At 35.5% G+C, this 72,089-nt stretch overlaps 1 protein-coding gene across 1 annotated transcript; it reads left to right on the top strand.

Annotated features, from left to right (window-relative positions):
- Window positions 1-19,990: 19,990 nt before the first annotated feature.
- On the top strand, window positions 19,991-58,948 carry LOC149530625 (GRF1-interacting factor 2-like). The gene is made up of 4 exons (XM_089811395.1): window positions 19,991-20,195; window positions 23,751-23,827; window positions 57,852-57,936; window positions 58,042-58,948. Exons 1-4 carry the CDS (start codon window positions 20,106-20,108, stop codon window positions 58,573-58,575), a joined length of 786 nt encoding a protein of 261 aa, XP_089667521.1. The 5' UTR covers window positions 19,991-20,105; the 3' UTR covers window positions 58,576-58,948.
- The last annotated feature ends 13,141 nt before the right edge of the window (window positions 58,949-72,089 follow it).

The raw sequence follows: 72,089 nt of genomic DNA, 5'->3' as shown, positions 1-72,089 counted from the left end.
TAGCAAAAAAAGAGAGTTTATAGTAGATTTGAAGGTGGTAAAAAGAACTTCATTATAGAAAGATAGTTAAGAAAAATTATGGTAGAGTTAAGAGTCATTTCATAGAAGATTTAAAGATCAATTTGAGAGGAAGAATTATAGCATAGGTTGTGAAGAATAAGTTCACCCTTCATCATTCTAGGGGTGGAGATATTGATGAGGGGTCGGTGCCTCTAGTGGAAAAGTCCTTACAAATTGATTGAGGGATTTTATACAGGGAAACTAATTTGTTTAGGTTTTCTACTATGGACAGTTTCTATGTAAATAATTTTTTTTGCTTGATAAACTACTAAAGTGGGAATTAATATTGATAAGAAGCATAAATATAGTGTTTTCTACATCATCAATTGTCATAAATCTTGAGGAAAACAACCTCTAACAAACCCTAACACCTAAATGCTAGATTTAAGGATAAATTGCTAACATAAATAGAGCTCAACCATGTCACCATCTAAGGGTGAAGTACAACACATATATCATCCAAATTGATATTAACAATAGTGATTAGATGAAAAATTATTTTACCTTGTCAAAAGGGAGAAATAAAACCCAGAGAGAAGTAATCAATGAGTGTATGCATTCCATTCATTGGACTACATTTAACTTTTCAGTCAAATGATCACACCATGAGTTCAAGAATTGGAGGTCCACAAAAAAACCAAAGTCTTCATAGATTAGGTATCCCCTATTAGAGTAATTAGATATTTCCTAATTAACTCTAGTTTAGCTTAAGAAACTAGATTTAATTAGGAAATATCTAATTACTCTAACACCCCCCTTAAGATAAACTTAGGGAGTAGCTAAAAACCTAGAAACTACTATTGAAAGTAAATTTGATTCTCAGAAACAAAGCTTGAGGAGATACCCAAGCACAACCAAATCTCTGAAAATAGGATAAATAGAGAAAACAACATGGGAAAAACCCTACTCCAAAAAGAGATGGAAATAATGTTGAAAGAACTAGTGAAATATTGGAGAAGCCTCCAAACTAGGGAATGTCCCAGAAGATAGGAACAAAAGAAGATCATGAAGAACACCACGGAAGCATGTAGAAGTTGCAAAGCTCTATCAAAAGTAACTATTGATCTAAAGAACCTCCACTAAAATAGAACCTAACCAGGTAGAGAAGGTTGTAATCTACATTTAATTAGGAGGCACACAAATAAAAACAACTAAACTTGAAGACACAGATGGCATGAAACACCAAAGCTTGGAGAGATGATCAATCAAACATGGAAGGCTACAACCAAAGTAGGAACGAAAAGAAGAGTATATATATGGTAAATGATCCATCTCACCAAAATGGATAGGTATCCATCTAATGCATCCACCTAGTACATAGGAACAAATACCAAATACATAGCTCACTCCATCGAACTAAGGAAGCATGAGAAACAACAAAAGAACCCCCTAATGAAGAAAAAGGTCAGGTGACTCTTGGGAGCTATGGGGTTGATCTTTCATCAACTTCAACATCCTTCACAACATATGCACAAAAATATTCCAAAAGGGAGCCAACACTCCAATAAGAAAATATTCCTCAGGACATATTTGGGTTTCCATGTAAATACAATGTTTCTTTCTTTTCGATTGGTAAATTTATATTTTATTTTATTAACAATGTAGATATGAAATCATAATAGTTTGACATGTCAAAAAATGATAGATTGTTCCCCAAAAATTTATGTAGAATGACCATCATAGAATTTTCTTCACAAAACCTCATCTATTTACTACTCGGGTCTATGCATATTTTGAAAAAAAGCCTCATAAACCAAAATTTTATATCCCTATATTCAGATCATTAACAAACAAAATGAGCATTTTCAAATCATCATTTTCTCTTTGGTCCCATCAAGTTGATGCAAACTAAAGATTTAATACTAATAGAAGTTAAATGTTATCATTCATTGGCTAACCACACAAGGTAATATTACAATCTACAAGAAGCTAGAGGCACAAATTTTTTTGAGTCATGTAAGTGATTATGCATAACTATTTTCATTCAACTAAACCACTTGAAGATAAATTTATTCTATTTTATCTCAACAACTTCAAATGAAAAGAAACTTTAAATAAAATCTATTCTAAATGTGGATAAAGGTAACCATACAATAACATGAACTTGGTCACAACTATCACCATATGAAATACAATGATAAATAGAGAAAATTTGACATTATTCTTCCAATAATTCTCCATCATAAACTTTATAAATGAAAGGAGTATTCCTTACATAGGCAGCTCAAAAGTACAATGGACAACCAAGATAAAACCTATCAATGGCCTAGATTGAATCCTACAAAACCTAATTAGGGTATATGTTGGAATTCTTTAGAATAACTGAGAGGGTGGGGGGTGAATCAATTAGTCAAGGTCCAAATGTATAAATAAAACTCTTCACAGCTTAGTGAACCCATAAAATATTTATCATCATGCATGCATCCATAAGATTATGAAATCACTTAAAACTTGTAGGTTACTGTCAAATTAATTTGAAGAAATATAAATATGAAATACAACAGATTCAATAAAACTACCAATAACATGCTACTCTTTTTCACTCTTCTGAAGTGATTCCCTATGAAAGGCCAACCTTGTTAAAGGTTACAATACACACTGTTAAATGTGACCCTATTAAAGGATTTCAATCACCTTGTTAGGAGTGAGCCTTGTTAGATGACTTTAAACCATTCACTTGGACTATCACCCGGTCAAAGGATTTACCCTAGACTAATACAATTGTTAGAGAGTAACAATAAGGCTTGATCTGATAAAAACTTACAACTCCATTTGCAGATTACAAATCTCTATTTTAGTCCTCCATTTTGCTTGACTTTCATGCATTTTAGCTCTGATAGCTTGTTCACCCTTCAAGTATCCATACCCTTAAGCCTTCTTGCTCATCATGCCAATGCAAACTCTCAATTAGATCATTGAATGAAGCAATACCCTTGACTCCTCACCTTTCTTAAGTTCTCGCACATGACAACCCTTGCTTTTGACCAACCATCCCTATAAATAGAGAATTAAGATCTTTTGCCATTCATTCTCCATCATCCAATTTAGGATTAGGATAGATTAGATAGGATTCAATGAATCTACCCCCTCATTTCATATCACTTCTAGAAACTTTTCCTTCAATCCTCTTTGAACTCATCTCAAAACAGTTTACCATGAATTATGTGCCACCAGCTCATCAATCTTATCTTCTACCTGGCTCACACAATCTAAGAAAACAAACTTGTCAACTCATATCCATCAAATTCATGATATTTCTAATAATGTTGACACTTAGCATAAACTTTCTTTTGATGCTCATACTGTGTTGCTCGACATCCTCTATAAAATCACTCAGCACAAACTAAATTTTACTGGTGCTCAACATCAACTAAACTTTACTTGGCATCCACTTTTTTGCTCGGCATACACTAAAATAAACTCTTACTTGGCTCCAACTGATTTTCTGCTCGGCTTGCACTAACTTTGCTTGGCATTTACTATCCATTTGGTCAAGCTTAACATAAATTTTTTGTTTAACTTGTTCTTCCAAACTTGCTTAGTGTAACCAACCTTTACAACCTTAAGTAGATTATCAATGCACTATGATATCACTATCTTAATTGATTCTTGTACTCCTTTTTATATCATAAGTCAACTTTTCCTCTAGGTGCTATTGTTACATATTTTGATCAAATCCTCTTGATCAATCAAATAATTGATAGTACTTAAATCATATAAGTAGTTTCCTTACTAGAAAAATAACATGTTTGACATTAGTGACAAAATAATGACTAAAACACATTTATCATACTTGTATCAATTTGTTTTTGACAATCTCCCTCTTTGGCATTGATGGCAAACCAAACTGACTAGGTTAAAATAGTAAGACTGACAAAATATCGAAAAGAAAATAATTCCTTATATTGAAATCTCTCCCTCTATTAGCAACTTTCATCTTTTGAATAGGTTATAAAACTATATTGTGTCATCCTTATGACTCTCTTTGAATTACTTCTCTTTGTTATCTTCCTCTTGCTAGGTAGATATAATCAGTAGATACACTATCAAAATTTCTCCCTGATATTGTGAGTTAGGATTAGGATTTCTCCCTCTTTGTTCAATCTCTTGTATTTCTCTCTTCAAGATCAATTTGTTCTCTTGTATTTCTCCCTCTTTGACAACAATGCCAAAGATTTTCCATCTTTATATGCAGATATGAACTTTTTCAATTTCTCCCTTTGTCAACTTGTTTGTGACTGATTTGTAGTTCCAACTCTTTGATAACTTTAGGCAGCTCCTAAAGTAAGATCCCCTGCATCAATTTGTAACATATGGAAATGAATTTATTTGATGCAGGACACTCCTTTTATTACTTAGATAGCCTTGGATAGGGGTATCACCCTTAGTTTACCTCTTAGATACTCATGAGCATCCTTAAGTAATGCTTTTGTGAAGATATCAGAAATTTTCTCTTTTGTGTTAACATATTCCATCTTCACCTCTTTATCTTGAGCTAATTCTCTCAAATAGTGATACTTGATTGCAGTGTGCTTAGTCTTTATGTGCATCACAAGATTCTTTGATATATTTATAACACTCGTATTATCACAATAAAATATCATTGGTTTAGTGATCTCTTCCTTCATACCTTTGAGTAGTTGTTTGCTCAATACAATGTCTGTACAATTTACAACAACAACATATTCAGCTTTAGTAGTAGATTGTGAAGTGCAATTTTGTTTCTTGCTAGTCCATGTAACTAGCCTTTTTCCTAAGAAAAATGCTTCTCCATTGGTGTTTTTTCTGTCATCAATGTTTCCAGCCCAATCAACATCAATATAGGCTCTTAATTCAAAATTTTCATTTTTTCTTATAGTATAGACCATATTCATTTGTTCCTTTAAGATATCTCATTATTTTCTTTACAACCATCAAATGAGATTCTCTAGGATTGGTAGAGAATCTTGCAACTATCCTTACAGATAACGCAATATCAAGTCTGCTATGTACTACATATTGTAATTTGCCAATCATAGACTTGTATAATGTATGATTTACCTCAACTGAATCATCATTCTTTGACAATTTATGTCCTATCACCATAGGTGTGCTTACTGGTTTGGAATCCTCCAATCCAAAAGTTTTTAGTATCTCCTTGACATACTTTGACTAAGTGATGTATATACCATATTTCATTTGGTGTATTTGCAAACCCACAAAGAACTTGATCTCTCCAACCATATACATCTCAAATTCTTGCTTCATTTCATTTGAAAAAGACTTACATAAAGAATCTTGACCTCCAACTATAATATCATTAAAAAAAAAAAGATAACAAAATACCTTTTCCTTTCTCTATCTTTATGTACAGATTATTGTTATCATCAGTCATTTCAAATCCAATCTTCAGAAGATAATGAAAGTCTCTCGTACCATGCTCTAGGTGCTTGTTTCAAACCATATAAAGCTTTGTGTAATGTATGCACCATGTTCTTATTGTTAACATCAACAAATCCTTCTAGTTGTTCTATGTAAACTTCTTCCTCTAATATGTCATTTATAAATGCAAATTTAACATCCATTTCATAAACTTTGAAATCTTTGTATGCAGAACAAAGAAGCAAAGTTCTTACTCCTTCTAATCTAGCAATAGGAGAAAATGTTTCTCCATAGTCAATTCCTTCTTCTTTTGCATATCCTTTGCAGACTAATCTTGCCTTGTTCCTTGTGACTTCATCATTTTCGTCTAGTTTATTTTTGTATACCCACTTGTGCCAATCACATTTTTGTCTTCTGGTCTAAGAACTAGAGTTCATGTCTTATTTTACTCTATTTGTTCAATCTCTTCTTCCATGGCTTTTCTCCAGTCCACATCTTCTAAGGCATCTTTCACTATTTTAGGCTCTTTCATGCTTATCAAGCATGTATCATTTCTCAACTCGTTTCTTGTCATTGATCTAGTATCTTTATCTCTAATGATTTGTGCAATAGGATGATGTCTCTTAACATATTTGGACAATCTTGCTTCAGCTCTGGTTTCTTCATTTGGTCTATCTACTTCAGAGTCACTATATACATCTCTGTCAGGTAGTTCAACATCTCTCTTATGTACACTAATCTCAGAATCAAAATGTACCTCAACTTCATTTTGGAACTTGGCATCTGAATGTAGCTTGGTTCCTAAATACAACTCGACATTCATAGTATGTGACTCAACAGTCACTAAAACTTGTTGTTTATTAGTAGCTTGATTTGTAACATCTTCTTCAGTAAGCATACCTTCATAAAAGGATACAAATGATTTGTATTCTTCTAGTTCTTTCATAGGTTCAGCCTCGTATACTTTTCTATATTCATCAAATTTCACATTTGCACTTTCCACAACTTTGTTAGTGTTAGTATTTAAACACTTGTAAGCTTTACTTCTTGTGGAATAACCTAGGAATATACCTTCTTCACTTTTTGCATCTAGTTTATCATTCATGAAAGCATTAAAAATAAAGCATTTGCTTCCAAATATCTTAAATTGTTTTACATTGGGTGAGTATCCATACCATAGTTCAAAAAGTGTTGAATGAGTACCTTTCTTGACTTGTACATGGTTCAAGGTATAGATAGATGTACTTATAAGTTCTCTCTAATATTTCAAAGCAACATGTTTCTCCATCATAAGTGTCCTAGCACAATCCATTACATACATGTTCCTCCTTTCAGCAATTCCATTTTGTGGAGGGGTTCTAGGAGCAGATGTCTATCTTTTGATTCCTCTTTCATTATAGAACATCTCAAACTCATTTGATGTAAATTCTCCTCCTCTAGTAGATCTCAACCATTTCAGATTTTTACCTGTTTCCTTCTCAATTCTTGCTAAGTACCACTTAAACATTTGGAAAGCATCAAATTTCTGTTTCAAAAACATAACTCTCATCATTCTAAAATAATCATCAGCAAGAAACATAATGTAGTTATCTCCTTTGTAGCTTTGCACTTTAGTTGGTCCACACAAGTCAGTATGAACAATCTCTAGTATTTATTTAGAGGTATGAGTTTTACTCTTAAAACTTGACTTCATCATTTTGCCTAACTAACATTGTTTGCACAGTATATTATTAGGCTTCTTCAAATTAGGCAAACCTCTAACTTTTCTCATGATACTGATACTAACCAAGTTATTAAAATTAACATGACCTAACCTTTTGTGCCATAGCCATACATCATCAAATTTTACAACTAGATGAGTAGCATCCCCTATATCAAGGTAGAATATATTACTTATAGTTTGATCACCCTTTCCAATCAATTTTCCATCAGTATCATATATCTTAGTAATCTTGTTTTCAAACTCAACCTTACATCTTGAATTATTCAACTGTGAAACATTAATAAAATATAGTTAAGTCCTTCAACATAGATGCATTGTCACATAAAATCTTTTCTGTGAGTTTGATAGGACCTTTTCCTTTTATCAAACTTGGTGCATCATTACCAAATCTTACACTATTTCCATCACAAGAATTCAAGGCAATGAAATTACTTTTATCTCCAGTCATGTGATGTGAACATCCACTGTCAATTATCCATTTGTCATTCTTGTTCACACAAGACACAAGTGCATTTGCCTCATCCTCATCAGATTCATCCTTCATTGCAACATACACCACTTCATCATCATGTTCATTAGATTCATCTCCTATTTCCTCTTCAGCAATGTAGCAAGACTTGTTGCCTTTGTCTTTTTAATCCTTGTTATCTTCATCTCTTCTGCTTTTGTACTTGCCACCACCTTTGTAGTTCTTTTTCTTTGGACATCTATCATCATGCATGCATCCATAAGATTATGCAATCACTTAAAAATTGTAGGTTATTGTCAGATCAATTTGCAAAAATGTAAATATGAAACACAAAAAATTCAACAACACACTTGATATAATGATTTACATGGAAACCCAATTTGGGAAAAACCACCAATAACACACTACTCTTTTTCACTCTTCTGAAGTGATGCCTTGTGAAAGGCCAACCCTCTTAAAGGTTACAATACACACTATTTAATGTGACCCCATTAAAGGATTTTAATCACCCTGTTAGGAGAAAGCCTTGTTAGAGGACTTTAGACCATTCACTTGGAATGTTACTCGATTAAAGGATTTACAAATGACTATTAGGTCAGCCTTAATCCAAAGGATTTACCCTAGATTGATATAATTTTTAGAGAGTAATAGTAAGGCTTGATGATAACTTACAACTCCATTTGTAGATTATAGATCTTTGTTTCAATCCTCCATTTTGCTTGGCTTTCATACATTTTAGCTCTAATAGCTTGTTCACCTTTCAAGTATCCCTACCCTTAAGCCTTCTTACTCATCATGCCAATGCAAACTCTCGATTAGGTCACTGAATGAAGCAATAACCTTGACTCCTTATCTTACTTAGGTTCTCACACATGACAACCCTTGCTTCTGACCAACCATCCCTATAAATAGAGAATCAAGATCCTTTGTTGTTCATTTTCCATCATCCAATTTAGGGTTAGGATAGATTAGGTAGGATTCAATGAATCTACCCCTCATTTCATATCACTCATAGAAACTTCTTCTTCAATCCTCTTTGAATTCATCTCAAAATAGTTTACCATAAATTCTGTACCACCAGCTCATCAATCTTATCTTCCACCTAGTTCACACAATCCAAGAAAACAAACTTGTCACCATTGAATTCACGATATTTCTAATAATGTTGACACTTGGAATTAACTTTCTTTTGATGCTTGACACATACTGCGTTGCTTGACATCCTCTATAAAATTACTCAGCATGAACTAAAGTTTACTGGTGCTCGGCATCAACTAAACTTTACTCAACATCCATTGTTTTGCTCGACATACACTAAAATAGACTCTTACTTGGCTCCAACTGATTTGCACTAACTTTGCTTGGCACCTACTATCCATTTGGTCAAGCTTGGAAAACAAACTTTGTTTAACTTGTTCTTCTAAATTTGCTTAGTGTAACCAACCTTTGCAACCTTAAGTAGATTAACAATGCACTATGATATCACTGTCTTAACTGATTCTTGTACTTATTTTTATATCATAACTCAACCTTTCCTCTAGGTGCTATTGTTGCATATTTTGATGAAATCCTCTTCATCAATCAAATAAGTGATAGTACTTAAATCATATAAGTAGTTGTCTTACCAGCAAAATAGCAGGTTTGACATCAGTGACAAAATAATAATTGAAACACGTTTATCATACTTGTATCAATCTGTTTTCAACAATCTCCTTCTTCAACAATTTATACCTCCATTAACTAGTAAGAGTTAACTATCCGACAAAAAACCAATACCAAAATTATGCAAAAGTAGCAACCAATCACATGGTACCATAAACGTGGGTCAATCAAAACAATCACCTAGACAATTAAGCAATGAGAAAATAGCTACCACATAGGCTTATATCAAAATACTATCCAAAATAATATTTCCTTTATATTTCTTCCTCCTTTCAAATTCAATGAACCTATACACAGTGTTTTTGATTTCATTCATTGGAGGTGTTGGTATGTATCTAATCTTCCTATTTCTAAAGTCATTTCAGTTCTACTTGCCACAATAATTTTCTCTCACTTAGTTGCATTATCACCTACTAAATTCATGAGAACCCTAGGAGATGGGAGACCTTCCAAAGTTTTCAACCCGATGACACTATTTTCTCCACCACTAAAAGATCTCAATCTTTCACTCATAAATTCCAAGTTCATGTTTTCTTCAATTAGCTCTTTGAAATTGAAGGTAATTGTTGTTGCACTCAAATTGTTTATAAGCATGTTGTGGAAGGAAACATCAGGATGAGTAGTATCATTCTTTATCTTTTCCAAAACTTCAAATTTGTGGGCTAGAGAAAAGTACCATGCCTTTATAGTGCCACTTTCACTTGCGTTAATCACCTTTCCCTTCATTAAAGATCACTCAAAAGTACTCGCCATAGCTTGAAGATGGGATGTAGTCTTTTTCTTGACAAGAAAAAACTCATTCCAAAGACTGATGAAAGAATGAAATCTAACCCTAAAACTACTCTATAAATCTTGGGAGGAATTTCAATATTTCCTATGCAACTTTGCCTACCCAATATTGAGTTTCCTAAGTATGATCCTTGCACTCTTTATACAATCATTGTCTCCCCTCTTAAGGAAAATTGGTATTGTGATGGAGGGATCTACCTACAAGATTGGTTTGTAGACATTCCTCCAAAATACTATCAACCCATGACATTCTTGTTTGTACTTTTTTTTCCACAACTTTACTTTCTACTCTCCTTCTCATCATCTCAAGAGAATCCTCAACCTCCTCGTACTCTATTTATTTTGTAGTGGTCCCTAAATCATGTTCTATTATCTCATTATCCATTATTTGCTTATCATTATTTTCTTTCTTTAGCCCATGGATACCAATTTGGACTTTACACTCTATTTATTTTGTAATGGTCCCTAAATCATGTTCTACTATCTCATAATCCAAAATTTTCTTATCATTCTTTTCTTTCTTTGTCCTATGGATGCCAATTTGGACTTTACGAGTCCCAAAGTCATCTATAATCACCTTCACCATTCCCTCTGCCAAGTGACTTTATGTTAGAATTGCTTTTAGAATAATTGAGGAGGGGAGGGGGGGGGGGGGTGAATCAGTTATTCACGGTCCTGATGTCCTATTCAAACTTTTTACTAAGTGTAGTGATCCCATTCAATTATTCATTCATCCAAGCTTTAACTTATATAATCAACAGGTTACTATAAATCAACATGACACAAAGATTTACGTAGAAACCCAATTTGGGAAAAACCACCAGTAACATGTTACTCAATTCTCACTCTTCTGAAGTGATGCCCTGTGAAAGGTCTACCTTGTTAAAGGCTTACAACACATTATCAAATGTGACTTTGTTAGAGGATTTAATCACCCTGTTAGAAGTGAGCCTGGTTAGAGGACTTTAGAACATTCACTTGGAATGTCACCCTATTAAAGGATTTACAAATGGTTGTAAGGCCAACCTAAGTCCATAGGATTTTCAAATCTAATACAATTGCTAGAGAGTATTAGAAAATCTTGACCTGACTACAACATACAATTTATCTTGTAGATCTCATATCACCCTTGCCTGACCTTCAATCTCTGCAACTCTTGACAGCTTGCCTTCTTTTCAAGCTTAGTCTTCTTGAGTCTCCATACTCAATATACCAGTGCAATTATCTCTTCATGACCACTCATAGAAGCAGAGCCTCTATGCTCTTCCTTCTCCTAGATGTTTCCCTGTTGACACCCTTCTAACTACTTCATAGATTTGGCTCTTAAGCAACAATAGTATCAGTAGCTCTTTGCTTCTTGGTCTATGACTTCTTAAATAGAAGTCTTGGAGTTCCTTTTCCTGCTCGATTCTTCCATTCTTTAATTTCAATTCGCATGGATTAGGTAAGATTCATTGCATCTAACCCATATTATGTCTCTCCAGAAACTTCTTGAATAATCCTTTAGAATTCACTCAAAAACGATTTACATAGGATTCTATGCCACCAACTTATCATCCTTATCTTCCAAATCGTTCACAAAATTCAATGTAACAACTATGTCATCTTAGATTTGGTGAATCTTCATCATTTGAAATAATGCAGTAGCTCGACACTATTAAAATATTGGTGCTCGACACATACTGTGTTACTCGGCATCAACTGTGTTTTTCCTGATGCTCGGCACTTGAAGATCACTCGGGACCAACTGAAAATTTTCTGATGCTCAGCACTTGATCTTCACTCGGCACATGAAGATCACTCGACACACACTAGAATTTCCTATTACTCATCTTCTACTTGGAATTTGCTTGGCTTCAACTAACTTGCTTGGCACCCACTAATGATCTTAGTTTAAGCTTTGCATTCTACCTTGTTACAACTTCTACCTCCAATGTTTCTAAGTGTGACCAACCTCTGTATCCTTGAGTATGTCATCAATACATCATTTAACCATTGTCTTAATTAATCCTTGCACTTCATTACAACATCATAACTCAACCTTTCCCTTAGGTTCTCTTGTTACATTTTGTTGATCAAATCCTCTTCATCAATCAACTAAGTGATAGTACTTGGACCTTATAAGAAAATATCATCCCTACAAATAGTAGGTTTGACATCAATGACAAAAAAATGATTGAAAACAACAAGCTTCCTCCTTTGCAACAATCTCCTTCAATTAGACTTCCAACACTTTCTTCCTCTTCCAATTGAATAAGATGTTCAATTTATTTTCAATTGACCAAAGCTCGACAAAGTTTTATTCACCTATATAGCAACCATAACCAATGTGATGTTATATTCTCTCCCTACTCTTGTTGGGTTTCTTTCTTCTTCTCTCTCCATAGAGAGAGAAAATTCTTTCATTTGGAATCAAAATGAACTCCATGAAATACATATATAGGCTTCATTGGGAAAGGGGTATGATTCTCCACAGAGGATGACCTAGTTTTAATTAAACCAATCATATTTCATTTAAATTAAACAAAACCAATGTAGGGGTTGACCTAGTTCATAGATTTAATTAATCAAATCATTGTCAAATTGGGGAAGGTCGACTTGGTTAGGATTTTGCATCTTATTGAATTAATTTCCACTATGCTTGAGGGTGAAGATAATGTAATAGAAGGTAATAAAATACAAAAAATGATAGATTGTTCCCCAAAAAATTATGTAGAATGACCATCATAGCATTGTCTCCATAAAACTTCTTGTATCTACTACCCATGTCTATGCATATTTTGACAAAAATCCCTATAAACCAAAATTTGGTATCCCTATGTTAGACCATATATTCAACCTTCACAAAACATTACAAATCATGACCAATCACACAATTTTTTTTACCAATCACAAAATGAGTGATTAACATTGTTATTGATCCATATATTCAACCTTCACAAAATATTACAAAACATGACCAATCACAAAAAAAAATAAAGATTGGGGGAATCAGAATTGGTAAGGAAGTAACCTGACATCAACTTGGGTTGCATCTTGATGATCAGAGTGACCCCATCTTGCATTGCCCCTCAAGCGTTACCTTGTTTTATGAACATCACCATGACTGCCACTCACGTGAAGTCTTCCTAATCTACCTTGTTTTTTTCTTTACTAGCACCATTCCTTCATTTTTTTCTTCACACCACCTTTTGTTCTTTCCCATTATTTTGTCTTCCATTATTATCAATACCCTACAACCCTCGAATAATCTATAGTTTTGAATTTGATAATGGATTTATTAAATTCTTTCTTTCTCTATCTTGGAGGGAGGACCTTTTCCCACTTTGTTGTATAGTCACAGAGAATCATATACATCTTTTGGGAATCTATCTTCCTCATGTGTTTGTTCACCCCGTCTTAGCATATCATGAAGGGTGCAAATTTGATGGGTAACATGAAACACAAACCCAATCTTCCTTATCAATCTTGAAACCCCATATGGGCTCTGTGTATTGCAATAGAGCATTGAGACCTTGCTTCCATTCTTCCTCAATACATCTACACACCATACTCCTTACTTCATCAACCGCATTGAATTCAAGTCCCCATGCACAAAACATTTAATATATATTTGCATTAGAGATGTATTTTGTAAGTTTTTATTAGATAATTAATGCCCAAAGAGCCTCACAACATGATCCTGAAAAATGGATCATCCATTGTGATTATATGTTTCAAGAGCTACATGGAAACCCTACCCTTGAAAGCTATTTATTTCTTATATGCCTCAAAATTGAAATTGTTCTCCATGTTTTACAACCCGTCACTTCCCAATGTCACCAAATGAAATGTGGATGATCTCTGATTGCCACCACATCTATACCCCTTCTCCCTAGAGAGTGAGCAATTGCTCACTTTAATCTTGATCATGGAAAATATTTGACTACATTCCTTTACATTCAATGTCTTTGACCTCAACTTGAAAATCATCATCCTCTATTTATGCCACATAAAAAAGAATATTGCTTCAATGCATCATCAACATACATCCCCATTTGGTCATATCTATTACTAAATCACATTCTGTTAGGGTGTATAATTATTGTATAATTATTACTAGCAAACTATCATTAAGGAGTTTAGTCAACTACCATCTTGGAAAGATAATCTGCTAAGGTATCTCCACACACACACACACACACACACACACACACACACACATATGAGATTAGTTTAAAATTTCAAAACTACAGTAGCAATATCATTAACAATAGTCTGTGAGATTTCTTTGAAATGAAATCATTGTACCTGCATTATCTTTACCATTTCTAGCACCAGTAATGGTGCCCAAGCTTCAACTTCATTATTGGCTACCCAAGCTTCAACTTCATTACTGGTATAATCCTATAATGTTTTAGAATTTGAATCCAAAATGTTACCCTTTGAGTCTCTTTACACACATTCAAACCTTGAAGGACCTATATTTTCTCATGTAGTTCCATCAAAGTTAATGTTTACCCATCCTTCATCTGGTGCTTCCCATTTCACTTCACCTCTCTTTTGGAAGGAAGGATCAACCCATTAACTAGCATGTTCTTGTATTCCTTGCACTTGAATGATTATTGTATTTATGATTGATAAAGATTAAATTGGAAAAAGTTGTCATTATACTATTCCACTCCCCTCTTACTTTAAAACCACGTGCTCATCAATTATTATCATACTCAACTCCTTCAAATTAGCCTAATCAAGTATACGAAGATCTAAAAGATTACACATTAACGAACACAAAGGATTATATTCAAACAAAGGCCAATTGATTAATGGAACAAACTATGCTTTTTGGAGCCCAAGAATGGAGAGTTATACAAGTAATCTAGGTTATGAAATTTGCCAATCAATGAAAAATGGATATAAAACCCCATCAATTCTTTTAATAGGTTTAACTAGAAATATTATGATCATTGTGTTGGAAGCATGAATGTTGATGATACTTCCTTCTATGGGGAGTATTGTAGAAACATGATTAGATCACTATCATGATGATATGTTACATTCATGACTATGTTTGTCATTGATGCCAACATAGCAATTTTCTTGTGGTATCTAACAGAAGAACACGAAAAGATCAAGTTGGTATAGACAGATTGTTGAGTAGTTTCGCTAGCAAGGTTAAAGGAAGATGATACTAAGTGTCTAGTATATGCAAGTAACCTCAAAAGAATAAGATATTGAGTCTGGAAGAAATTATGCAAGTTTTAGTGAAGACTATTATCAAATAGAGTTTACAAAAGCATGTTTCGGTAAACTTGTTATATCTCTTAGCAGAGTTGTTATTCTAAGAAGCCAAAGTTACAGTTGTGTAGAAGACATGTTGGAGATGATGTAGCTAAGCTCGCTCATCATAACGTTACATGTACATAAAGTTATTTAAGTCACAAGGCGAAAGATTAATATTATTTCTAAATGTAACGTGTTCTGAATGAGGTCCTTTAATAATTAATTGAGAAGGTGTAACAATAGACTCAGGGAATTGTTTTATGGATTCAGTATAAAAGAAGGACGTTTTCCTTTATCACAGTGGAAAAGAAAGTGAATGATTGAAAGTAGCATGAAGAGTGGAATGTGAAGATAAATTGAGCATAGTGAAGTTGGAAAAAACTTTGTTGTTGAGGTTTTATTTGATGATCCAAATTTTATTATTTGGATTTGAGGTTTATGACCTGGTCTACAAGGTTTGATAGTGAATGGTCCAGTTGATAGGACAGAGGAAAGAAGTTAAAGTACAATACAAACAATTATTCTATAAGGAATAGTTGAGATATCAGTTGGATAGTGAGTTCAATGGTCTTGCCCCATAAGCTATTTGGACAGTGGGTCCTTTTGTCTTCCATGACTCCTAACAGGGTTGTAACAACTCCTAACAGGGTTGGAATCTCCTAACAGGGATTCAAAGTCTCCTAATAGGGACTCATATGTACTAAATGTTGTAATAGACTCCTAATAGAGTCCATCCTATAACAAGGAATATTTATATTAGTACATCATCTTGTGGGAATCATTCCCACTGGGGTTTTCCCTCTAATCAAGGGTTTCCCTAGTTAACATATCTAGTGTGATTGTGTATGTGCATCTTGTTATGGTTGTTATTTACTTTGGCTGAATGGTTAAGATTATTTAAGGTTGATAAATGTTTTAATTAGATAACTGATTCACCCCCCTCTCTCAGTTAGCTTGGTGGACTGTTGTTTCTAACACATTATTGAGTGACTATGACACTTCCACCTCAACCAAGTTCTTGAACTCGCTGCACTTAGGCTATTGTCATTAGGTTAGTCCACAAAACCATAGTTGAAGCATGTTTCATTATTTACATTATCATTTTAGTTTTTAATTTCATTTGCAATAATATAAATTTCATGGATATTTCATTTATGCATCTAAAAGTATATTTTTCCATAATTAAATAACTGTAATATATATCCCCCTGTTAATAGGCTAGGAAGGATGATCTTCCTCAAAATCCTTAGAGAAAGGATGGATAAAGGTGAATTTTGATGGTATTTTAATAAGTAATGTTGGATCAAGTAGAGCAATATATATGCAAAAGAAAACAAAGGTAATATTATAGCATAAAACAAAGATTCCTTAGAACTGCCATTAACAACATGGAAAAATTCAAGGCAGTCATTCTTCACTTAGGATTGGGAATGGAACTAAACATGAGACTAGTTCTTCTTGAGGGTGATTTATTGATTATTGTTAATGCTATGTGTTCAATCTTGACCCCTAATTGGAAATTGCAATAATGGCTAAAACCTATTTGGGATCTCATTAACAAGTTTGCATACTTCAAGCTCACAAATGTCTATCAAGAAGGAAATAATTTGGTAGATGTGATTGTCAAACAAGTAGTGGATAAATGCTTTTATCCAACTTACAATATAATGATTTTAAATCTCATGTTTAATTATTGCCATATGAGGGCTGACTGCCAAGCCTTTTTGAAACACATTATTTGTTATTATAGTTGGTGGTGGGAGTTTTGGCCAAATTGGTATTAGGAATGAAAATTTGGTAGGGGCAATTATCTCTTGGAGGTTACATAAGGGATTAAGATGATGCGTTGTTTTGGTTCAATCCTACATCTATGGCTTTGATTTTCAAATCTATGAAGATGATCCCTTTTTTTGTTCTAGATTTGAACTTGGGAAATATGACCTTGAATTTTGTTCTTGTACTTTCATGGAATTCGATTCACTAATATTATTTGAGAGTGATGGTTCTTAGAAGCATTTTAGAACATGTATTAAGAACAAAGAAATGACTAACTTCTCACCATAAGTCTTGGTCAAGCCCTTGGTTGATTCAATAATTTGGAACAAGTTGGAAGACACGCTAAACATATATGTGTATGCCTATTTATCTTTCCTTTAATTTGAGATGCTACAACAATGCTCCTTGGAATGATAGAGAAATGACTAGAGAAGAAGTAATGGATTGTGGATGTTAAAAAGAAAACTAGGCCTTTGTCCCTTTATACAACATCATAGCACACAGACTTGAATATCTTACTGGGAATGAAAATTTGGTAGGGGCAATTAGTTAGTGGAGGTCACATAAGGGATTAAGATGAGGTGTTTTTTTGGTTTAGTCCCTCATCTATAACTTTGATTTTCAAATAGGTATGAATGTGATCCCTTTTTCTTTGTAGATTTGAATTTGGAAAATATGACCTTGAGCTTTGCTCTTGTACTTTCATAGAGTTCGATCAGCTAATATTATTTGAGAATGATGGTTCTTAGAAGCATTTTAGAACATGTATTAAGAACAAAGAAATGACTAACTTCTTACCATAAGCCCTTGACTGATTCAATAATTTGGGACAAGTTTGAAGACACACTAAACATAGATGCATATGCCTATTTATCTCTCATTTAATTTAAGATGCTAACACAATGGTCCTTGGAATGGTGAAGAATTGACTAGAGAAGAACTAATGGATTGGGGATGTTAAAAAGAAAACTAGGCCTTTGTCTGTTAATACAACATCCTAGCTCAAATTTTTGATATCTCATATGCTTTAATGGGTGAATGACAACTATTTGGACATAAGACAACTTAGTTCCATAATTAAATCCAATTACAAATAAGCCGAGTCATGCATGTGCAATTCGAAATGTAAATTTGGGTTTGAATGATGACAAGAAAAGATATGGAGGTTAAGTTCAAACCATTTAGAAATAATGACACACCATCAATTTTGGTGTAAGCTTGGTCCCAAATCATATACACAAATATTAGACACTAGGCTATTTCAATAAAGACAAAAAACTAGAGTCCAAAGTAAATAAGAAAAAGCAGAAAGTAATGTACTTTTCAACTTTACAAATATGAAATAGAACCATATTCTCCTTAATTTCAATAATAATAAATTTTCAATTCTAACATTTTCATGGTTCATATCTATATCAATATATACCAAAAAATACACATAGTTTAAAATTTCACCCTTGATCATCAGATTTCTATATATATTTGTAGTTCCTAATGAATATAATACTCTATTTTGTAATCATTTGTTTGGTCTCTTGAAAATCTTCATAATTGGTTCTTTCAATGTATGAAGTAAGGAAGAATTTGGATACTTTTATCTTCAGAAACTTGTAATACCTATTGTTAGTTTGTACTCTATTTAATTCAAAGAATTCAGGAATAATTAGAATTATATTAAGATGTATAAAATTCGAATGAAACATATAAATAAATAACAGTAAGTAATTAATAAAAGGAAATGGAAACATCTAACTACTCCTAACCCTTTCCAGCTTAATAAGATAGGCTACTCTTCAAATCAACACTGTCAAAGCTCAAAATTATCAAAAGAACAGTAGCACTATAAACTGATAAATGGAAATCAACTGGAACTTTACTAACTCTCAATTATCTACATATATTTAAAAAGAAAAAGTGTTAAAATATGTTATAGAGGAGGTTTCTTCATTTTCACTTTTTCCATACACTCTTTTGAACTAATATTACTGACTCCTTGTGGAAAGAAAAGTCCTCTCTACTTTGTAGGCTTTTTTTGAAACATTATCCCAGGAGGTATATTTGACAAATAAGTGTGGATCAATAACATAAATCTGAATTCGAAAAGATAAGCTGAACGCAACAAGAAAAATTTCTTCTATCAATGCAAGATCTGATAAAACAATCAATGTAAGATCTAATAAATATTGAGTATACTAGGGTATGCCCCTTTTAAAATCTGTATAATATAAGACTTTAGTCCAGGGCAAGACTGAATGTTTTCTTGCTCCGTTCTTTTCCACTAGTAACCATTTGAATGGAGAACAATGCATTTTTCCATTTTATATTTAATATAATATAAAAACTTCAACCATTTACTAATAATTAAAAATAAAATAATATTAATATATATATACTTCCATTATAATTCTTCATAGATTTTCTACAATCTTCTACATTTTCATTAATCTTATCATTGTTATTATTATTAATTATATTTTAGATCGATCATATATTATCTTACATACGATCGATCATATTTGGCCATCATATTTATCATCTAAGGATATGATCATTTGGCCTCGAGATTTATATGGCCGGATGAGGCAGCAAAGTGGAGCATTTCTGGGCATGTTGGTGAACAGTCGACATCACTTTTTGGGGTCGGGCAAAGGCCAAAGTGCAAAGGAAGTCAGGCCCCATGTTTAACCCTGCCAACATCAACTCCTAGGCCACACGCCAACACTGTTTCTCATGAATCAATGACCTCCTGTCGCTTTCAAAACCCATAATAAGACATCCAGACAAGAGTATTTGGCATTACATTACATTACCCTATTCACCCCACCTCACCCTCTTCTTAACCCTAGTTACCAAGATCTTTAACCCCCCACTCGTCTGACACTTATCTTAGATTTGAAAGAAAAATCTAAGACTACTGCGAAAAAGCCATTTGGTGTTTTCAGCATGGTGCTATAGTTAGAAACCGCGTAAAAAGTTAATTAACAGTTAGCTTTCAAGTCCAAAATGCAGGGGCACCCAATGCAGGGGCACCAGATGCAGCCCATGATTCCAGCTTTTGCCACTACCAACATTACAACTGAACATATTCAGAAGGTATGTTACTTAACACTCCCTTCATTCCTGCAACTTTCTTACATCTGGTAACGGATATACTGAAGCTGTAAATTTACTTTCTTGTAGCTCCATTGGCCCACCGAGTGTTCGTATTTCTTTGATTTTCTTGGGCCTGTGTTTTTTTGGGTTGCTAGGGAACTGGGTGTGCCGTGTACCCAACGGTCTCTTCCTTTATGGTATGTTTTATTATATGTTGTGAGTCCTTATAGCTTAGGATTTTTAGCTAGGTATAGAACGGTGTGAGTTTACAGCCCTTCCATCCAGTGCTTCTGTTTTGGGGGGAATTTTGGTTTTGGATGTTGTTATGGTGCGGTTCGTATTTCTAAACAGATAATCCTGTAGTTATTGACGGTGCTCCTTGTGCTTATGTTAGCTACGTGTTTTGGGATTTGAACTCGGTCCCTCTAAGTCATAAAAATGCATTGGTTCAGAGGGTGTTCAACTTCTTTTGGTTTTGGAGTCTGTATGATTATTATGCCTTTTAGAAAAGTTAAAGTTACGACCTTTATAAAACAGAGAAGGCCTATTGACATTTGGTTATCTTATCCTAAGCTCAGATCACTGAGGACTTCCATGCCGAAAAAAAAAACAGATTTTTATATTGTAGTAACTCTTTTGGAATGGTCACCGATAAAAAAAATCTCTTTTGGAATTGTCTGAAATACTACAAATCACAATTGTGTGATGGGGGGAAAGTTTCCAGATTAAATGCCGACGATTTTGGCAGCGCCCAAGTATGGGCTTAAACCTCACGGCGAGATGACGTAGTGGTGCATTGTTCGCTAACCTCTGCTTTCCTATAGCAAATTAAGTAATTTCTTTTTCCCGCAAACTTTGGGCGATTATCTCATAAAGTATGCACGGGGTTGGCTTGGGGGTCGGGTCCATCTACTTTCCTCTAGAGTTGAATTTCTTGGTGCCCTAAATGCAGAAATTTTGGAATGGAATATATGATGGAAGGAGGGTCCTCTTGCGTGAGGCATTTGCTGTTTGGGGTATTTGCCCAAGGACGATTCAACTCATATATTTCAGCTTACAATAATGAAAGTATTCTGCTGTCTTAGCTCTTCCATGTAATGAGTTTAAACTTTTTATAATACGGTTATCTTGTCAAGAATTAAAAAATTGAGAATGCATGATTTGGAAGATTTGGACTCTGAGAATAGTGAGATTCCATCTCTTAAAGGCTTGTACTGGCCTCTCCTACGTTTGGAAAGGTTTTTTTAATAAGATAAATCATCCGGAATGTTCTTTCTTATGAAGTCCATTGAAGGTGTTATGGAACCAGATTTGAATCGTTCCAATAGGGATATGGTTGTCACTGGTATGCGACTGTAAGCTTGGATCCATTGCTAGTCAAAATCCATGGCATGCTTTGTCACATTGGGCTGGACACTTCATAAATGAGAAACACAACAGAGTTATAATTGTTGTGATGCATATTCTTCAGTATGCATTCCTTGCACCTAGAAAGCAGTTTCATATAATGGGAATTGATTTTAATTGGGAGATTCAAATTACTGATTTGTGGTGAAATTGAAAGGTGGTTCTCAGTTGGAATTTTGATTTCTCAGGTTTTAGGTTTTGGATCAAAGTTGAGTTCCATTTCAAGATGGGTTATTGGTTATTGGTTGATTTGTAGTTTGTTAGATTCTTTGCATTAAAATGGGACTAGAAGCTTGTACACTTCATAAATGAGAAACACAACAGAGTTATAATTGTTGTGATGCATATTCTTCAGTATGCATTCCTTGCACCTAGAAAGCAGTTTCATATAATGGGAATTGATTTTAATTGGGAGATTCAAATTACTGATTTGTGGTGAAATTGAAAGGTGGTTCTCAGTTGGAATTTTGATTTCTCAGGTTTTAGGTTTTGGATCAAAGTTGAGTTCCATTTCAAGATGGGTTATTGGTTATTGGTTGATTTGTAGTTTGTTAGATTCTTTGCGTTAAAATGGGACTAGAAGCTTGTGGAAAGCTTCAGTGGAAGTGCACAGTAGTTTCAAGAGAAAATCCCTAAGAGCCATATGATTATGCTATGGTTTGGTGCAGAAAAGATACTTATATATAGTTATTGGCTAAACATAGGGTTGTGGGGGATTTCTGGCTCTAGAGGCCATTGTTTGTAGGGTTGTTTGGCCTCTTTCAAAGACTTTAAATTGTCCTTTGTTAGTGGATAAATCATATCAACCCCACCGCTTGATGGACCATTGTGATTCCCATATAAAGAGCTGAGAACATTAATAGAATATTAAGAGGGAACTCACATAAAAATTCACACTCATTAGGTACAAAATCCCATACACAAACAAGATATCAAGGATCCAAGAGAGACTTTGGAGGGTATATATTTTCTTAGAGCCACAGTTGGAAATTAGTATTTGACCTTATAAACTGCATTTCACATAATATGATACTAATCATAATATACTGTCAATTGTTTCAAGCTTCTACTGCTTATGAAATCAACCTGAAAATTTGAAAATAACTATGACTGTAGTTTAGGACAGCGCAAAATGACATTTGGGCAATTTTTCTTGGAATACTAAACAGATGATCTCTAAAGTCTGAAGTGAATTCTCATAAATACTTTTAAGTTTGAGGCTAGATTGTTGACAAATGACAAGCTTTGGGATACCCTTGGAAGAAGTCGACACATATTTTCTCAAGAAATATAAAATAAGAACTGCAATTTAATTGATGTTAGTCCACCTTACGTACCAAATTATGCATGGTCAGACTCAAGGTGAAGAGTCTAGCTTAGGAAGAGCTTGCAGCAAGGGAATGGTGCAGAGAAGGGAGCATGATTTTTTGGTCATAGGAAGATGAAAATGGAGGAGAGAGGCCATAGATGTGGTTATTTCATGATGTTACCATTTAAATTTTATATAAATCTTGAACATGTTAATAAATCCCTATCATGATGGTGTCCTTTTTTCTGTAAATTTTTGGTCTCAGGCAGTTGAATTCCAGATTGTGTTCAAAATTCTACAGCTGTTTATAAATAGTTATGTTTTCATAAATAGTGGTAAAATTATATAGCATTTCAGTTACTATCAAGGACTAACCAATTATGATTAAAGATGGATATAAACTGTTGTGTGGCATCAAAGACATTAGACCCTTTTTTCTGGTGCTTCTTCTGTTTTCACTGTCATAATTATAAGCCTGTTTTTCTCGGAAGAGATTTGGATAATTATAAACTCTTCATTTTGGTGAAAAATGTTTTATATATTTGTGAAATGTTTAAAGTTATAGACTAAACAATTCACCAAATTGAAATATTTATTCCTGCTTATGCATTATATTCTTGGAGTTCTAATGGTTGTGCATGATATTTTGGAATTTTGAATGATTGCACATTATATTCTTGTAATCAAATGTCTGCGCATAATGAAGCAACACATTTTGATTTTAATTGAAGCTATCCCCTCATTGTCTTTTTCACTATATTTTCTATTTCTAATCTCTTTATTTTCTTGAAGTGTTCTCCATAACATATGGTAACTGCCATTTATTTTGAAAATTGCAGTATTTGGATGAGAACAAGCAGTTGATTCTAGCAATTCTAGATAATCAAAACCTGGGAAAGCTTAATGAATGTGCACAGTAAGTACTCTTCTCATCGAGATTTCAGGTTTTTGTTTTCAAAATTTGTGTTAATTCTTGTGATGGATTTCATCTTTGTCAATTTTGTGGTTTTATTGCTTTCGATGGTTTTGTTTTTTAACCTGGTTATAAGTATTTTTTTAAAACATGTTATTTTCCCTATTTGTTGGATTTTTTTCTTAGCATTTTATCTGTGCAATAGTTGAATTAGCTTTCTATTCACGACCTTTGACTACCCATGAATTTGCAGGTAGATCACTTTGAGCTTTAGCTTGGACTTCATTGTCCCTCCAACTTACTATAAGTCTGGCTTAGGAGTGATCTATCACAGTCTGAAGCAGCAGATTTTAGTAGCCCAAAATGTACCCCTTTTCCTTAAAGAATTACTACGTAATTGCTAGTAGACATCTTGCAGGAAATTAGGATTACCGTTTTATTGAACCTGTCAACCTTGACAAACAAATATTGTTCCACATCAGGTCTTAGGTAAACTGCCTACGAAGTTCATGTGGAAACTCTGTCACAGTTGTTTTTTCGTATTTCCAATTGAATGTGTATGTGCTTAATTTTATGTTTGCAGGTTGGCCTGTGTAGCACAATGAAACATCCTTTGATGAAATGTTGGATATTATTTTTCATCTCTGGCCAGTAGACATTTTATTGCAAATTGTGAAGTATCTTACTGCTGCCAAAATTATATGACACTATTGACAAATGGGGTCATGCAACAATGTAGGCCTAGCTTTGTATAGAAGGCTTATTATGTTGAACAAATATTCTCATCCAGTTTATAATTAACATGTTCTGGTTGGTGCAATATCAACCATCACTGTAGTACTGTCTGGTGCTAAATTTCACTGTTCTACAGGGATGCGTCACCCTTAAAAATCCTGTGTCCGTTATATGAAGACATTTCTGAGACTTGTGGGAAACCTCCACCCCTACCACCACCTCTGACAGCTCCAATGGGGATGCCATTCGCTATATGGAAAATGCCATTACATACTGATTGCAATCTTTGACTTAGTGAAAACTAGTTTTTCTTTCATTGGGCAATCACAAAGATGTTGTATTGCAGGTTTTGCCTTGAACATTTCAATTCACCACAATTTGTATATCAGTGCCGCCCCTCCCGTTGTCCCCATGTCCCCTTGTCAGGATTCTTCTTGGTACAATTCTGAGTAAATTCACCATCTTCAGCATGCTGTTCTTTACAGTATTCATTTGGAGATTGCACTGGTTATATTGACAGTCTTGGCACTTGGGTGCTTGTTTCTTGTGACAACATTTCTATCACACTGCCTTCCATCTCTTGTGTTCTTGATCCCTAGCTTGAGCTGTTGTAAGGTTGACTTCCACTTGAAAAGCTAATTTTGCTGCAATTCATCCATGCTTGTAAGAATTACAAGGGCTTATGGTTATTTGACATCCACCAAGAACCTTTGCTCATCATCCAAGCTATAATATGTATATAATTTTCCAACAGTAAAATACTGGCACTTAAATCTTCCGGTAAAGGAAATGCCCCCTGTGATTGGTCTAACTTTGTATTATTGGTGACCCACATGGCAAGAATTTCTTGTGCTTAAATCTTCATAATTTTGGATCCAATGTTTTGAAACCCTTGCTTGAGGAACTCAATAAATCTAATGCTCTATTGGACATTTAGGTGGCAACTGTATAGGCACAGCAAGACTTTCCAGCTGTATAACAGTACGTCATCAATCATTTGAATATCCATGCTTTGTCTATCACTTGCATAGATGATTTTTTGTTTTGTTTTTGTTTTGGTCTTCTTGTGCGCTATAGGTGAACCACATGGTGATTTAGTGTCCAATCAAGGAGTTCTTTCAGGATCTTATTAATCTGGATCCAAAGCTTTGTAGAGAGCTTTGTTGGAAAATTTTGCTGAAGGAACTCATCAAACCTGATACTTTATTTGGCACTTAAAGGCAACTTTCTTGGTTCGTCAACACGGCCTAATGATCTTAAGAGCAGGCTCTTAATCTATTTCCTTTGTTTACTCTAGGTTCTTTGATTTATTATTTTGTTCTAAATTGCATGACTTTACTTGGTGTGACCTTTTTGTTCGTGTAGTGTTTGTTATTGCTGCCTTTACTGGAGAGATTTTTTCGTTCACTACTTTGATTGGTGCAACTGCGGTATGTCTAGTCTTGGCTGCATGACGTTTGTTGGAATGATTTTCTTCAATGACTCCAAAAGTGAGACCCTCTTGCCCACTTCCTTTTGATTTGGACTTATTTTAGGACTTCTATAATTTCATTCACATAAATTATGGATGGAACACCCAAGATTGCTCTTTGGAGTTCTTATTCTTATGAGAATTGTTACAAATCTTGAACACACCTCTTCGCATTATGTGTGCTATTCTTTCATTTTATGATGTTCTTATCTTGTGAGTTAGACAGTTTTCTACTTGATTTAAAACAGCCTTGAAATTGTCCTCTAAATTCTTAATATCATTTAGGGTAACTTCATGTGGTGCACCCATACAAGTTGACAGTTTTCTCCGCCAATGTTCTCTTATCTATTAATGGGAACTGGAACATTTTTGCTTGGTTGTGAATCTTTGGTGTAGTCTTGTGGATTTTGACTATGTTGTTGTGTAAAATGTTGGTGCTACATAAGTTGCTGACCTCTATGCCAGTTATTGATGTGGTAGGATTCCTTATGCAAGGTTCCTACATTGTTGTCACGCCCATTCTTATGGTTTGTGGTAAATGTGGAGATACCTCTCTGGTCCAGGGTACACTAGGGCATCTCCTGGGTGTTCTTGGCTAGACAATGGGCAATCTACACTCTCCAGCAAATTGTGTGTATGCTTTTGTAGTGACCCAACACACTTTCGTAATATCCCCTTTGTGAAATAGGATTAAATATTATTAAATAAATTATACTATTAAAAATAATTTTTTAAATAAATAAATAGATAGATAGATACATAATAGTATAATATAATTACAATTTAATAAACTTGGAGGTCAAGAGATACATAATGAAGAGTTGCGACTCCCTCAACATAAGATATAAAAGGGAGGAAAGTTCATTTTGAAGGGGAAGGGAGGAAGGAAGCAAAAGGAGAGCAAGGAATTAAATCAAAATTAATGGAAGAAGAAAGGAATGTGAAGCAAATAAGTGACCCTTCAAAAGGGCAGTGATGATGAAGGGTTGTAACTCTTTTAAGGGGTTGTGACTCTTCTAAAGGGTTCTAATTATGAAGTGTTGCAACTCTTTGAAAGGGGGACAATTATGAAGGGTCATGACTTATGCAAAAAAACAGACATGCTGAAGATGTGTTACCTCTCCTTCATAAGGGAAGATATAAAACGAACAAGGATTCATTTGAAATGGACATCCAAAAAGGATAAAGGAAATAAGTGTTTGTTCAGTAATTAGAAAAGGAGGAATCAGAAGTACATATCTGATTCAAATAAGGTCAGATCTGATTGTGAAATGTTATGTGTCCCTTTCAAAGGGCGGAAAATAAAGAGTTGCACTTTTTCAGGGGTGCTCATTGCGAAAGGTTGTGTCTTCTTGTCAAAGGGCGTTTATAATAAAAAGGTGGGACCTCTTCCTCATATTGAAAGGGCATCCATGGGTGATTATTTGGGAAAAATATATTATTTTAAAGGCAATGATGAAAAGTGGTGAGTCAATCCTTCCAAAAATGAAGTATAAAGGAGGATTTGTTTCAAGTATTGAAAGGGATACATTGTGCTGTGAATCAAGGGGTAAACAATCAAGACTCAATCAGCAATTGTTACTCATTAAGGGTAGATCAGAGAATAATTATAAGCAGATCTGAATCTAGGGTGTAATGTTATTCTGAATCTAGGGTGTAATGTTATTCTAATAGCGGTAATGCAGGAATAATGATCCATATATTAATTATGCATTTGGCTCTTTTATTAATACACATTTAGACATGAATTTAAATCTGACATTAATCTGTCACAAGGAAATTGGAGAGAACTTACAATTTAGGGTGAACTGCTAAGGGCACCCTATTGCAGCAGCATTTAAGAATTGCTAAGGGCACCCTATTGCAGTGGTAATTAGGCAAGAAACTCTTAAGGGCACCCTATTGCAGTAGCAGTTAAGGGAGAACAACAATAAGATCACTCTACTACGTTGTGATTATGGAAGAACTGCCAAGGGCATCCTATTGCAGTAGTGGTTAAGGGAGAACTGCTTAGGGTAACTTATTGCTGTGACAGTAAGCGAGAAGAGCTATAAGGGCAACCTAGTGCATTGTGATTAAAGAAGAACTACTAAAGGCGCACAATATCAAGTACCTTCCTAACCTGTAATCAGAGGATTACTGGTGAATTGTACTTTAACTCCAATCATAGAAGAATGAAGGATGACTGTATGGAGAGAGAACTACTGTATTAGGACACCCTACTATGCCTCCTTACCCCCATATCTTCTATAATTGGAAATTCACATATAATTTAAGTACTGCATATTTATGAAGATGTATTTCCTTTTCTTTAATCCATAATCAATTTGTGAAGTGCTTGCAATTAAATATATGTCTATATATACATATCCTTTTATATGTTGGCATTGGGCATATGCATTGAATGCAGGATTTCTAGTTATGGATCACACAATTGAGAAAAAACCATTTATTTGGTAAACTTTTACCCTAAGTTTTGCAATGGGGATTTAGGGCAACTTCTAGGGCAAATTAGGAAGGGTGCATTACAAGTTTGTAGAGAGATTAATGCTTTTGCAATAAACATGCTTTTGTGAAACACCCTACCTATTTTATCATAGCTTACAACATGAATCTGTGTAATCTATATATTCATATTTGAATAACATAGTGTGGAGTCGTGGACATTATTAATAGCAATTAATACAGTTGATAATACTCAATAGGAGATAGTTTCTCAAGGTTATAGCATGTACATAATAAATAGCTGAATAAAAAACATGTTCATTATTATAATTCTGTACCTCTGTCTTTCTTTTTCATGTTTTTACAAGCTTCCATATATGCCATAGCTCATTTAGAGAGTTTCCCATTAGGATTGTAATCCTAGGCCCTATATTAGTGGTATCAAAGCAATTTTCTTTGCATCTTGTATGTCCAATTATATTTGATCAAAGCATCTAAACATTGACATTGAACCTAGGATCATCAAATTATTTGCTGACCCGTTTCAAGATGGCAGGCAAAGACATGGACGATCAAGACTTTGTTTGAAAAGACACACATGGATCAATTAAAATTCTTGTTCAACTTGTTTGTAGGGGTCCTCAAATAGGTAATTCCATTAGCTTCACCATTAAGAAGATCTTTTGGTGGTCAATTCTCCTTAGGTTGTAGTAAATCTGGACATGCTAAGCACACATGGATCAATTAAAGTTCTTGTTCAACTTGTTTGCAGAGGTCCTCAAATAGGTAATTCCATTAGCCTCACCATTAAGGAGAGCTTTTGGTGGTCAATTCCTCCAGAGGTTGTTGTAAATCTGGACATGCTTGTGTTTGATCATAAGATCTCTGCTAAAGTTGTGGACAATTGGAGATTAGGTAGAATCTTCCTCAAATGACTTCTCTAATGAGGATAGAATTAAGACAGCCTTCGGAAAGTCTCCTCACTCATCAAGAAGTGATGGTAAGCACATGGGCTTGGGGAGCAAGATAGGAGAGGAGAGAAATAGAAACTGACTTGGCATCAATCCTTGGAAGTCTTTAAGAATGAGTTATTTTGTAGATATGTTTATGTTGATTGCTACATGTAGTGTTAACAATTGCAAAAGGGCCATTACCAATTGGTCTAGGCTTACATTAACACCTTCTATGAGTAGGGTATCTTCAACTCCTTATATATTGTAGTGGTTTTCATTTGTCAATTTTGTGAAGGCTAAAGTTAATCAAGATCAAAATAATGGGAGATATCTATTGCTATGCAACAACCATTGTGAAGGAGTTCAAGTAGAAAGTCAAGTGGGTACCAACTAGTGTGTAAAGAAGATATCACTTTTGGACAAGAACAAACTGTCCAAGACTGCTAAGTGGTGTGACAAGCACAAGAGTTTCAATCATTCCCATCATAGTTTTCAGACTCGAAGTTGGACTCAGAGTGTACTTGGCAAGACCAAATTTTTCAACTTGGCAACTTAGAAAGTACTATAAATTGAGATCTCTTAAACAGACATTTTTTTTTTTTGCAAAATTCAATTGCAAAATGTATTAAATAAAAAAGGACATCTCTAAAGTGAAAATGTGTGTTTTTTATAGAAAAAACATGTGAACAACACATTATAACCAATTGTTTTACCTTGTTTGGGCATTTTTACCCATGTTTTTTGTGTGGCTATAAAATTTTGAGTTTAAAATCTAAAAAACTCATCAGTACTCTTGTGTGCTTGCAGGGTTTTCTAACAATTATTCCAATGCTAAGTGCTAGGTCAATGCTGATGTTAAGTTATTTATTTTTTATGGTCTAAGTTGTCGGTACAAGTACAAGCATGGGTACAGATACACATGTACGGTACGTGGGTATGACAATTTTTTAGGAGGGGGTTTGGGTATGTCTGGGTACGTCTAGACAAAAAAAATCATAAATATATGTATAGATGCATACAGCCTGACAAGTAGAATATTAGCCATTATGTTAGCTACCCCAGCCAACAAGTTAAAAAAATATGTTAATATTAAATAATATATAAAAAATTATTAATAATTTAATATAATATTATATTATCTATGCATTAAAAAAATTACAATTTAAATTATAAATGTTTTAGAAACTTCAAAAACTTATAATATTATATAAATCTACTATTATTAATATATGTAGTATTTTAAGGTTTAATACTATTATCATTCTGAATAAATTTAATACTATGTTAAAGTTTAATACTATTACCATAAATATACATAATATTTTAAAGTTTAATACTATTTTAAATTTTCATTATTATCCTAAATCATTCTAAATATTCCCATAACATCTTCTCTTCCTAATTATCCTAAGTGTTTGTCTGTTAAATATTTAAAGTAAATTAAAAAAAATCTTAAATAATCCTAAAATTCCCCGTTACCTAAAGCAATCTAAAACTTTAGCACACTAAGAACTTTTATAAAATTGAATTCATAACTGCTGCATGCAGGTTGCTCCATCGTCGCGACTACCATTTCTAGAATGCACACGAGGCGAATGTATGCACTTTGATTCAGTTAGAATTTACTAATTTAGACCTAGGTTGGTTTGAAGACGACCGTGGATTTGAATAACTACTGCGTGCAATCATTACTGCTTTCGGCTTGATAGAAAGGGAAGAGGAGGGGCTTTAGTTGTGAGATTTTAGAGTTTTTGAATGTGAAAAAGAGGTTTTATATAACATGTCACCCTCAAATTCATTAGAAAACAAATTCAAAACGCCACATCAACAGTGAGATTCAAAGTCAAATCATCACGTTAGGATCAAGCGTCCAGATACAAGTTGCAAAAGTCACATATGATTCAGGCTTTGAAAAATTGAACCCTATCCAATTCCATAGCGATTTTCTAACGTGGCCGATTCTGATACGCACTGTACCAGCATTTGAAGGAAATTTTTGAAGTATTGGTTACTTAGGTTGTGGTAAATTGATGTTGTTACTAAATAGAGCTTAGTTACCCAACTCTCCCCTTGGCCCTTCGAACCAGGCAAATTTCAAACTGGTCCTTGGTCTTGGTCTTAGTTCCCCCTTCATGATCGAACTAGGGCAAACCTAGATAGTTTGAGTGTGAACTAGGTACAATTCCACTTAGAAACATTCTATAATTTAGTGCAGAAAATGATTATTGCAGAATTTGAACAAAGACTTGTTAACATTGCAAAACAAAATTTGTTGAAGTTCAGATATTTATTACATCAAATTAAACTAGCCCCTATGATTTCTTCCATTGAAATTTTTGTATCAATTGCTGATAATGATTCCTATTCAATTAATTGGAAGCTTTGTATAGTGATAAATCGAGTTTTAAACATTAAACAATACATTCCATAGGTGAAGGGATTTGCAAGCTCTTTATATAACATTTTTCAAGTGGGATGTTAATTACAAACAAACAAACAGTCCGTACAGTGAAAAAATAATAGGTGTTAGACAATTTGAAAAGTAGGAATGTTGTTAGTGCAGCTGATCCCATGGATGTTGTCATTGTTTGTGAATCAACTAATGCCTATGATGAATAATAAGAAGAAGATGAAGATTTAGATAGTCCATTAGATGATTGAACCTTAGTATAAGGTTGATATTATTTTGATATGTTGGTGTTAATAATAGATATGATGCTATGATTACAAGTTTATAGTGTTTTTGTTGTTTTTATTATAGCATGTTGTGGCATTTCAATCTTAATTCATTCTTCTAGGCTGCATGCATATGTATATATATAATTTTTACATGTTTTTGTACTAGTGAATCCAAACAAATCCAAACCCCATGTTAAAATTATGCCATACCAGTGAACTGGTTCTTCGAGAACAAAAACTTGAACCAGTAACTTAGAAACATAAGAGATGAAAGCTCCCTATATAGATTTACAAAGATTTACAAAGACGATGTTGCTAACAGAAACAATTGTAAACTAAAGATGATAATAGAAACTATCTAAGATGACCATTAAAGAAACATTCTAATATTCTAATACCCTCCCTTAATATTCATTGTCTAATTGCTATCTTTTGGTCACAAATTCTTCAAAACATTCTGCTGCTACTGAGACATTTGCTAGATCTGCAAAATGTTAATGACTAAGAAGCCAAAATCCGTCTAGAAAAGAACAGAGAAGGGTGCACCCATCTTTAGAAGCTTTGCAAAAAGAGTCAAGAGCTTGTCTCTGACTTTGCCATTGAGATGAGTTTGCCTCCAACCCTCCCTGAATCAACAAAGCATCTGACCAAAAATCATCATAAACATCCAACCTACTGTTGGATAATGGAGTTACTCTTCCTTGGAGGTGGAGACAAACATTGAGAACAATTAGCGCAATTTTGAGGAAAAATCAGCAAAGCCTCTATTCCAAATGAACATGATGGCCTAAAATATATTGCAAAAAGCTACAATTTTTTTAGGACAAAAATCAGAAAAAATATTGATCAAAACCAAACAACAGGATTTGAGACACGATATCATGAAGTAATTGGTACAAATCTTGCCTGTTATTAACAAAGACCGAAAGGTCATTATGTTAAAGTTTGTAGCTGCGATAGAGATCTTTATCTTTCAAAACTTGGATGATATTATCGTTATTGTCATCTTCAGCTGAAAAGGACACTCAAGTGTAATTTGTAATATTAAATGTAAATGACGTGTCATTCTCATGCATTGAGGCATGAATATTTGAAGAGTTATTATTAATTATAGGAGTTATAGGAATCTCAAGAGACCTTTCAGTTATAATATGAAGAGTCTCTCCTATTGTTATATATTTGCATCAAGCAAAGGATATTATTGTACACTTGAACATTTCATTATTAATAAAGATATATTTGTGTTGTGTGGCTGGGTTTTTCCCTTCATTCTAGAAAGGTTTTCCCATGATAATTCTGGTGTTCTTTATCTTAGTTTTCTCTCTTCTTATTTTTGTTTATTTTCTTAGATTTCTGGGCTTTAGTTTTAACACATTATATACAAAAGAATGGAACGATGTTTCCTTAAGAAACAATTGTAAAGAATAGAAACATTCTATTCTATTTGAAAGAAAGCTTAAAAAGTTACAACTAACTAAAGCTAACTAAATATTTTAAACATTCTAATATTTACAATAGATTACATATAGATTACCATTAACTAATAATAAATGATTATCTATTATACCCTCCCTTAATGGTTAATCTGTCTACAACACCAAGCTATCCTCTGAATTTGGCAAACTTATCAGGACCAAGAGGCCTGGTGAGAATGTCTGTAGTTTGATCTGTGGTAGGAACATATTGCAAATCTATTTTCCCGTCTTCAACTAGCCGTCGTATGTAGTGATAGTGAACATCCACATACTTGGTTTGTTTATGGAAGACTGGATTTCAGGCTAACTTGATAACGCCTTCGTTATCAACAAACAATGTAGTCGGTCCTTTTGGTGACATCTGCATATCCCCAAGCATCTGACAAAGCCAAACAACTTCACATCTTGCCTTAATAGTCCCTCTGTATTTGGCCTCTATAGAGGAGAGAGAAACTGCCTGTTGCTTCATATTGGTCCATGTGACGCCATCGGATCCCAAACTGATCACATATCCAGAAGTTGACTTTTTATCGTTAATAGAGCCTACCCAATCTAAATTTGGGAACCCACTGAGTCTAGGAGTAGAACTTCGAGAGTACAAAAGTCCATAATCTGAAGTGCTCTTCACATAATGAAGCACACGCTTTGCGGCCATCCAATGATCAACCTTAGGAGCTGTCATAAAGCGTGAGATGTAGCTGACTGTGAAGCTGGTATTGGGCCTAGTAGCAGAGAGGTAGATGAGCCTGCCTACTACATACAGACAACTAGTAGGCAATCAACATAAACATATCTACAAAATATGTAGCCTGCCTGTATACAAAATTTGTCTAATAGAGCCCTGACATATTTGGATTGAGAGATGAATATACTAGAAGACTGTTGCTAAACCTCAACACTTAGGCAATAATGCATGAGCCCAAGGTCAGTCATATCAAAAGATTGGCATAAATTCTGTTTGATTCCCTAAATCAAAAATGCCAAACTGCCAATGATGATCAAATCATCCACATAAATAATTAGAAGGATGATGTCACTGGCAGTAGTCTTGATGTACAAATTTGAGTCTAAAGAACTCCTCTTGAAGCATTGCTCATTGAGGCACTTATCAATTTTTATGTATCATGCTCGAGGGGCCTGCTTCAAGCAATAGAGAGCTATTACCAATTTGAGAACCCGATGGTCTTTACCAGCGACCTTGAAACTAGGAGGTTGTGTCATGTAGACCTCTTCTGGAGATCACCATTCAGGAAAGCACTCTTGACGTCCATCTGATGGACATTCCAGCCAAACAAAGCTATCATGGCTAGGACTAATCTGATGGTGCTCATCTTTGTAGTAGGAGAAAAGGTTTCCTCATAATCAATGCCTTGATGTTGAGAAAAGCCCTTCGCAACTAAACGAGCTTTGTACTTATCCGAAGTATCATCCGATTTGTATTTGATTTTGTAAACCCATTTGCAGCCAATCTGGAATTCGTTTAGCCTTGGAATATGTTTGAAGCTCAAACACACTATGAATGTTGGCCATCAGAGCAAAGTTAACAAACTCTGTAGGTTTGCTCTTTTTCTGAGTAGCTCTACCATCAATGAGCTTATCATCACGAAGATCAACAATTGTCTTAGTCCACCACTTAGGCCGGAGAGGAGAATGACGAACAATAGTATCAGGATATGCTTGGTGATCAAGTTCCTCATCAGAAGAATTAGGATCAAACTTAGGTGAAGCATCTACAAATTGAGGTGATCTTGCAGGAGAAGTTGGAGGTGTTTGTACAAGGATCACTAGTATAACTGGAGGTGCAGGAGCTACTGGAGCCCTCCCATCAGGTGGACCTAATGGAAGCCTAACTCCCAAATCATGAGCCTTTATAAGTTGGTTTGCTGGATCATGAACAGGAGAAACATGCATGAAAGGTCCTTGCTGCTCATCAAAGACTAGATCACGACTGTACATGAGACGAGATGTCTCAACATCGATCAGGCAATAGGCTTTGTGAAGATTACTGTATCCAACAACCATGAGTTTCTGACTCTTGGCATCCAACTTGTTGCATGACGCATCAGGGATCCAAACAAAAGCAAGGGAGCCAAAAACCTTTAGGATAATTTGAGAAGCATCACTGCCTCTCGATTATTCAGATCCCACGTATCCCGATCAGTATAAAGAGCAGTCAGATGCTTCATAACACTGAGAACAAGTTGATCGGTATTTCGAAATTCAAAAATTGTAATGATCCGCTGCTTCCAAGTGCCATAATTTCGACCATTGAATTTTGAGTTGTGCTCGAGTAGAGATTTTGTTAGAGATGCCATGTTTTTCAATGAAAAAACGTGAAAATTTGTGAAAGCATGTTCTTTGAGGAAAAAAATGGAAGACCCAAAAAATTTGGAGAGTGACCTAGAAGAGAGGTCAAAAACCTAGAAGGAATATGTTGTCGATTTTTGGATCCACTGGCTCGAAAATTGAGGCATAAAAATCGAGGCACCCAGAAAAATCTTACGACAACCCAGTTGAGCTCTTGAAAACCCACCATGGATCTGGAATCAAAAAAATTTGGAGCTCAAAAATTAGGGTTTAGATGAAAACCCTAGTTGACAGCCATTGAAGGACAAATATGTAGAGAATAATGGAGTTTGTAGCCCAAAACAGGTCGTTTTTGTAGTAGATCAAAGCTTCAATGAAGCAAGAATTGACTTAGTATGGAAAAATGACTCTTGATAATGGTGTAGGGCACGCGGATGGGTGAAAAACAGGCGTCCAAACACCAAAAATGGTGCTGATTAGAATTGCGAGTTGTAAAACAAAAACGCGAGTTGAATATCAGTTTGTATGCCATGATTTGTAGGAAAAAAACAAGCCCCCAATGATTGTAGACATGAGTTGCAGATCCAAACAAAAACTCTAGGCCAAATTGCGAGCAAAAAAAATTAGACGCGAGTTGCAGATTAAGTTGAAAAAATGCAAGATTAGGATCGCAATTTTTGCATAGGGAAGGCATGATTCTTACTAGCAGGAACCCTAGACAATTTTCTAAAGAACAGAAACCCTACGGGTTGTAGATAAGATCTTGGAAATAAATTCAAAAGATTTGAACAAATAATTTCGAAAGAAATTATAAACTTGTCGAATGTTTTTGAAGTATTGGCTCTGATACCATATTACGAAGTAAATCGTAAAAATCTTGCTTGTTATTAACATAGACTAAAAGGTCATTATATACAGAAGAATGGAATGATATTTCCTTAGGAAATGATTGTAAAGAATAGAAATATTCTATTTTATCTGAAAGAAAGCTAAAAAAGCAATAGCTAACTAAATATTAGAAACAATCTAATATTTACAATAGATTACATATAGATTAACTAATAACAGACGATTATCTATTATCGTAATGCATGAGTAAGGAATATAAAGCTTTTTTTTGAGGAAAAATAGATTCAAAAGAGAAAATTATAGTGGAAAATTTATGGAAACCCATTAGAATTTTTTAAAGGAACGTATCATGAAAACCCATCAGTAAAACATTAGACTTCACATGGTAAAGCAGCACATGCAAGCAACATGCAAGCAAACACAACCTTTGAAAATTAGAGACTTTTGCTCAAACCAAGAAATCATGGATTCAAAACTCTCATCCAACCTCGCAATTTTCAGCAAAAATCTTCGAAGACGAACCAAAAAATATTCATAAAATATCTCGAACGATTTTAATTTCACAAAATCAGAAAACAAATTTTTGGAAGAAATTCCAGAGCAAAAGAGGCTCGAGTTTTTCTTAAAATTCTTGGCAAATTTTATAAAATCCCATTGACATGCTTTGATACCATGTTATGATAAGTTGACGATGATGTTATTAAACAGAAGAGATGAAAGTTCCTTCTATAGATTTACAAAGATGATGTTTCCAAAAGAAACAATCGTGAACTAAAGATGATAACGAAACTATGTAATAAACCAAAGACTATCTAAGAACATTATAGTATTGATATTCTAATTTTATCCTCATGTAATTATAGGGGCATATAAGTTGAAGATTACTTTTGGGAAGATACTGAAAATCAGTTAAAGATTGAGATGCATAAGAAGGTGTAATAGCATCTTCTATTGTTGGATCTTGAGTACCTAGGATTGGGATTTTGGTCGATTTGACTCCTATGATGGAATCCAATGTTCACAGGGTATGAGGTGGATATAACGTGCTTACTATTCGGAATATTCTGGTCATTTTGGTGAGGTTTGAGGTATCCCACATGGAATTGGATTCATAGTATTGGGTATGGAATCGGTCACTTGTTCTTGTATTGATCTCACCTATATGTTGGTGCCTTAATATGGTAGTAGTATCATTTTGTTGAGGTTCAGAGTGGCAAGGTGATATAGACTTTGGGTCTCTTTGGGTGTGAGTTTCTTTTCAAGAGGGGTTTTCCACAAATCTTCATGTTGCGGTTTTCATCCTCTTTATGGTTATAAATTTCTACTTGTGATTTATCATTTGTAATCGAATTTGGTTGCATTAAGATTTATATATTTCATTGTAAAGTTGCAGTCTCTTTTTAACATATTTATGGTGTCTTACAAGACAATTAGTAAGAGGAAGATAATATTTGATCGGATCTACAGAATCCTTCAGGCAATACAAGTATTTTCTTACTAAATATTTTTCATTGATATGAATTTTATTATATTAGCCCGAGGAACTCAAATTTGCAATCATGCCAATGCTAAAAATATCGAATGCTTTCTATTTGGATTGGCCAACATATGATTCTTGCCAATCGGAACAAATTGTATGTGCACATGGAGGATGTTGATAAAATCCTATCTAAGCTTACGTTAATTCGTTTCAAAGAAACTGCAAATTTATCAATGACTGGATCTTCTAAGTATCAAAACACCTCACTGTTTTCTCATCTCAGTAGCCAATTTGACAGCACTGAGTTTGAATTGAGTGCCTTCTTTCATTGTCTCTGAAAGATCTATATTTTATTTCCTCATCTTGATGATGAATCATGGAGTGTGATCTGGAACATTGATACAAAATTTTTACGCAGCTTTCACCTAGAAGCATTCTAATTAACTTTTAGAGATTGTGGAAATGCCCTGTCGTTTAATGAATTCATTTTCCCTACCTAAGTTATATAGCCGAGAATCTCTAATTTAATGAACTACATTTTCTTCTTCTCATTCTAGTACTGGCAAGCGAATTTGAAATTACAGCTACAACTGGTGCAACTAGTTGTCTAGCTTATCAAGATTGGCTTGTCTGTCAGAAGAGAGTATCTCCAACACACTCTCTGCATGATTGCATTATTGTGAACTTCCTAGTTTAGAGGAATATTTAATATTCCATATTGGAGCTCTTAAATGCTTTTCTGTCTCAAGATTTGTTCAGTGTTTATTGGCTTGCTGCAAACCATCTACAGTCTGTACCTTACATGTTTAGCCTGCTGGATCTCAATTGCCTCTTATTGTGACCCTTCGAATGAAGCCTATGTGGGTTGTTATTTTGGAATATAGCTATGCTGCCTATTGATCTATTTACAGGAGCAGCATTGGTATTGCTTGGGCAATTTAATTTGATCAAGAGAATTTTTTTTCTTTAGATGCAATTGTCAAGTGAGTTTAACTATTCTAGGTCCTATGGCTCTATTAGGTCACTGGAAATCAAACTCATTCCTTTGCTATTCTACCTAAATCAGTATGGAGGGCTGTTCCCCTAAGAACCCTGGGTAAGTGTGACAACACTTACCACTAGACTTGAAGCTGGGAAAATTTTCTGTTGTTGTTCTTTTAGAAGATTTGATGTAGCTAATTAATTTTGGACAACACATTCTATGACAACTTGCAGTGCCATCCTAAGGCATTATTCATTCTAGGCTACTGCACTCTTCCATGATGGAGGTACTTCACGATTCATGGATGAATGCTCATTACATGAGTGCAACTGAGGAAGTCCAATATTGCATGTATGGATCTGGCTTTTCTCTGTTGATTAAAGCCCGTGTATTTTTTGTTAGGTGGCTTGGTCTGGGACCAGAATTATATACCTCGTGTGTTTTCCCTGTTTTGCTGTTAATACACAGGTAACTTGACCAGCTAAAGTATGTAGCACTGTGAAGCCGTAGTGTACAGTAAGAAAATTAAGAGAAACCAATTTCAATGTAAAACAGAAAAGATTAAGTACTTTTATCAATTCAAAATAACTTTGCTAATACAATCCTTCTGTTCAATTTATTAATCGTTTGCATTGCAGAAGTGAAGAACTGAGAGGAAATAAGAAAACGAAATGAGAAAAATGGTAGAGAGAAATAGCAAAATGCTATTTCTTTAAGAATTTGTTAAGGGGCTCACCCTTCCAACTCTTTGATGGGGTCTTGAAAGAAAGAAATCAATACCAATTTTTTCTGTGTGAGTGAATGATGATAAAGATCACTCTGTCAACTTAACAAGTAAAATGGCTTTAAAGCATTTCAGAATCTCCTCACCAATCCATTTGACTTTTAGAAAACTAGATTGATTGTTGACATAAGGAATACCCTCTTCCTTCACTCAACATGCTCTTTATTTAATAGGGCTTAAGTTACATAAGATACATTTGATTTGATGACTTATGTGTTTTTTTCCCAATAAAATTGGCTGTCATAACACCATAGTTACCGATTTGGATGCGGATCCGGATGTGGACTCAGGAAGCGGGTGAGCGATTTTTTTTTGGGGGATGCAGATGCGTATGAATGCGTGGGTATATATATCTCAAAAATATATATTCAAATACACACACACACACATACAGTATGTATATGCAAAGAAATAGAAGAAGTATACAAAATTAAAACATTTGATAGTATGATACTTGTAACTTCACATTGAACTTCAAATATCAATAAGATTATAAACCATATCATATACGTCCATGTTCACGATTCCAGTGCAAGTCAGCACAAGTACAAAATCAAAATATAGTTCATTAGTCAATTTTCATCAATCCAAATCCAAGTGAAATGGATTCACAAAAAAATCATCTCTTTTAGGGCCGTTTTAGGGTTTAGGAACAAAAAAATGTATTTCCTCATGAGCTAATGAAGTCTTTTAAGTGGCAAAAGTTAAATCCAGCCTTTTCAGCTGTCTATACCCGCAAAGGAGCCCAGGTACGTGCTGAAGCTGGCCAGCTTCCACCCACCTCTACTTCTAAATCCGCCTCTGATCGCATCCGCTTCCACCTCTACAGGCAGGAAGCTTGAATTGGTATCCAAGCATAAAACTATTGTGGTAGAATATATGCTTGTGAAACAATGTGTCTAATGAAATGAAGTAATTGTCATAATAATGTAACATAACATATATGGTTGTCTTCTTTTTTGAGAAATGGTTCAAGATATATTTTCAACATTAAAGGAGTTAAATAATGTCAGTGTTCTCTCTACAATTAGAGATGCAAAAAAGCCAAACTAGGAAACAAGTAAGATAATCCACTCAACCTTAGTGCCAATTTTTTGTTGCATTAGGTTGAGTGAGTGCATAGCACAAGGTGTCCAAAAATGTGTTAGTATCGCTTGTGAACCGATAAGTCAGCAGCCCTACAATTCTTTGCATTTTCGGTTACAACTTGAACAACATTATGAGGGCCAACTTGCTCAATGGCTTGGATGAAAATGTTTGCAATGAAAGGACCGTCCTTTACCTAACCTTCACAATCCACAACTCTCAAAAACATTGCACCTCTTGTAGACACTGCAATAACATTCACTAGAGGACGGTTCCTCTCATCTTTCCATCCATCCGATACTATTATGACACCCATTTCAGTCCATGAATCCTTGATGGGCAGCATGGCTGCGTCTACACGGGCCACCTCGTCATCAAGTAAAGTGGTGCAGATCTTCTCATAACCAGGGCTCTTGAACCCCTCTGGAGCCTCATTAATTGCTCTCACCATGTATTGCCTATATGGTGAGCAAACAACATTAAATGATAATCCATTTGCATATACACATCTTGCTATGGCTTGATCAGCAATGTCTTTAGCTTCATTTTGAAATGATGCTTCCAATGGTCCCATTGCTTTCTTACTTACAAGCTGTTGTTGAGGAGAACGTAAGAATGGATGACCCTCAGCCGGTGGTTCATTGGTAATAGAAGTTGAAGACATAGATGACATTTTCTCTTTCTTTGAAGGCCTACCACTTTGCAACAGATGAGAAGCACTTGCCCTCCTAGCAGCTTCATTTGCTTGCTTTTGTTCTCGAATGTATTTGTTCACAATGTGGTTTGGAAGGAGGGTTTTAGGTAGCCTTCCGTTTACTCTCGAGTTCCCTGTACAAAATTTAATGCCTTTTTGAGGAATAAAGCACAAATGTGCTTTCACTCTACTATAGGAACTACTTGATTCCTCTTTGCAATGGCTGCAAATCCATACACAACCGTCTCCACCTAGCATTGATTGAAGTATTTCCACGTACTTCCATAACGGGGAGCATCTGTTGATTTTGAAGTGGGGGTTTTTGGTGCCAAAACCACTTGCAACCATTATGTAAATCTACAAAGAACACAACCATTATGAGTTTGATGAAATAGTTATTAGCAGAAAAGAAGAGTTTCATTATGTGAAAATTTGAAATAAATACTTGACATTGTAATATTTTTAATGTTTCTATAATTTTAACCTAAGTCACAAGATTCGCTGAATTTTATCCATGAACTTCAAATTTTAGCGAATTTTTATCCTCTCCGAACTTCATCCGAATTTAATGATATTCAATATAATATTATTATTTATAATAAGATTATTTTATTTTAAAATAATATTAAGTTATTTAGTTTAATTATTTAACAATGTTAAACTATTTTGACAATTTTGTGGATATACCACTTATATTTAAAAATAGATAAATATATATATAAGTTCAATTTAATGCCAATTTCTTGTCCAAATTTTTACCTTTACCTAAGTTCATCCGAATTTTATGATCAGCGAACTCGAATTCAAATTCGAACCTTGTGACTTAGATTTTAACCTTAGACAGGACTAGAAATGGTTTCCATTTGCATTCAGAGCATCATTTTAATTCTGTCTTACAAAAGCTTTGTTGTAGTGATGGTGCTTTAAATAATACAAAATGGTTATTCTTTGCTCTGCTCTAAAATAGAAGTATTAAATATTAACTTTTGTTATGTTACAACAATAAAATCTGCAAAAAATTTAAAAACATGTGCCATTAACTGTATTTACATACAGGTATATCTGCAGCTGTGTATATGCTCCAAGTCTACGTTTGTATCTTTGTATCTGCAGCGCTAAGTCATTCCTTGTATCTGCGGTTGTGTATAGCCAAAATGCCCTTCAGTCTTCCCGTCGCGAAAGAGGGATGTCAGTCGTCAAATGTCTTAGCCATTCCTTGTATCTGCGGCTGTGTATAGTTTTGCAATTTTAACTTAGCCAAATCAATGTCGGTCATCGTTTTAGGGCTATGTTGACTGATGTGGCAAACAAAATAAATTAAAAAACTCCAAAAAATCCCGCTAAAGTCAAATTTCATCTTGAATTCACTTGACTAGGGTCAAAGTTGTTCCGGGTGTGAAAATAAACAACGAATTTCATTGGCACTCGTGGCAAATTCGTCTAGGGTCCTGTGGGTCGAATTTTGAGCGAATGCATCAGACTGTGGGCAAATTTATAGCAATTTCGAATTATATACAACTTGGCATCGAACCGAGTAGCGATTTTGCCTGGGAAGCAGTGAGTATGGCAAGTTAGTCATAAAATCATCAGTCTTTCTTGACTGAAATGCTTATGGGAACTTATGGAGTGTCTTGGATTAATACTTCGGCCAGCCAAATAATTGCTCATGAAAAACATTGACTTAAGAGAGTTTTATTGAGTCGTATGTCTCAATCTCCCTTAGAATGTCATTCAGTTTCTGACTTGGTTTGCGCCCTTTTATCATAGCCCAAGTTGGATTTGAGAGTACCTCTTCAATGGCCAAGTTGTGATACCCAATGCCAATGCAAATTAAATACCTTAAAAAAAGGGCTTGATGCTTCAGAGCTGATATTCAATATAAAGACTAGTGAATTTCTCGCATGGTTTTTTGCACCTAGCTTCTTTGGAAGCTGTGCTATATATACTAGGCTAAGTTATCAATTCTGGTTAGGGGTTAGTTATGTGTATGGGGGTTTCATGGTATAACATCATGACAACTGGTTCTGGTATGAACCAGTTGTGTGTGTAAAAATGCAGATACAAGAAAATAAAAAAATGTAAAAAATTGCAAATGCATTTGTTTATAATATTATATCTTATATAATAATGACATTTGAAACTTTGATAATATGATTCTTCATCATTGATCAACGGTAGTTACAAATTATTTGTCAATTTCCAGTTCAAAATTTAAATATAATGTCATATATTGTATATGTCTGGGATGATTAAAATGAGAATATTACAACTGCAAATTTTGGAAATATCACAATTTTTTTTTGTATCTTGATCATCAATTTTGATCAAAAGCATCTAGATCAAATTCGTCACTTGGTTCACATTATTTGAAATTTTGAACCACAAGAAAATGGAGTCCCACTCTCACTAAGCACATCATGTGCAAGGGCCTTTCACCATCTATATTGGCTCTAACAAGCTCTACAAGAGACATATTGACTATAATATTATATCTTATATAATAATGACATATGAAACTTTGATAATATGATTCTTCATCATTGATCAATGGTAGTTACAAATTATTTGTCAATTTCCAGTTCAAAATTTAAATATAATGTCATATATTATATATGTCTGGGATGATTAAAATGAGAATATTGCAACTGCAAATTTTGAAAATAACACAATTTTTTTTGTATCTTGATCATCAATTTTGATCAAAAGCATCTAGATCAAATTCATCACTTGGCTCACATTATTTGAAATTTTGAACCACAAGAAAATGGAGTCCCACCTCACTAAGCACAACATGTGCAAGGGCCTTTCACCATCTACATTGACTCTAACAAGCTCTACAAGAGATGCATCTTGGTAACCTCAGTTGTTATATCTCAAAGTTTTGTTGTCTCTTCCTTTGTAGTGTGCCTTATGTGAGGAGATAGACCAACCTGTTATGCATCTTTGGGTGATGATGTTAGATTCATTTGGAATCATTCATGAATTCATCCTGCTGATTCCAGCTTTATGTGGGCATTTTCCAGCTATTTCTATGGCTAGGTGACAAATTTCACATTTTGTTTACCTAAACCCTAAATCATGGTCACTTCCACTTACCCTCTATAAAACCCTTTGATTTCTTTCATTGGCTATGGATATGGCCATGGCTCAAGATCCTTGTGTAGTGTAAAGCATTTTCTCACAATATCTTGCTGTGGCATCATGTTGTCACCTGAAATCTTTTCTTAAGCAATGGTTTGAAGCTTTTGAAAATACATTCGTGAGTATGAGAACAATGAATGCTTTCTGCTTTTCTACTTTGGTGTAATCATTTCTCAAATGAGTTGAAGACATGCTGTAGAAATCTCATTGTGTTGCAGTCGAGAAGAATTCAGACTTTGAGTTTTGGATGATGTGGCTAGACCTGCTTAACATCTACTTCTTACTTTTGTTTCTTAACTTTGATAAGTGGTGAGGGGCGGGGCAAATTATATACCATATATCAGTCATCCTCACCACTTTAGCATGTCACGTGAACCCAGAGTTGATAAACCTATCTAATCATAATTTGGACACAAAATTCTTTAGACATCAAATTCAAGGCTCAAAAATAGAAACTTAAATGAGACTTTCTTATCATAATTTGGATCTAAAGCTCTGGAGGCATCTCATATTGATTCAATACAGAATCCTGGTTTGGATGAAGTTTTGAGCAAGATTTGATTACCTTGTAGTCCTATGGTCTGTGAAGTAAGAATATTTCAAGTCCAGTCTCTATGTTAAAGGCTCAGTATTGAATCTTGGTTTGGATGAAGTTTTGAGTACCTTGTAGTCCTATGGTCTGTGATATATATTTTTCAAGTACTGTCTTTGGATTAGTGTATATTTGACAATCTAAAGATTAAATACCTTAGACATAAAATTTTGTGAAGTCCTTAGTTATTTGTATAGTTGCGAAGTTTGAATTTTTTTAACAGCCCTAGAAATAAAATTTTGTGCAAGTCCCTAGCTATTTGTATAATTGGGTGCTTTCTGATTTGTATAGCTGGGTGAAGCTTGAACTTTTTTGTTTTTGATGATCCAAGTATCATAGAGATGAGACAGATCATATTCATATTGAACTTTGGATGCTCTATTCTTTAATTCTTTTGAAGAGGGAACATTGGTAAGTCCTATTTCATCTTGGTTATTGGGAAACATTGGATACCTATCAACCTAAGGATTGGAATGGCTTGAAGTGTCTCACTTTGTCTTTCAGCTTTAAGGTTTTTCTATTTGATTCGAGGAGAATAAATATGAAAGCTTTCATATTCCATCAGGAATTTCGGGTGCTTTAATCCTTTAACTCACTTTTGAAGATGTTTTCAGCACATTATTTTTAAGTCTTTTATCATGGGATTGGGTAACTAAGGCTGGTTAACAATCACTCTAAAAGATTGGAGGAATAGTTTAAAAGATGCTGTTGATAAGCTTAGGTCTTGGGTGAAAGTTACATATACCCTTAGGTAAGATTTCCCACTAACATAGTTTCAAGAGCAGAGTGCTTATTCATTGTTTGAGTCATGATATCATACAAAGGCCTAGCTTATTACAAGGTAATTGGTAAATACTTGCTTATTAATAACAGAGACCGAAAGGTCAATTTATACAAAAGGAAGAGACGATGTTTCCTTAGGAAACGATCGTAAAGAATAGAAACATTCTATTCCAGAGAAAGCAAAAAACGAAAGCAAACTAAAGCTAAAGATATTTACAAGATAACCATTAACTAATAATAGACGTCTTATCTATTATTGTAATACCCTCCCTTAATGGTTAATCTATCTAACACACCAATCTGTCCTCTGAATTTGACAAACTTATCAGGACCAAGAGGCTTGGTGAGAATGTCTGCAGTCTGATCTGAGGTAGGAACATACTGCAGATCTATAGTCCCGTCTTCAACCAGCTGTCGTATGTAATGACAATGAACATCCACATGCTTGGTTCGTTCATGGAAGACTGGATTCCGTGCTAACTTGATAACGCCTTCGTTATCAACAAACAGAGTAGTCGGTCCTGCTGGTGACATCTGCATATCCCCAAGCATTCGACAAAGCCAGACAGCTTCACATCCTGCCTTAACAGTCCCTCTGTATTCAGCCTCTGTAGAAGAGAGAGAAACTGCCTGCTGCTTCTTGCTGGTCCATGTGACTGCACCGGATCCCAAACTGAACACATATCCAGATGTTGACTTTTTATCATCAACAGAGCCTGCCCAATCTGAATCTGTGAACCCACTGAGTTTAGGATTAGAACTCCGAGAATACAGAAGTCCATAATCAGAAGTGCCCTTCACATAACGAAGCACACGCTTTGTTGCCATCCAATGATCAGCCTTAGGAGCTGTCATAAAGCGTGAAATATAGCTGACTGCGAAGCTGATATCAGGCCTAGTAGCAGATAGGTAGATGAGGCTGCCTACTAGTTGCCTATACGTAGTATCATCAACGAAAGGAGAATCAGACTTGGCTGATAACTTGAGACCTTTCTCCATAGGTGTAGATGCAGGTTTGCAATCCTGCATTCGGAATTTGTCTAACAAGGCTCTGGCATATTTGGACTGAGAGATGAATATACCAAAAGACTGTTGCCAAACTTCAACACCTAAGCAATAATGCATGAGCCCAAGGTCAGTCATATCAAAAGACTGGCATAAGTGTTGTTTGATTCCCTGAATCAAAGATGCCGAACTGCTAGTGATGATCAGATCATCCACATAGATAACCAGAAGGATGATGTCACTGTCAATAGTCTTGATGTACAGATTTGAGTTTGAAGAACTCCTCTTGAAGCCTTGATCACTGAGGTACGTATCAATCTTGATGTACCATGCCCGAGGGGCCTGCTTCAAACCATAGAGAGCTTTTACCAATCTGAGAACCTGATGGTCTTTACCAGCAACCTTGAAACCAGGAGGCTGCGTCATGTAGACCTCTTCATGGAGATCACCATTCAGGAAAGCACTCTTTACGTCCATCTGATGGACCTTCCAGCCAAACTGTGCTGCCATGGCTAAGACTAATCTGATGGTGCTCATCTTTGCAGTAGGAGCAAAGGTCTCCTCATAATCAATGCCCTGACGCTGAGAAAAGCCCTTTGCCACTAAATGAGCTTTGTACTTATCCAAAGTACCATCTGATTTGTATTTGATTTTGTAGACCCATTTGCAGCTAATGGGTTTCTTCCCTGGGGGAAGATCAGAAAGGACCCAAGTGTTGTTCTTCAGCAGGCTCTGGTGTTCAGATTGCATGGCCTGTTCCCACTCTGGAATTCCTTTAGCCTCGAAATATGTTTGAGGTTCAAACACACTGTGAATGTTGGCCATAAGAGAAAAGTTAACAGAATCTATAGTTTTGCTCTTTTTCCGAGTAGTTCACCCATCAATGAGCTCATCATCATGAAGATCAGCAAGTGTCTTAGCCCACCACTTAGGCCGGAGAGGAGAATGACCAACAGTAGTACTAGGAGATGCTTGATCAGCAGGATCCTGATCAGAAGAATCTGGATCAAACTCAGGTGAAGCATCTTCAAAACGAGGTGATCCTGCAGGAGAAGCCGGAGGTGGCTGTATAGGTATCACTGGCAGGACTGGAGCTGTAGGAGCTACTGGAGCCCTCCCATCAGGTGGACCTAATGGAAGCCGAACTCCCAAATCATGAATCTGCATAGGCTGGACTGTTGGATCAGGAACAGGAGAAACAGGCATGAATGGTCCTCGCTGCTCATCAAAGACTACATCGCGGCTGTATATGAGACGAGATGTCTCAACATCAATAAGGCGGTAGGCTTTGTGAAGACTGCTATATCCAGCAAGCATCAGTTTCTGACTCTTGGCATCCAACTTGGTGCGTGAAGCATCAGGGATCCAAACAAAAGCAAGAGAGCCAAAAACCTTCAGGTGGCTGATTTTGGGCTTGCGACCTGACCAGGCCTCTTCCGGAGTTTTACCTTTGACCGCCACTGTGGGTGACCGGTTCAACAGATAAAATGCAGTGTTAACTGCTTCTGCCCAAAAACGCTTCGGAACATGTCTGTGTTTGAGCATGGAACGAGCCATCTCGGTGATTGTCCTGTTCCGACGTTCAACTACACTGTTCTGTTGTGGCGTGTGGGGTGTGGTGAACTGGCGTTGGATGCCATGTGTATCCAAGAAGCTGGAGAAAACATTAGAACAAAATTCCCCCCCATTGTCTGATCTAAGAGCAATAATAGATTTCCCAGACTCTTTTTCAACTAAGGGTTTAAACTTCTGAAATACAATAAATGCATCGGATTTCTTTTTAAGAAAATACACCTACATTTTTTTACTGAAATCATCTACAAACAACAGAAAATACCTGTATCCAAGAACAGAAGGAGTGGCCATAGGGCCGCAGATATCAGCATGAACAAGCTGAAGTACTTGAGAAGCTCGCCAAGAATCGCCACTGGGAAAAGGTGTGCGATGTTGCTTCCCAGCCTGACATGCGTCACAAACTCCAAGGTGTTGGGTTTGAATCTTTGGCAAACCAAGAACAAGCTCATCCCGAGCAAGTTGTGAGAGATAATGCACATTTAAGTGCCCATATCGCTGATGCCAAAGTGTGCTGATGGAAGATCGCCGAGCAGCCATAGCTAAGTCCCGAGAATCACCAGAATCAGTAAGTCTGAAAAGACCATGATCCTCAAGACCAACTGCAACAGTATACTTAGTCGCCCGATCAGTGATGGTGCACTGATGTGAACTGAAGATGACTGCCAAGTGTGGAGAATGTCGCAACAACTGACTGACCGAGAGTAGATTTAGTTCCATCCCTGGAACGTAGTACGCATCAAGGAATATGAGCTTCCTCCCAACAGACTGAATTTGAATGTTGCCTTTACCAACAACCGTGTACTCTTCTCCACCACCAAAGATAACAGAATCTGAATAAGGCTGGTAGTCAGTAAACCAGTCTCTGCGGTGAGTGAAATGTCGAGAGGCACCTGAATCAATGTACCAGGCAGATGACTGTACATGATCTGCGGGTCTTTTAGCCATGAAGGCGTAAAAGGCAGATTCCACTTGCTCAGTGTGCTCTGCACTGTTCGCTTTGGGTTGCGAACCTGATTGCTTAGACTGGGCAGCTAAGCGTTTCCGACATGCAACCTTCATGTGACCATACTTGTGGCAATAGTTGCATTGAATGTTCTTCTTTTTGGTACCATCGGATGCTGGAGCAGAAGACTTCTGCTGAGATGGTTGCCGAAATTCGCCCTTATCCTTCTGAAAGGATTTCGCAACAAAGGCTTGCTCAGTGGAGGTGGAACTGGAGCTGCTACCGAATTGTTGTTTCCACCGATCTTGCTGAAGTAGCAGGGTGCAGAGATCAGTGAACTTTAGATCAACACCAGTAGATGTGATGTTGAGAGTCTCGATAAAATGCTCATAGGAATTTGGTAAACTCCGAAGAGTGATTACCACAATATCCTCTTCCTCCATCTTGCGACCGATGGCAAGTAACTGATCACGGATTTCCTGATTCCGATTCAGGTGTGCCTGGAGCGAGGTGCGCTCATCCATGACAATAGAAAACAGAGTGTTTTTCAGAAAGAAGGCTCTGCTCTTGTCGGAAGTCTCATGAAGACCTTTTAGATGTGTCCAGATTTCGGCCGCTGTCTTGCCGGATGGAATCTGAGAAAGCTGGTCATCAGCTACGGAGAGTTTGAGAAGCATTACTGCCTCTCGATTGTTCAAATCCCATGTATCTTGATCAGGACCCGGAGAAGTCGGACGCTGCTTAACACCCAGAACAAGTTGATCGGTGTTTCGATATTCGAAGATTGCGATGATGCGCTGCTTCCAGGTTCCATAATTGCGACCATTGAATTTGGAATTATGCTCGAGCAGAATATTTGTCAGAGATGCCATGGCAGGTTTTTCAATGAAAAACTGTGAAAATCTGTGAAGGCACGTTCTTCGAGGCAAAAATACGGAAGACCCAGAAGAATCAGAGAATGACCCAAAAGAGAGCTCGAAAAACCCAGAAGGAATCTGCTGTCGTTTTCTGAATCCGTTGGCTCGAAAATTGAGGCACCCAGAAAAACGGACGACAACCCAGTTGAGCTCTCGAAAAACCCACCAAGAATCTGCAAACAAAATGTTTTTTCGACCCCAAAAATTAGGGTTTCGAAAAAAAATGGCCCTAGCTGAAAAAAGCTTGAAAAAACTTAAGATTTCTTGATGAAAAATGGTCGAATCTACTTCCCAGAGCACGATGACAGACTGAGACGGCTAAGAGCATGAAGATTTGATATAGAAACATGCAGATTTTCACCCCAAAAACGCGAGTCTCCAAAAAAGGCCACGATTTCCATGCGATTTGCAGACCCGTAATTCGAGAATTTCTCCAAGCAGAAAAACCCTAGGTGGGTTTTGGAGAAATTAGCTGAAATAATTTTGGAAAAATTTAAACAAATAATTTCAAGAAGAAATTATAAATTTTTCCGAAAAAATTTAAGTATTTAGCTCTGATACCATATTACAAGGTAATTGGTAAATACTTGCTTATTAATAACAGAGACCGAAAGGTCAATTTATACAAAAGGAAGAGACGATGTTTCCTTAGGAAACGATCGTAAAGAATAGAAACATTCTATTCCAGAGAAAGCAAAAAACGAAAGCAAACTAAAGCTAAAGATATTTACAAGATAACCATTAACTAATAATAGACGTCTTATCTATTATTGTAATATAGCTTCCGAGTTGTCAATCCCAGAGAGTCAGTATAGAAGCTCTAGGTCTTATTTCAGCAGGCAGGCTTTCAAACATGTTGCTTGTTTCAGAAGTACATTACCTTGGATTTTTAGAACCTTGAGTCCTCAATGTGGAAAAATTCATTGAGTTCATATATGGTTTATTTGATGTTTATTGCGACTTTATGTGGATGTTGGATGATTTATATTATGGATTTCTGGGATCTAAGAAATTAGGTGCATCACCTAATACACTCCCTGGGTAGGAAAGCATTGGATTTATGATTAAAAACCATTTTTTTCCTATTCATGGCTTAATATTCTACATTAGTATTAGTGGGTATGGAACTATTCAGACAATAGAAGTAGATAACATTAATCTTAAAATCTCTCCATAGATCGCAATACTTTAGCCGGGATTGGATTTGTTGGTGTGAAAAGGGTATTTTACCTAGCTAGTTCTTTACCTAGGTATTAATCACACATGTTTACTTAGGGTACACATTTTCTAGAAGCCTTAGTTGCTTCCTAGGTGTAATAATAGTTATTATGTAAAAATCTCTCATAACATTAAAACATGTCAAAATCTCTTGCAATGCTATGTTCATCTGGACCTCTATAAAAAGGGGTTCCCTTTGTAATCTCATCCATGTTCTACCAATCTATCATTTGCATCTTTGATTGAATAGTGTCACTCTCTCATAACTGATCTCTCCTGCGCTTTCATGAATTGCCTAGATCTTGGGTGACATACCAACTTTTACAGGATTACCTTTGACATCATCAAACCTGCATTTATGGGCTGCATTGATATATTGGGTAATTAACTGATTCCAGATCAGGACAAAGCTCAAGTTGACTCAGAAAATGCTACAAGTATCCTGAGTCAACTAAGGCCTACATGCATTGCTTTCTTTGAGATAAGAGTTAAGCCCATCTTCAATTTCTGCTTCTTGTTCTTAGTTCCTTTTGATTCTGCATATGTGATGCTTTTTGGGTTTGTAGTATATGCAATGCAGGTAGGTAGATGTTTTTAAATTTTTTTGTCCATGTTTTCCCAGTTACGAGGACATGGAAGTCAAAGATTATTACGTTCCTTTGGTACTCCTTGCATAGGCGTTGCCTCTATGGACATTATTATTTTTCTTTTATTGAGGTGGATCTGAATAAGGGTTACCTTTCAAGCATGTGTGAGGAAGATGCACTTGGCGAGCCTCAATTTAAACTCCTTTGAAGTAGCTTCTCAAAGAAAATGGCCTATCATAAATCTGTATGCTTCTTTAACCTAATTTCTCAAATTTGGAGGCCTTCCAACTTAATATTGCCTTTGCTTTTACTTGGGGAGATATGGAATGAACCTAAAAAGCTTTGCAAAAATTCCGAGCCAACACAAACACTCGAATCTTCGAGCCTTAAATTGGTTTCCAAATTCTAAAAACATAAAAAATGTATTATTCTGAAATAAATCTCAGGGATCCTATAACTTGTTTCCATGATCTCCTTCTGTCCCAGTTAAAAAAATTGCTGAGCAGGATCCATGCATTGGTGGACACAATCCAAAAATTCAGTTTCGATTCCATCTATGGTATCCCAAATAATTGATGATGGTTATGTGACTTGACACAGAATATCTGGCCTATGTACAAACAATTGGGGGCATTGGAGGTTGTAGGGATTCTCCTGGCCATTGATTTTGATTGCTTGGACCTTAGCCAGATGCCAAGGGACATCCCGTTACTTGAAAACTCTTGAAACAAGATTCTCTGCCAGTGTGGTCTTGACTGTGATTATTCTCAATCTTTCTCATCCATTGAGCCTGGAATGGTGAACTTTATACTAGAAAAAGAATAGTCTACCGGCCTTGCAATGATAGATCTCTTTGGATGCTCTCATGAGCCTTACTGCAGGGATTTAACAATGTCTAGCATTCTGGTCAGAATGGATGGCATGAGAGGAACAATTGCAGACTGGCCTTTGATCTCCTTGTGAGTATTGTATGTGCCTTTAGCCTGGACTTTAATCTCCATCTGTTCCTGGATGGATTTTTCTTTTGTAAGTTCTCCTTCTCAAGAATGATAAATATATCATATGGTCAACTACACCCGTAGTTTGTTAGTGTAGTTTTTTTATTTTTACTATTTTGCTAGGTTTTTCCTACACTTTTAATTATCTCGCTTAGGTTAATAAAGCATGTCTTATTAGGTGAATGGTTGTGAGGTGTCACCTTCCTACATGTGAGCATCCATTAGCTATCTTAGGAAGATACTTTGCTATCTTTAGTCCGATAGATGGTTGCTCCTCATTGGTTGGTGTTGCCACCTCCTCCCTCTTCCTAGCCTATATAAGCATGCTACCTGGCTTGTATTTGTATCTCTTGTTTTTGCATCCTCTTAATGCTATTTTGTTTCCAGCATTTGCATTACTCTCTTGGAGACTAACTCTATAATGCTATTTTGATTTTGTATCATTTGCATTCATAGTTTAGATATTTACTCTTTGCACTAGTTTTTTGGGTTATTAATCTTTTCAGATTCTAACATGGTATCAGAGCTTTTCTATGTGCAAGAGTAGATTTTAGTTTCCTTATTCGAGAGATTCGGGGGGGGGGGGGAAATAAACTTTATTGTAGTTTTTTGAAAAACGAAGTATGCTCTTCTCTTGCATCTTTGGATGATCTTGAGAATCAGAAAAGTTTTGACAAAAACAGTTTTTCTCTGAGGTTTCAATCTCAAATCTGACAACCAACTTGCATATTTGGAGTTTTCAATCAGTTTTGCAAGTTCCAGCATACCATTGATAGACTTAAGAAGCTCATCCAGCATTTGCACGTCATATTTTGGTTGTTGGGGTCGTTTTTTGATTTTTGGAGCCGTTTTTTACTGTTAAAGGCGTCTGATTTACACTACAACAACATCTTCTATACATCAGCAAGAAAAACGCTTTCTGGGTTTTGTTCGCAGCCCCGAAAAACCATCTGGGTATCTTTTAGATTTTGCATGCAAGCTGTATATTTTTCAGAATCGAGCATGCAAAGCTACAGCCATACCCCTCTCCGTTGGCAGTCGCAGATTTGAATGCAGTTTTCAAATGTCTCGTTCTTGCTCATACGGACTCCGATTTTGATGATTCTTGTTATGAACTTGGCTATTTTTTTGTGCTCTATCCACTAGTGGAGTTGGTTTTTTATTTTCATGCACGAATTCTTCAAAAATTGCAGATTCTCAGCCGTGACTATGCACAGTTCTCGTTTTGAAAACTTCGGAGGATCATAACTTTCTCATACGACCTCGTATCGAGGTGATTCTTTTTTTGAAAGTGCATATTTTTCGAGTAGATCGCAGTGGTACTATATGTTTCTTTGATTATTGTGCCCAAGTTTCACTTTTAGCATATGCTCTTCATGAGGAGGCTTTGTCGGTTTTTCTTCCGTAACTTGAGCATACGGACGTATTTTTTCGATCCAAAAAATGCATCAAAAAGCTGGTTCTGAGATGGAGATGATGGTACAGGTGTTTTTGATTTTTGCTACAGTCTGGTTGCCTATTTTGGCAGTCAAAGCCAAATGTTCTATTTTGCCTTCCGGGAGCCATATCTCGCTCATTCAGACTCTTTTCTGGGCTCGCCAGATATCGTTGGAAAGCTGGTTCTATGAGTTATTCAGTTGCAGAGGTCTTTTATCCAGATTCTACTCCAGGTTCTTTCTCTTTCGAGTTTTGCACTTTCACACTCTGGTGGATTACTTGGATTCTACAGGTCTTGGAATCTCTTCTTCTATTCTTTTGGCTCACTCTTCTTTCTGACTTCTGAGCATTGTATGCTTCTATTTTGTTGCATTCCTTTTTTTGTAAATGCACTGAGATAAAGTGCCTGCTTTTGCATATCTGGGATCTTGTACACCTTGTGTTTGTTTGTACTCGCACTCAGTTATAAAGTGCCATGGGGGGTCATGATGTTTTGCCATTTTGTGCTCATCCACCTTTGTCAAGTGAATTTTTCTTCCACGACATTAGCCCATGCAGTGTGTCGATGACACCGCCCTTTATCCCGTGCTTGTACTTCTATTGCACTATTGGTGTTCCTGATTCTTCTTCTTGCAGATGTTTTTGGCATTGCATTTCAGTGTTCCTGTCACCCCTCTCCCTGTTCAGCATTATGGGGGGTTCACTTGTTGTTCTATGCTTCTTTGGTTGATGGTTCGTGCCTTCTATTTCCATGGAGGTTCTACAGATCAGCATTTTGACAAAGTTTGCAACTTCATGCTTCAGAGATGCTTCATGCTCTTTTTTGTTCCTCTCTTTGGGACATTTCCTAGATTAGAGGCTTAGTTTCCTTCATCTAGTTCTTTTTCTTGTATTGGGTACCTGATTGGGCCTTGTTGCCGGGACCCATTTTCTTGCTTTCATAGCTTTGCTAGGTTAGCATCCACCTAAGCTTCGCTTATGGGGGGGTGTTAGTGTAGTTTTTTTATTTTTCCTATTTTGCTAGGTTTTTCCTACACTTTTAATAATCTCGCTTAGGTTAATAAAGCATGTCTTATTAGGTGAATGGTTGTGAGGTGTCACCTTCCTACATGTGAGCATCCATTAGCTATCTTAGGAAGATACTTTGCTATCTTTAGGCCGATAGATGGTTGCTCCTCATTGGTTGGTGTTGCCACCTCCTCCCTCTTCCTAGCCTATATGAGCATGCTACTTGGCTTGTATTTGTATCTCTTGTTTTTGCATCCTCTTAATGCTATTTTGCTTCCAGCATTTGCATTACTCTCTTGGAGACTAACTCTATGATGCTATTTTGATTTTGTATCATTTGCATTCATAGTTTAGATATTTACTCTTTGCACTAGTTTTTTGGGTTATTAATCTTTTCAGATTTTAACATAGTTTACGGCTATCTGCAAACAGATATTTGTATTTGGCACAAATTCCTTTTCTTTTACAATATGATATGATAGTAATAACTATGTAATAGTAAGTAATCAAGTACTGTTAATAAATAGACATCTTCTAAATTATATCTTCCATATATACAGTCTATTCACGTGCGAAGGTAGATAAATGTAGAAAACAAAATTCAATTTTTTTTAGTATAAAATATTGAATAAAAAATACTCACGATTAAAAGGGATGTAGCGCAGCTTGGTAGCGTGTTTGTATCCAATCTTCTTGAGTGAACTTTTACATCATTTTATGTAGAACATTGTGTAAACACTGCCTGTCCACCTGAAGGAGCAGGGCTGGTTGACAGCTTGGATGTTTAGGTGTGGCATTCATTTGTTCTAATTGTAAATGTATGCTATTGTTTTTAAATAATTGAACAAAGCTTTGAAAAGAACGGTAACCCAACCAGGAATAGTACTACCATTGACTTCTGATGAATTGTAAATAAGAAGGAATCATTGTTTGATGGTCATATTTGAGGATGTTAAATTAGTGTTAGGACTCGGGAGACACCACATGGAAAGTTCAAGTACAGCTCTATACACAAAGAAATACCTTCCATTTTGTTAGGAAGGGCATATAATGATGGCTGGGGATGGAAATGAATACCAGGTTACGTTGAAGTTGTGGGTGCTGGCTGTATCAATTTATTCCTTTCACTTTTTCTGTTTAACTTGTCTATCTGTGCTGGGATGGAGTTCCCATTATTTTTGGAATCTAAATAAATGTGGGGTTTTCTGTATTTTTGCTTATATTCGGCCTCTCCTCTTGGAGTGTAGCTGGCTGGTTGGTTTGATAATTTGTGATATTTCTATCAGGATACAACTGTGTGGTTTTTGAATCAAACTCATTGACCCATGTTTCATGAGATGGGTTCATGTGAACAATTACTCATGAGATGAGAGATGGGTTCTTGTGAACTACTCATGGAACATGGGTCAATGAGTTTGACTAAAAAACTACACAGTTGAATCCTGATAGCAATATAACATTTTTTTCTTTCTGTGGAAAATATCCTTCTCATCAGTTGGATAAAGTTGACAAACACCGTTTACTTCTAATTGTAAATGTGCATAAACATTTCCAGCTTAATTGAAGAGTTCACATGAACAAGAAGTCCAAGTGGGGGGAAACAATTGGCACCAACCATCATTTGACAAATCATAGTTATTTTATGTGGGCCTTGTCTTGATTAAATATTTTTAGTCAAGGCCTTACAACTAGACTTGGAAGTCTATTTTTTTGCTTCTGTTTTTTGTTTCCTTTCAATCGTTCACCTCCATTGCAACTCTCTGAATAGGCATGTCTTGTTTCGGATCTAAATTTTCTATGAACATTTCTCAACCCTTCATATCTGGCAATGGTTTGTGGTGTCATCTGTGATTTCTGGGCTATTTTGCTCTTTATGTGCGCAGCTATCAAGCAAAACTGCAGCAGAATCTGATGTATCTGGCTGCCATAGCTGATTCACAACCTCAATCACCAGCGGCTCATGCTCAGGTTGTTTTATGCTCTTCTTTTCATTGTGGTTTGATGCTTATAGCTATATTTTTGTTAATTGTACTTGTATACTATTATAGTCATACCTATTAATTCGTCTTGCAGATTCCCCCAAATGCGGCAATGCAACCTGGTGCACATTACATGCAACATCAACAACAACAACAACAACAAGTGGCACAGTCAGTCATGGCTGGAAGAGTTCCTATGCAATATGCACAACAGCTGCAACAGGAGCATCAGCATCAGCAACAGTTGCAGCAACAGCAACAGCAGCAGCAGCAGCAGCAGTTGCACCATCAGCATCAACAAGCTATTCACAGTCAGCTAGGAATGAACTCTGGAGGAAACAATGGCTTGCAAATGCTACATGGTGAGGCAGGTATGGGAGGAAATGGACCTCTTTCCTCTAGGGGCATGCCTGATTTTGGGCGTGGTAGTGCTGGCAATGCTGCAGAAGCGATGCAAGCAAACAGGGGCTTGGGGACAGATGCTCGAGTTGGAAATAAGCAAGATGGAGTAGCTTCAGGAAATGCTCATCAAGGCTCTGGTGATGGACATGGAACATCAGGAGGTGCACATAATGCAGATGAATCAGAGGCTTCTTACTTAAAAGCCTCTGAAGAAGAAGGAAATTAGATAGGCTTCAGTGTTGCATAAGAAATGAATGTGTGTGGAATCTGAGTTGTAGGATAGATAGTAATACCTATCAATGAGAGTCATTATATCTGAATCTTCCAAAAAATGTATGAAATAGATGGACTTGCTAGAAGTAATAAGATTGCTTGAGGATATTTAACAGAGGTATATATATTTCACTTGGATAGATCGAATTTTGTAATGTTTTCAAAAGTCATGTTCTGTAAGATTCTGGTGTATTTTTTCATGTTCTTTTAGGGCACTTGGATCTCCTGTTATCTAATGTTGGTAGGTGGATATTGATGGCATTTTATCTGAAAAGTGCCTTGTTTTCCTTTTTATATGGATGAAAAATTCCGATATTTGACTCCAATGTTTCTTGATTTTGGCATCTGATATATACTGAAGTCTAAAAGCCATTTATTTTGGTTTATCTGGTGGTAAACTGTTTCAACTGTTGAGCAAATATTGTTGCTACACTGTTTTTGTTTCATGTTGCACACTAAAGCCTGGGGGTGAGCTGCAACGAGATATTTGTGCTTGTACTTTGATGGTGCAAAACTATTTGTGATCTTCATAGATTACAAGAGCGATGCCAATCTATATGTTTTATAGCTTGACAAACAACCAGTATTGAGGAAACATTTCTTTGAGGATGCAGAATAGTAGTCCTAGAAATCTTGAACTCTAGTGCAAAAGGTAGTCCTAGAAATCAACAAAATTATCTTACTGCAAATTAATTACTCAAATATGCATAGGAAAAACAATCATTTTTGTTGCTTTCGACTGCATCCTAGATTTTATGCATAAAAGAAAAGCAGAGCGGTTTGGCCTTAACAATGGGGATTGGGCAACATCTGGTTCTTATGGATTGGGCACATCTTGTCTGTAAAAAGCTTTATATTTATATTGCATTTGCACCACAATCTTGTATCATTTTAAAACATTTTCTTTTTATTTAAGAGGCCACACATAAATCCATTTGCAGATAGAATAGCATACGCTGTGCAATAGAAAATGAATCTTCGTAGGCTGAAGATAAATATGAGGTATATGAACCCTCTCTCCTATAAATCCTAGTTGCCTACAAACATAAACTTAAACATTTGTGGACTCTGATTAGATTACTTTTATAAAATTGTAACATTGACCAAAAAGAAGTGATGATCCTCAAAATATGATGTAACTCGTAGTATAGCCATTAGTCAATCAATTCGTTAAAATGTTTGCATCTCTCATTTCAACGCAACCATAAATAGGGGTGAGACATTCTTACATCCCAGCACTTCCAAGTTTTCTAGGGCTTTAGGTAGAGATATTGCGAAGTAGTGTATCTACATTGCCAATCATTGTAGTGACGCGTTAAAAATAATGATAATTGATTGACCATTGGTGAATCACTCTCATCTATTTTGCCCACTCCAAAATCATGATATGCTTGGATATTTTCATAGATATTTATCACTAAACAATAAGAGATCAACGACTAGATTTATTGGAATATAAATAGGATATCAAAATTGCATACCATCTTCAAAATTTAATTGATTTATCCTATTCACAATGGTACCATCTCATCCGTTTATCACATGATATAGTTATAATTGATGTGACTAATCATTGTTGGTCGGTCACGATTAGATAGTCGTCAATTTCCATTATCTTTGGCACAATTTGCAACGCGAAGTAATAATCAAAGTCGGTCACGATTAAAAGTATTTCATTGGGTTCGTCATACTGTAATTGAGTCAAATCCCTTGAGGCGGGAGTTTTTCCATAGTTCTTAATGGCCGCGACTAATTTTGGCTCAACATATTCTGCTGGTGCTGGAGCATTAGCATTGGCTTTAGGTGATCATGGCACCTCCTCGGAGAAAACGATCAAGGAAATTTATTCGGAAGGTATTCTATGGGGTAAGGTTTCATCCTTGATACCATTTTGTCATTGTCAGACTTCGATAAAGCTTGTAAATGGCTTGAAAAATTTACTTTAATAGGATATTTTGTTGGTAGCATCCCTTTTGGAAGTGTGTTGTGGGATGGGATTGGGTCTTTAAGACATGACTCCCACATGGGGTTTGCCTAGATGGTGTTCAAAATTTGATAAAGTTTTTTTTTTTTTTTTTTTTTCTCTTCATTTTAGAAACCCCTCTTATGTTGAGGACGTTCTTAAAAATAGTCCATGCTTTGTTTGCACTTCTATGCTTGTTTTACAACCTTGGTCTGAAAGCTTCATTGTCTTTGATAATAAGAAGCTTAGAAGTTTCTATCTGGATTGAATTCATTGGCTTGCCATTGCCATGCTAGCCTTTTACGCAAAACATTACCCAAACTTTAGGTCACTTAGTTTCTATGGAGCCCAAGCACTTCTTTAATGCCCACTATTAGAAGAAAGCTTGTGTTGAAATTGATCATGCCATAGAGCTTAACGAAATAATTGATATTTAGATTGGTGGGCAATGGTTGTGTTAGCCCGCAAATCATAAAGTTAAGGATTGCCCTTTGGCTACACCCAAAATTAGTCTCCTCCTAAGGAGTCTATTGCTTCTCATAAACTAGAACCCATAAAGGAAGTTGCTTGTTGGATAACTGTTGCCTGTAAGGGCAAGCAACCTTCAACTTCTTAGCCTAAACATGTTCCACATGTTGTGGCTTCGCCACTAGAGGATTCTCGACCTTCCAAGGCTTCCAAGATTCTCTCATATGCGATGTATTTCAAACCCTATCTCTAGGGAAATTGTGGACAGTCACATATTCCTCCACTATTTCACATGACTTTGTTTTGGGAACTTCATCTTAACTAGCTTCCATGGGTTCTGATTCTTTGGTTTCTTTGTGCCGCTATTCTCGTAGCCCTTTTGGGAAAAAAGACATGGTTGATGAAGGACCTAATAAAAGAAAGAATGTTAGATGAGTTCTTTATTTAGTTTCCCACTCTGGTTCACAATTTTTGCATAACCACTTCTCTCTTGGGAAAGAGGATAACATGAGTGATAATTTTCAATGAGTTTTATATTCTGGAATGTACAGGGTCTTAATGACCTCTATGGTAAATATACAGTTCAAGATGTCCTTCATAGGTTTTGATGAACTAGTGTATTTTTCCTTCAGGAGACGAAGATTGTTGTTTTTCTCATTGCAAAATGCCATGTAATATGACCACACACTTCAATTTTTCATCCTACCATGAAACTTGTAGAGGAGGTAGTTACCTTGTTAGCCACCTTGGTAGGATTCAATTATTAATCTTGGCAAAGGACCCCATGCATAAATTGGTTTGAACTCTTATGAAAATAGACAATCATCCTTTTGGTATAATTAATATTTTTGCCTCAAATGATGTGGTGGAAATAACATACCCATGATTTTGGTTAGCTCATTCACTACCTCTTGCCAGTTGGGTTCTTTTTGGAAACTTTAATATGGTTGAGGTGGCTTCTGACAAGGATGACGCTTCACCATTTCGATGGTCAACAGGTGAGTGTGAGGCCTGGTTTTGCATGTGCAATAAATTAGGCCATTTTGATATTAATATCAAATGCCACTTTCTACATGTAGTTTGGCATACTTGAAGCAAATTTAGGGTTGGTTTCAAGAAAGTTTTTAAATGCCTCGATCGTACAATACTCTCCTCTTAATCCTTTTTTTTCCTTTTGGGAACAATCTTTTCTAGTTTTACCTTTATCTAATGTTACTTTGTCATACCACTTTCCCATTAAATTTATAATTGAGTGGCGTGCTGCCCTTACACATTCCTCTTCGTCTTAATTCTTTTTAAACACATTATGTCCGAGTCATCCACCTACCTTGGTCCACATTCTGAGAATATGGAATTTAGCCTCAACCCGCTCAACCTTTAGGTTGGATTTTGTGGTGAAATAATTCTATTCTTCAAACGAGTACCTTTCTCTACTTTTATGAGAAACAAATAGGTAACTGCTACCTTTGGTCTTACGATCGAACCACCAAGGAATTGTGTGCAACAGTCCAGAGCTTGGCAACTCACCCTTTTTCAATTGAATTGTAGTTCAAAGTAGGCACTCTTTGTCATCACAAGAAAGTTTATTGACAATTATGTAGCTAGAGGTGCTCTGATTAAGACACATTTGCATTGGCTAAAAGTGGACGATCGAGCAAGGAGTTCTCCTCTCTATGCCATAGACATTCCTCTCCACGTATTAAAATGATCAACTTGGGTAATTTAGTTTTAACTAAAATACCAGACATTCTCCAAGATTTTGTTACTCATTATCAAGTTTTTATTGCTCATGCCCCTATTCTTGCTAGTCAACATGCCCTTGAGGACTGTCTTTCAATCATAACATTGTTTGTTAGATTCTTAGACTTTCTGTGATAAGACTATCTCTTCAAGACTTTAAGGAAGCAACTCTTTCAATGGTAGATGAAAAAGCCAGAGTATGTGATGACTTTCCTTATGAATTTTATAAATCCCTTTGGGATTGTGTTGGTTCAAACCTCCACCATGCTTATATTGAAGCAATGCAAAATGGAACATAAGGAGTAAAAATATATAGAGATAATATAAAATTCATACTTAAGATTGGAGATACTGAGGGCATTTGTAAATGACGCTCAATAACCTTGCTTAATCTCTCCTTTAAAATTATTGCCAAAGTTCTCGCTTTGAAAAAAATTCCATCTCCTTCCTTGGATAGTTTTCCTTGAGTAGATTGGTTTTATGTGACCTAGGTTCATTTTTGGATAATATAATAGTTGTCTAGGAGGGTATCAAATAGGCTCGCCAATCTAATCAGAATGACATTTTCTTAAAAATAAATTTTGCTAAAGTATGCTGCATTGAGTGGCCTTTTATTTTGGAAATGTTGAAAGTACTTCATTTTTGCCCTCACTTTTTTCTTTTAGTTCAAATGCTTTCCATACATGCCGGTGTCTGCATTACAATTAACGACCACTGATCAACTACTCTTGGCTTGAATATGTCACTTTGCTAGAGTTTCTCTTGAGCACCTTCCTTATATGTACTTGCTATTGAAGGCTTTGGTTATTTGCTTGCCTTTGCAATTTCTACAGATCAGGTTTAAGATATCACTCCCAAATTCATATGCTGAACTTGTCAATGGTCATTTTGCAGATGAATTGTTCCTTACCCTCATTGAGGATAAGGCAAAATATCCAAAATACTCTTCAATGCCTCGAGACCTTTTGTTAGGCTTTCGACTCTGCGATCTAATGGCATAAAACTCCCCACTATCATCAATCATTCCTTCCAGCACCACAATCGATTCTTGAGTATGACTGGAAATAGATTCACCATGTCCAGGTTTTCCAATTTCTGGAAATCCTATTTGCCTTTCACGGGTCAGCCATAAAACTTTAGAATGCCGTGTTATCTAGAGTTGAATAAGAATTAGTGTACAAGTTGACCAAGTCTCTTTCCTTAGCTAAGAAGTTTCAAATATGTTCCAAAGTCCTCGTAGCCATACATGTCTATACTCTTCTTGTTTGTCTCCCTCGAAGTAGCAATTAGTGAGCTTGAGAGGTTGTTGGGAATTTTTTTATGGGCTTTAGATACAAAAAGACACAGTTTTCATTGAGTAGCTTGGGACTATTGTTGCTTGCCTAAACAATTAGGTGGCCTTGACCATATTTCCGCTCACAAGCAATGCCGGGCCCCGTGTCAAATGGGTTGTGCAAAATATCTTGGGAAACGAGGCCTTGAGAGTTCTCCTTCAACACTGCATCACTACTAGGCATCCCTTGCATCACCCAACATGGAAAGATATTGGCCTCCAAACACTACTGGTCATGCAAGAACCAATTTAGATTCAAGGGTTTTTTATTGCAAAGAGTATATGGCATGCATGGAAGCAACTAAGCGATGGTTGCGTTAGCATGAATGAGGCTTTAGAGACAGGTTGCCTTTCAACCAACACAACCTCCGACAGTCTCCATTAATTCGAATGCAAGGCGTCCCTTTTGCATGCATTCTAGGTGTTCATGCTATGTGCTTTCACAAGTGTGGCATTTGAACCCCAAAGGACCTTTTTTGTAGGTCTACTATGTCTCTCTGCAATTGGGAGGATGCACAAACTCAAATTAGCCTTACCTGTAAGGATAGTGACTCTTTTGAACTGCTTGTCTCTCTTTTGCCTAGTGAATTGTTGCACAGAACTAGAACCACTAGTCTTACTTCTTGGTAGAAATACTTGCAAGGGTACCCAAAAACTACTCTCTAGAGGTACAAACCTAGACATGGATATCTTTGGTTTCACTCCACTTACCTATGGTAGATGTGTTGAACTAGTGATGATATTTGCATTCTCCCCATTCCTCCTGGAGGTTATGTTTTATTACAGTATGGTTTGCTATCACTGAACCCAAAATCACACATTTTGCCTAGCGCGTTCCTTTCTAAGGCTTGCCATTAGAGTCTCGCCTCCACCATTTGGGTATTCCAAATCCTTCATGTTCTTTTTGTGATAAGTCCAAGTCCTTTCTTCACTTGTTCTTGTTTTTTCATATGACCCACAATTATTGGGTTTGGGTTCATGATTTCTATTCTCTATTTTTCTCACAATCATCTTCTTGGCAAATGGTTCTTCTAGGAGATAACCCTGGTCTTCCCTCTCCTGTTATGTATCTTTGACACACTTTAAGATTGGAAATTCTCTTTTCTATTTGAAAATACAAAAATGTGGTGGTTTTTTTCACGTGCCATAATTGATTGTAATGTATTTATTTATGCTAAAGCTTGCATATGCAATAATGTGATGTTATAGATACATGTTCAAATTGATAAAGTGGCCTTGCAAGTGGACCACTAGAAAGAGCTATACAACATTGGGGAAATGCTCCACGTATAGTGGCTAGAGTTCCTCTAGAAGTGTCTATTACCGATGATCACTCGACTTCTTGCAATTGTTGCAAGGGATGAATCTCTTCTCGGTGGCATATTGAGACTTCCCACTCTCAGCTTCCTCACTTCCACTTACCATATTGTTGTCTATTGCTTCACAACTCTTTTGTGCCTCCATATTGCCATGGTTCACCATCAACATGGTCTCCGACAATAGGTACCACTTGGGTGCCATCACTAGGTGTTGGTTGGCTAACTCCGACATATACTGTTGGCTAACCTTCCTCTTCCAAAGGCTATCCCAGGTTGGCCTTGGCTATTTCACAACAACAGGACAACAAAGAGATGGAGGAGGACAATGCACATAATTGAACACTTTTAGACCCTTAAGCAAACACTAAGCCAGGATGGGGAAAGAAGGTTGAGGAAGATCCTCCACCTTCTCTGCTCATGACATTGGCAGCTTAAGGGTGTCTCCTTTCTGGGTTAGGCTCAATTTGTATTATGGTGTTTCTGCTTTAGGTGTTTAATCCTTATTTCTCTGGACTATGTTCATAAGCCTGTATAACTTTCGGGAAGTGATTTTTCCTCTCATTATTTTTTGATTGAGTTGTAATTACATTTTTTAATGTTTATTTAATTTGGTTTGAAACTTCATTGATGGCCAATATGAGTGCTTTTAGTTCATAAGCCTTCAAACAAACTTGAATCGTCTAAAACCTAGTTGATCATCATGTTGACAGGTAGACACAAACATTCAACAAGTGTAAAATTAGGTGTAATACATTTTTTGTTTTGCATGTTTTATTTTATTTTATTTTCCTTTTTCCCCCTTTCCTTTTTAGCATAATTTTTTAAGCCTTTTATTCCATCTTTATACATATACATATATTTCTTGTCCTTACTAGTTTTGTTTTTATTTAGTTTCTTTTTCATTTTTCTTAATTTTTTGTGTTTTCCTTTTTCTTTATCTAATTTTATGTATAACCTATCTTCGCTTCATTCCTTTATCTATTTAGCCTTTTTAGATCTACAACTTATGTTCCAAAATATTGATTAAAAAATTAAAAGCCAATCAAATTAAAAAACAACTACTTACATCTCTATCTCCAATCATTAATAGACATGCCCAACTCAAATAGATATGACCAACTCAAATAGATGCATCAATAGGAAAAGCACATACACATCTAATAGCCAACAACCATCATCATTATCATTAAAACATGCAATATAATTGGGTACAATCATCACATATATCAAGTGCAAGATTAGTGTCATTTCATTGCTTTGAATAAAGTGGAGTTCAACTCTTGCCGGCAAGGTCTAAGCAACATTAACTCAAGGAATCAACATGTCATCTACAATCTATGAAACAATCAACAATCTCTATATTGTGATATTGCTATCAGGATTTAATTGTGTGATTTTGAATCAAACTCATTGACCCATATTTCATGAGTAGTGATTCAACATGAATCAATCTCTCATGAGAATAAATGGAACACTTAGCACTAATTGGATCTAGGTGATGTTCACAAGGGTGAAGCACTAGGACTTCCTGGGAGGTCACCCATCCTAGTACTACTCTAGCCCGAGCATGCTTAACTACAGAGTTTCCTCCATGGTTAAACCCAAAACTTGCAACCCCATTTGCAAAACCTTCACCAAGTGTTGTGCCTTATGAACCATTCATTTGAAAGCCCCTTAAGCTCATCAATTGATAAGTAGGAGATAATTTCCATAGTAAGTCAAATTATGATATTGCTATTAGGATTTAACTGTGTGATTTTGAGTCAAACTCATTGACCCATATTTCATGAGTTGTGATTCAACATGAATCAATCTCTCATGAGAATAAATGGAACACTTAGCACTAATTGGATCTAGGTGATGCTCACAGGGGTGAAGCACTGGAACTTCCCAGGAGGTCATCCATATGGGTCAATGAGTTTGACTCAAAATCACACAGTTAAATCTTGATAGCAATATCACAATTTGACTTACTGTGGAAATTATCTCCTACTTATCGATTGATGAGCTTAAGGGGCTTTCAAATGAATGGTTCATTAGGTACAACACTTGGTGAAGGTTTTGCAAATGGGATGGGTGACCTTCCAGGATGTCCTAGTGCTTCACCCTTGTGAGCATCACCTAGATTCAATTAGTGCTAAGTGTTTCATTTATTCTCATGAAAGATTGATTCATGTTGAATCACTACTCAAAATTCAATTAGTGCTAAGTGTTTCATTTATTCTCATGAAATATGGGTCAATTAGTTTGACTTAAAATCACATAGTTAAATCTTGATAGCAATATCACAATTTGACTTACTGTGGAAATTATCTCCTACTTATCAACTCTATATTGCTAAAGTAACAAGTTATCTCAATCTGCCAAGCACTAACCAAATAACATAATTGATTACTAGTCAGGCAACAAGATCTATAATTAGGAAGCTGAATTAAAGCAATTAACATGATATTTGATTATCTTGCGATCATTAAATGAAATAAATATTAGGTACAACTTAGGCACTCACATGAGATCACTTTGTATTAGTTGTAAAAGTCAAGACAATTTTACATGAAAGTGCACATGAGCAACATCTAGAGTCGCTTTGCATCTTCTACGAGATTAAACATAAGTTATTAGTAGCATCTACTTTCCAATATATCAGTGCTCTTGACATTCACTTGAATTTAGCATACACACAACATACCCTTCTAGAAGATGAGAGAACGCCAACAATACCCTCTATGAAGGAAGGATTAGAGAATATAGAGTGGCACAATATACTATAATATAGGGAAAAGATCTAGTATTTGAATATGTTTTAATAATTGTGATGGGAGTTGTTGATTTGATATTTACATTTGTTGATTTAATATCTACATTTGTTGATTTCTAATATCCAATTTCTTTTATCAGTATTGCATCAATATTTGTGACTTTAAAGTTGTTATTACAATGACGACTAACCATAATTGAATGAAATGTACTTTTAGCTATAGAAATAAACCAATCATGTGACACCCCATTAGCTGCCTAAGTATGTGTATTATTTTTGCATGACCATTGGTAAATAAAACATGCTAATGTGACTTCATATTTAATGAAGTGTCTCTAAAACTTTAGTTAGAAGTAGAGGACTTGTCTAGTAAGCCACTTAAAAAAAGAGAGTGATTTGAAATTCTACATCAAATTTTGAAAAATACTAAGTTAGAGTTCTCGACTAATAGATCCTCTCCTATTTAAAATAACTAATAAATAATAAGTTCACTAATTTAATTATCACTCTTAGAATTTTTGATCAAGTCCTAATAGTTTCTAATTAATTTTCTTTCTTAGATTTTCAACTAACCACATTTAAACACAAATAAGATTACAAAACTATTCTAGAGGCAATAAGAAACCACGAACTTAGACAAAATAATTTGAAAAAGTTGAGGAGACAAATCTGCATTTTGCATTCATAGATACATAGAATTGTATCAACAGTACGTAGGAATTTCAATATTTGCAAATAAAACTTTGCATACTCAACAAGTCCAATCTCAATATACATGTTTTCCTTCAAGAAAAAGATAAAATATGATTTAATGCTTATATTTTTTCTGTCAACTGTGGAACTGTGGCTATCATACTTCTATGTTTCCTGCAACTCTTCTTTCGAGCTGCAATTTTAGGCATTGATATAGCACATTTCTTAGTGGAATTTTGTCTGGTTTAAAATTGTTAGAAGATATTTTGATGATGTAAAATGGATAGAAATAATATATATTTATATTTCTTTTTGTGACTAGCTAAAGGTGATCTAAAATTTGGTTATGAGATAGATGTAAATTTATTAAATATAGAAATCTTTTAGAATTAGAATAATAAGATTTGACAAATAATTTGTAAAAATTTTAAAAATCAGTTTTTACAAAGATAATTTAAATTGTAGACTGATATGTGTATTTACGGATGTGGTAATTGCGACTTGGTAATTGAAGTTATAAAATCTTAATAAAATTAAATACTTGAGCTATCCTTTCATTTTTTTATGTTAATGTTACATCAAGTATAGAATTAAATTATTTTAATGGAGTCTTTAAAAATGAGTTTTCGGAGAATTTGATTGTCGAGCAAGGTGATAATATGCATTTAATGTCTTGACGGTGTTTGAACATTGTTGTGATAATTATTGAATTGATTATTCAATCTTTTAAAAGTTGTGATGTTGGAGGATTTTGTTGATTTATGTCTTCACAATTTTTATGTGGACTATGGCTTCTTTGGAGTTTCCTTGATTTAGAAGCCATGTTAATGTAATTTGCATAAAGATGTTCTTTTAATAATTCCTTTATATTAGGCTTTTTGGAATACAATTTTATTATTATTATGTATGGCAAGTTACTAAGTTAATGACCTTGATATGAATCTAGATCCACATCTTGGAGGTGGTAATTGTACCTCAGATGTATTGTGGAAAGTTATGGATTGAGGATTTATCATTTGTGCTAAGTTTATCAAGAAGAGAGATAGAAGATGAAAAGATTGATATTGATAAAAAAATAGGAGGGCGAATAGCTAGAGAGAGTCTATGGCTGAGAGAGATACGTTGGACTAACCACCAGCGTTCCCCCAACATCAATACATTCAAAGCTCATGATCCCTATCAAACAAATGAAACCATTACAAGGTAGACCATTAATAACATTCCAAGAAGAATTAAAATATGTCAAGTACATCCTTATTGATGAGATGCGCTTCATCACATTCAAATTCCAAGCTACTTTGAGAGCAGTTTACAACAATTGTTACATTACAAACAATATTTTGATAAGAAGGTGACAATAGCACACAAGCAGGGTTCTGCCAACTTTTGTATAATATATGAGATGCAAAACCAACACAACATTATTGGGAGCTACTAATGAGTCATACAAACATACACTTAAGTGAAGATGATAACAAAGAATTCAACAGGTCTATACATTTATTCGCTGCTAGCGTGGTAGTAAAATTTCATAATAAAAAGATGTTAAAATAATTAAATCACTCAATTGCATTAAGTACAACGATAAATTATGTAAAAAAATATAACAACCTTATGCATGATAAACAATTAGAGAAACATGTCCTACTTTATCGAGGAAAATGGATAATACTTACCATGAAAATATGAATAGAAGCAGGCCTTGTTAATGGAGCTCTTGGTGCGCTTACTGATATCATTTATGGACTAGGTAGTAAGCCACCAGACATGCCCATGTATGTTGTTACATGTTATGAGAATTATAATGGACCACCATGGAATCATGAGGACACTAAATGTGTGCCTATAGTGCTAGTCACTCTAGGTAGCCAAAGATCGCTGCCAATCACCATGTCGTTGGTTATTACTATACAAAAATCTCAAGGGCTCACGCTATAAAAGCAACAATTGATATTGGTTCAGTTGAGAGGAAAGCCCTTACTTTTACAACACTTTCTAGAGTGAAATCAATAGAGGGGCTTCACATTTGACCTACTTTCACCTTCGATAGATAGTCCAAAATGAAAAGTAATTCATACACAATTATACGGAAAAAAGAGGAAGCTCACCTAGATCATGTTACCCTTCAAACAAAGTGTCACTATTTTAAATACATATAGAAATGAATATGTAGATGTTTGAGAAAATATTTTCTTATCATAAAAATAATAACTATTTAGGCACATTATTAGAAGTATACAAGACTATCGGTGTAACCCTTGCACCCTTTGAAGGTGCAAGTGCTAGTTTATATAACTTTGAAGGATTTTTCATTACTTTAGACTGAATGGCTAGTAATTATATTGAACATACGCAGTATAAGGTAATAAACTATCAGAGAATGGGGAACCAATGGTCATATGTTAAAATTTGCTCCTGATGGTGGGCCTCAACAAAAGCAACCTAAATGATACTCTTAGCGTCATATGCAAATGAATCCAGTAGGTGGAGGCATAATGAATAAGCTCTCATCCCATAAATATCTCAGTGCAACGTGTGTCTCCCCAAAAAAAATGATTTCCTAGGTCCTTGAGACGTTTCAAAAAAAAAATTATAGAAGAGAAAAACAATCTTCAGTCCATGAGGAAAGAAGACATAGCCAATGTAAATTATTTGGGTTTCCTTAAGAAAACCTAAATCCCACTTCATCACAGGCGTAATCATGCACCCCCCTCTCAAAAAGGAAAAACGTTTTGAAACTCCTCTCCTAAGTTAAATGTGGTCGTGAGTTTAATGAGAAATTGGTTAGATTTGAGAGACGTGCTCCTCAGAAAAGAAGTTTTTTCGTTGTAAACCATCATACCTCAAAATGAAAACCATCATAACTTGCTCTTGTACCTCACTCACTTCAATAAAGAAAATGTAACTTGAATCTTTGGGTCAACGAGAGAGCCATTAATAGGCTTCCATGGTCTTCCAAGGAGGGTACACTCTTTCCCAAAATGTGGCACTAAAATTCATGAATTTTAGTTGTTAAAATTAGATTATTTTCTTGTAGTTGATATATTGAGATATTGTAATATTAGTGTCATGATTCAAATGTGTAGATTTTGAATCAAATTCATTGTTCTATTTTTATAAGCAGTGATTCATCATAATAAATCTTTCATGAGAATGAGAGGTACACTTCACACTCATCGCATCTAAGTAATAT

This window comes from Cupressus sempervirens, chromosome 11 (genome assembly GCF_028749045.1).
Source record: "Cupressus sempervirens isolate cs-2001-9-10 chromosome 11, ASM2874904v1, whole genome shotgun sequence".
Lineage (NCBI taxonomy): Eukaryota > Viridiplantae > Streptophyta > Pinopsida > Cupressales > Cupressaceae > Cupressus > Cupressus sempervirens.
The sequence above is the reverse complement of the archived record's forward strand: the minus strand, read 5'-3'. Positions and strand labels throughout refer to the sequence as shown.

What these genes read in the sequence shown, in the direction of transcription:
- LOC149530625 (XM_089811395.1), top strand. Translation starts at nt 20,106, where the DNA reads ATGCAGGGGCACCCAATGCAGGGGCACCAGATGCAGCCCATGATTCCA. An exon ending in AAGCTTAATGAATGTGCACA is followed by an intron (nt 23,828 to 57,851) that starts GTAAGTACTCTT and finishes TTATGTGCGCAG; the next exon opens with CTATCAAGCAAAACTGCAGC. An exon ending in CACCAGCGGCTCATGCTCAG is followed by an intron (nt 57,937 to 58,041) that starts GTTGTTTTATGC and finishes TTCGTCTTGCAG; the next exon opens with ATTCCCCCAAATGCGGCAAT.